Source organism: Pinus tabuliformis, chromosome 8, assembly GCF_031772625.1.
Source record: "Pinus tabuliformis cultivar Carrire ecotype Pingquan chromosome 8, CPIR1, whole genome shotgun sequence".
NCBI lineage: Eukaryota > Viridiplantae > Streptophyta > Pinopsida > Pinales > Pinaceae > Pinus > Pinus tabuliformis.
Genome location: NC_142294.1, coordinates 339,325,571 through 339,397,659, shown reverse-complemented (window position 1 = coordinate 339,397,659; position 72,089 = coordinate 339,325,571).

Here is a 72,089-nt window from a genome sequence, read left to right as displayed (position 1 = left end):
TATCGCAGCCCGGATGGATGAAACTAGATCCGGGGTCTTCAATCTCTTCCGATCTTCACTCGATGTACAAGTCGATCCATGTGAGAATTTCTTGAAGTCGAACATGGAAAGACATCGCTTGATTACCGGTCAATAATGTAAACCGTTAACAAGCGCGAGAGGAATCACCGATAAGGATGATGACCCTCAAGGTACGGCAGTACAATTTACATGGTGGGAATAAAGGACTTGGCGTCGACCACCAAGGTACGACAGTACGGCAAAATCTTCTGGTCGAAGGTCATTGATGTATACCTGTCGCCGGAAGTGAGAAACTTGCCATTGAGGCATGCAAGCTTCAAAGTACTGAGGGGGGTGTTCCTAGATCAACTCCTTGGATAATGAGCTGATGTCGACAAGGAGCGATCCGTCAAGGGAGGGCCTTAATGAATCCCACATCAGTGACACGGAACGGAGCTAGTGATTATGATGAGGTGAAAACAAACTGTGATGTATGATTCAGGGTGGCGGTCATGAAGTGGATGAAGGATAATGTATGGCAGTGGGTGGAACAGGGTTGACTCTTTACAGAACCACATCTCTTGAACATATAACGACACCGATGTGATGGATTGGTAGCATTACCCCAATTGTGGATGGTGTGGCGAGGACCATGATTCTGCGACCGGTGAATGAAACAACACAACCCGATGCGGACAGAGGACAAAGTGTCATGTTCAAGAGCGACTTGCTACCATTAATACTGTAAGGTTCTCCCAATTTTTCCCCAGACATTGCTGACCAGTACCTCTTTATTTTTCTCAAGCTTGAGGAGGATAACATATGTTTGTTCTATAACTTGCCCTTCGGGCAAGCCCATCACTATGTTTTAACGAGCCTAGTGATAGGGAAACTAGTTCTCGTCTAAAGACAAGTTTGTCGCTATTTAATCATTTTAACGAGTCTAATGACAAGGAAAACTCGGTCCTTTTCATTTTTAGAGAGTCTGAAAAGGTACGAAAAGTTAACTCCAAAATTCCTTTTTCATCATCTAATCCCTTAAGTCCGAAAAAGTTTAAAACAATACAGAAGGGATGAATTTTCGGTTGCTTTAACGAGCCGAACAAAACAAGCACTCGATCTTTTTGTGCAATAATCCCTCAGGTCCAAAAAGATTAAAATCTAGAGGAGGGATAGCTTTCCGGTCGCTTTAACGAGCTGGAAGGCCAAAACTCGGCAAACTTTTCATATTTTACGAGTCAGTGAAAAGAGCTCAAAGAAGACTCGTCTTTTGAGGAATGAGTGATGAACAGGGATAGCAGCAGATTCCAGGTACAGGTTGGAATTCTCCAATCACGGCAGTGTCACAAGGATGGCTAAGTGAAATCACTCTTCGCAGCTGTTCCTCAAAATGGGTAAACAAACATATGGAGGTGAACGATTGGCCAAATGAATAGATGGAGGTGATGGCATATAAAACACAACCAAGGGCTTTTAATATGGCTTACAAAGGTTACATTTCTCAAGGTTGTTTACTGGTTCATTTTTTCTGGATGAGCTTGAACTGCTAGGGAAAGATTGCTCACAATTTACGTTTATTTTTTAACGAGCATGAACTTCTGCACAAAAACTGCTCGATTCTTGTGTTTATTTTTTAACGAGCATGAACACTGCTAAAACTGCTCGATTTTACCAGTCTTAATACAAGGAATGCTTTAGGTGAGGTAATCTTATTTAAGGAGCGATACCTCACTAATTACTCCAATTCGACAGGTTTTAACTTTTTCCCTTCATCCTTTCTTTATGCAAGCTGGAAACGGCTAATCCTATGAGTTTAACGGGTTAGACCTACAGGTTTAAAGGGAGGACCTAAAAATTTAAAAAATAAATAGTCGTCCCGTACTTGCACTCCAAAAGGTTTGCATGCCCCCAGGTATAAAGTATAATTTCGAGATTCTTCCATCTCTTACTTATTATCCGAAAAATGGTTTTGTTTGCTGCCGCAAACTAAACTCTCTTTCCGGCGATGTCTATCATTAGGTTGCTAAGGATGGTGACTACTTGTTGCAGCAATTTCATCTCTTTCTTTGAAGACTGCCCCTACTTATCCTTCAAAACAGCTTGTTTTAATGGGTGAGGCTTGACATTCAAAGATGGTGGCTTCTTGCTGCCACAAATAGACCCCCTCCTTAGGAGAGCCCACTTCTTTAGACAAAGGGAGCGACCGCTTCGCTTCAACATAACTTTGACAAAAGAATTTTATCCTAGAACAACCCTCTCTTCCTCTACCAGACGGGGTACGGACTAGTCCATTCTTCTGCGGAAATTAACTTTATACCCAAGGTTTTCTCTGCCCAAGGCAGGCCAGGGTGCATGCCCCCTGGGTCCCAGTTCTTTCTTTCTGAATTACTCGCATTCATCGAGAAGTAGAACCGGGGGCGGTGGCATTCCTTGAGTGAATAAGCCGTTAAGGGATGGTATTTAACTATTTGCAATGCGTGATCCTGGAAATGAAAGTTGGGCTACGAGCTGGACCATTCTTCCTTCGTGCGGAAAACACATGACTCTAAAGAGCGAGGACACTATTGCCTCCATGCAATATATATAGTCTCGTCCAAGGAGTAAGTTATATGCCAAGGGTCCCTGGACGACCATGATGTTCATGCGAACTGTTTTCCCTTTCAATGTAAGCGAAACATTGGGGAGAATCCCTAACGGGTGACTGGTTCCTTTATCAAAACCTGATAGATTTCTCATCTCAGGTAAAAGCGCCGGGCAACCCAGTGCTTTCCAAGCAACAGAGGAAAGGATACTCACAGATGCCCCTTCATCAATGATAGTTCCAGCCATCACCATTCTGTAGATTTGGACTATGATTCTGAATGGGATACTGGCTGGTAACCGGGGTCTGCCTAGCTGATTCCAATCAAAGGATACAACTAGGTTGCTTGGTGGTGGGACCGAATATACGGCCGGATATGACCCTGACGATGTTCCTTCCTGCAATAAAGGAATGGGCACATTGCCCTGATGCTCATCAGAATCTGTGTTGATGAAAAGAATATGGATGGTGTCATCCTTATCCTCTTCAGTGAGGGTGTCATTTGAAGATGGGTCTTCAATGACGGAGTCATTGGACGATGAAACCTCTGAAGGAAGAACTGGGTCAACTGCCGTTTCGACCTTTAGACTTTCGCCTGGTCTAGATTCGGTAGGTTCATTCTCAATGACCGACACTTCAGCTGACCACTTGGGCGGGTCAGCTGGATTTTCAACTATCGAGGGATTAGGCGCGCGTTTTTGGTATCCAGGAGGAAGTCGTAACGGTGAAACCGGACGATCTTCTAAAACTCTCTTTGCCTCATCTAAGAATGGACATTTGTGGATGGCATGCTCGCCTTCACACAATGTACAGGGTGATCTTGGTCTCCCTCTTCATCCTTCACTCTCACTAGTTGACGGACTGCAATCAACATGACTACCAGAGGTTGATGCTACCGGATTGTGCAACCTTGGGGACCAGTCCCTTAGTATCCGGGGAATACAAGGACAATCACGATGGAAGTGGGCCCCTTCGCAAATGACACATGGTGATTTAGGCCCGGTCGGTGCAGTGTGTGGGTTTTTGTCAGCTGTCTCTTGCTTTCCCCCAGTTGCCTTCGCCATAGGCCCCTTCTGCTTCTTTTCTTTCTTCTTCTTTTCCTTCTTCTCCATGGGAGGCTGACCTCTGCCGGCTCTACCTCGTGAAGATGAAGGATTAGAGGAAGAATTGTAAGAAGTGGAAGGCTGGTGGGTAGCTCTAGACTGGTCTGACTGTTGATTCGACTGCTCAGGATTAGTGGCGATCTGGACTACATTAGTTGAAAAGAGCCATACAGGTAGGCCGATTGTCAATCCTGGAAGTGACAATGTTGCCATATGAGGCGTACCAACATCTCCCCAAGAGGAGAAGGGATTTGGACTTCCGCCAAGGTTGCCTCCTCGGTTGGTGGGCTCCATACTTTTCAACTGAAAGATCAACGTGGGAATAATAGGTGATTATGTTCCGCTTAAAATAAATTTTATTAATGACGCTTTTAGACACAAACTTGCTTTTTCATGTTTTAAGAGTCGAGAAAAAGCTAAATATGACTCTAGTCGCCTTCGATGTTTTAACGAGCCCGAAGTGACAAATGCTCGGATGGACTTTTTCAGTTATAGAGTTTGAAAAAGGCCAAAAGAAACTGCTCTGGAGTTCTAGGCAGAGGGTGTGCCAAACTTTTCGCGAAACCACAGAATACGTTTTACGGTACGGGTGGTCGATCTTCGTGAATGCTGTGTTCACTGCATCGTGATCAGTAGGGCGGTCGACACGGCTTCCTATGGATAAAGGATAATTGCCTATAGGGGTCTCCCAATATATACGCGATGGTACGTGGGAGCACAAGTCCGTATTAGTGCCACCGACTCTCAGTAGGAATCACCCACCTTCGTAGAGATCGACAGCCACTATGTTTAACGACGCCGGAACACGTCTCTACCTAGACCTCTAGATGTTTGTGTTATGTTACAAAGCGTTGTTATGTAAATTGGATTTATTTTAATGTTGATCTTGCTTATCAGTTTGCCTTTAAGGATCACCACGAGATGTATATAACAAATTCCTGAATGCAGTCTAAGATGAGAAGCAAACTTTTCAATCTTTCAACTTTGAAAACCTTAACTACTGAGGGAAAATAAAGGCAAATCTTTTCACACAGATCATAGAGCACACACTAAAATGCAAATTTTTCCTAAATCGTCAAACACACAGTCAAATGCAAAATGCACAATGCATGTATTTTCTTTTCCCTTTCTTAATGTGGATGGATACAAAAAGAAAGTGGTTATATAACTTTGATTTTGATTTAAAGCGAAAGTAAACAAGCTTGTCCAAAATCAAAAGACACCTTAAGGTTCACTTGCTTAATCACTGGAAATACACGAAATCAAACCATACTGACGAAAGTAAAATGACTAATCAGTTATGGACAACAAACAAGCTAACTCTTTAGACCAGCAAAACGCTTAACACAGGTTCAGATCTAAGAGGCCAAAAGCTGACTAGTTTACTTTTCGTTATGGGAAATCGTAAATGAGCAAGAAATACAAAGAACAAGTACAATTTCGTTATATAACAGAGGCAGAATGATGGCAAGTAATATTGGTTTCAAAACAGGTACAAGACTGACACCTAGCAGCAAAACTAAGTGAAAACAGGCAAGAGAAAGGAGGAAACCCCAAATGCACTAAGCAAATTTGGGTCAACGCAGGCTCTGCACAGTCAAACTGGCTCTCAGCGCAGGTAGCCAATTTGGGACCTGCATTGCAAAGCAGGTAGCCTGTGTACTACCTGCTTTGGAAAACGAGAGTTGCGTTTTCACAGTTTCCGGGTCATAATTTTCTAAAAAATGCACGGTTTTTGCTCAAATCAGAAGCATTCAGTCAAACATACTCAAAGGGATGATTTAGAAGGTGCAAAGGTATCACTAAGAGCTTACAAGGATCTTTGTAGATCAGCTCTTCAAATCATGAATCTGCTCAGACAATGAGCAAGAGTAGCAGCCCCTCTACTTCGCTTTTGATATAGTCAAAAGCTTTTCGATTTGGTACTCTTTCGTTCAGGAAATGAATAGCAAAGATACTACAAACACAATCAAATGGATACGATCCCCAGCGGAGTCGCCAGTTTGTTGTAGGGAAAAGTATCTGACTCGGATGACCCTAACCCACTCTAAGGGTGACAGTTCCTTAGCAACAACTGTAAAGCAAACTACTGAAGGTTTTCTTCTTTATGAAAGCAAAAAAGAATGGAGAAAGCACTAACCGTTGCCTTGCGCTTAATGTCGAATCCAAACTCTCCTCTTTGGCCGTTTGCTCCTAGCTCTTTGTCCTTCTGCTCGCCCAGCTACAATGAGATCCTGCAAAACAACAAAGAAGGAAACTACAAGAGGCATGCAATCATAACTGGTTCATGGATTAGTGTAAACCAAATATGCAATCATCACAATATACAATCGAAAAAAGAGCACATAGAAGAACCTCAATAGCTTTTATTAATGAAGAAATAAAGGTTCTGAGAGGATTACAACCATTGCAGGCTCCAACCCAGCAACACCTCCCAGCAGAAAGAATTGCTCTTCTTCACCTCTCTCAAACAATCACCCAATAACCTAAGATTGAAACCAACAGCATATCATTACTTTGCACAAAATTCCAGCCTCCAGAGCTCATAGGAGAGAGCTCAATATATAGATGAATTGAGAAAGGATGAGTCAGCTTGCAACTGATGTGTAGCTGCCTTGTGTCCTCTCTCTCTTCAGTTAATCTTTAGTTGATCTTCAGTTCTTGAGTCCACTTGGTGAACCTTGCTTCCACTTGGAGAAACAAAGCCTCTGACTCATCACAAGGCGAAATACCTGATCCAACTGTCATTTTTGGAAGATTCCAAAGCAATGACTCACTGTGCCACATGTCCAAACTCGCCCAACGCAGGTGGGATTTGTTCTGCCTGCTTTGCAATGCAGGTACACCATGGAGTAGTTGTGTTTCAGCGCAGAAACCCAGTGGAGCACCTGCTTTGATTTCAGGATTGCTTGTTTTTTAGTGTTTTCAGGTGGAGAACTGATCTGAGAGCTGTTGGTTTGCTGACATTGTTCCTCTAGGGGTAGGAACATCATGTTTAGGGAACTTTTGATCCCTTGGATTATTGACAATTCATGCTTGTTGCTGTAAGGCACAAAATCGTCTATAACACATTCCCAAAATCCCATATCCCTAAAATCATTAATCCTAAATCCCTAGTCCTACTATCTGAAATCCTAACTGCTGCCCCAAAGCTTAAATACTATTCCTAAACCCCTCTATTCTCCAAAATCTTGTCAGCAATATTCCCAAAACCACTCAAACACATTCTCTCCACGGTCCCTCATACATTTGGAAACAAAAAACCTAAAGACACCATAAATCTCTTCAAACTCATTAAGAAAACTCAAACATTGGCAAGCATGGAATCAGATCCTTCCTACGATTGAGATGAGGAGACACTAAGTGGTTCTTCTAGAGAAATGCATGCACCAAGGAGACCTCTCAAGGGTGGTAAACATGTATGAGAAGAGCCTACTTCACTTTCCGAGTGGCTAGCCTATCCTTGGTGAGCTCCAGTATTGTAGCAATAATGTTACAACTCCTGGGGCTTCCTGTCTCTTAATTTTATCAACCCGGTAGTTCGTACAAACTTGGAAGCGGTGGTGCTATATGCACAAGTACTAGCTCTTGTCGCAGCTGTCACTTGGTCAACTGGCAAAAGTCCGCTAGGGCTCAAGCCAACTTCTATAGGCTCTCAGAAGAAGCTTGCTAATTGATGGACGAAAGCTATTCTCAAAGGAAAGCTACTTTACTTGACAAAAATGAACTAAAAGCAAATCAAAGCATGTAAACCTAGGAAACCCTAATTTGACTAGTCTAACCTCTACAATGCAAAGAATGTGAATAAAACTTCTACCAATGGTGTCATTACCTCTAATAAGTGAAAATTCATGGATCTAAGCTACTTGCATCATAAAAGACATGTTTTTATATTTTTCCTTTAAGTGTATGGAATGATTGTGATTTTGTGCCTATTAGGGTTTGGTTGTGCAGATGTGATGCGGAAGGAAGGAAAGCTTGGGAAAGGTTGGGGAGGCTAGGAGAGGTCCCCAGAGATCCTCAGCATCAGTCCACAAAGGTTCCTCATGTTCAGAGGCTCAGCAACCGAGTGAGTGGCCTCCTACAGGATGTCTGCAGGGGATTCTACAGGAAACGCAGGGATTTCTACAGGATGTGCTGTAAGTGGAAGTTTGAGGATGGATGGTTGATGGAAGATGCATGGATGGTTATGGAGGTATGATGGGGGTCTGAAGTGATCCAGGAGCTGATGGATGGAGTGGTGAGATGATGTGGAAGGCTGACTTGGCTTGAAGGTAGTTGAGACAACAATGGAGAAGAAGGTAAGGTTACTTGGCAGAAGAGAAGATGGGAGATGAGGGAACAGACTTGGTGATGGAGGAGCCGATCTGAATGAGGCTCAGATGAACAAGGAGGTGATGAAGATGATAGAGATGCCCTGCACAATGCTCATTTAAACGAATCAATGAATTCTTGCAAGCAAACCAAGTCCTAGCTAACTTAATCTAATTGTCAATGAAATAAATGAACAACAGCTTTGTTTGGAAAGAGAACCATGTACTTCACGTGAGAAAGAGAATTCCAAAAGATCTAAATGCATAACAAACTCCTACCAATCGATTCTAAGCATAAAAAGCTATGTTACCCATCAAAACCAACTACCATAACAAAGCAAGATCTAAAGATTAGATTTTTATTTCAAGAACGCAGCAAACGCATAAAGATACACAAGGGAGGTACTGGGCGCTTGAGATGGGCCCAACCCCAAGAGCTACAGCCTCCCATGAAAGATTTAGAGCTGGTGCAAAGCTGGCTCCATCTTTATTAATCAAGAAATGAAAAGTACATCAAAACTGTCCACAAGGAGAACTTGAACATGAGCTGAAAGCAAAGCTAATCTATTGCATAAAAATCGAACTACAAATTAGCTAACTAATGGCTAAAACAAAATGACTAACTAGCTACAAAAAATGACTACCAACTAGCTAACCAAAATGAGGCCCCAAGCCCTCTTATTTATACAATTTGAGGACCCAACAGTCCTCCTAAAAGTTAGGGACTTGGCTGCCCAAGACTTGTAGTTAACAGCAGTCCAACTTGACTTGCTTGGCTGCCCTTGAGCTCATTGATTTGGTGGCCTTTGAACTCCGAGCTGATGGTGGAGAATTCGAGGTAAGGGTCCATAAATGAGGGGGACACCTTCCTACAAATCCTGTAGCTTGTTCTCCCACGAATTTGGCTGCCAAGTGCTCATTAAGACCTTCAATTTTGTCTCCAAGTTGACCAACAAGGCTACACAAAGCACCCATTAGACTTGTTGGCATAATGACTAACCAAATTCACTCTATTAACATAAAAATAATCAAAAACATGCAATAAACAAATGAGAATGGTGGACTAAGCCAAATTAGGAGGTTGAATGAGCCCAAATAATTGTACATTTTTGGGGCTCATCATCACCCCCCTACTGAAAGTGTTACTCATCCTCTAAGCAACCAAATCTCTCCCCTTGTCTTTGATGGCCCTGGTGACTTCCTTGGCTAGCATCTCGGCCGATTTCTCCTTTGGCTTCCCGCTTTTCAAACTTTCCTATAGAAACTGTTTGCTGGCTTCCTGTAGAAACAATCCTCTGTCTTCCTGTAGAAACATACAACACCACTGTATCTTGCCAGCTGGGCTGTGGCAACCTTCATCTTCTCCTTCTTTCTGCTTTTCTTCCTTACTGTCTTCTGCTTTTCTTAGTGAATCCTCAGCCTTGTTATGAGTGCACAAGTTTATGCAATCATATGGAAGAAATGGTGGCCTTGGTATTTCCTAAAACCTGTAACGTGAGGGCACTCGTATGTTTTGTAACAAGGATGTTGGCTAAATTCACAAGATGAGCCAAGGTCATGTTTCCAAGCAACAGGAATATGATAAAGGTGTTTTCTCTGGCTTTTTTCAATAGCAATAGCTAATACATTACCCTCCACAAAAAGAGTAACAGGAAGCAATAACAGCGCAGCAATTGGTGCCATGTACATGAGAAAATTCATAGAGTGAAGCTTCTCTGCCTCAAAGGTAAGCAGGAGCCCTTGAACAACTGATTTCAATGCTCTGGCAGCAGTTGATCATGTTTTTATAAATGCAAAATATTGCTGCGAAGAAGGGAGTTGTTGCCCCAATAGCTTGATTGAAGGAGACTGGCAAATAGCGCAGAGAAATATTGCCACAAACAACCGAGAAGGAGGAAATGAAGCTCAGTGCCAATATCTCAAGAAACTGTCTCCTGAAGATGATGAACTGCATTGGTACAATCTCTAACCATGAAATTGCCAGAAAACCATAAAATGAACAGGCACACATGTGCAACATTGTGAGGAATATTGGGTATCTGCATCCAAAAAACTAAGTAGGCATTTGTTAAGCAATAGCACACCAATATTGGAAGAGTACCAAGCTGCAATAATGAGAGCTGTTGTAATAGTCTGGGACGTAGGAAATGCACCATATTTTCCTTCTCCTGTTCTCGATTTAGGCATCTGCAAACTAGCTTGGATCTGTGACATAATCCCTTTACAATCCTGGATCATTTGCATAAAATTCTGATATGATACCTTACTCTGTTTTAACAATTATGTTCATGCATGCAAAAGACCCTAACCACGTTTTTTCCTTCTATTCTCTTCTTTTTTCTTTTTTCTTTTTTTTTGCAGAAAGAGATCTGAAGGACATTAAGAATTCTTCAGCTATCTGGTTATGAGAGGAAGAGTTTGCTTCCACAGAGAGAGGACAGAGACCAAGTTTTCTTCTCAGGGCAAATTCAGATATGAAAATTTTAAAAGTTACATCCATAGGCGGGCTCTCACAGCTTCATATGCCTTCTTTATAAGAGAATTTTAGACCAGAAACGTGGAGAGATGCAAAAAACTGAGAAATTCCATGCAACACACAATCACACTGCTATTTTTGACTTACAGGCAAACTGGTCTCTAATTCTCCTGCTCCAAATAGTTCAATTCACCACCTTTCAAAACATATATCATGCGTGGAAGAGTGCTTCCGAGCCTACCCTTCTCGGAACTCCAAATTTGATGAGGGAAAGCTCAGGTTTCTTTGTTGCAAAACGTTGTGTCATACTTCCTGTAGAAGACCCACCCGTTTCCTGTAGAACATGATTGCATCAGTGGGTTAAAAAAAATATGGTCAAGAAAGCTTGGTGGAGGATGACAAGTTAATAGATTGTGCAGACTTCAGTTGATGATGTGGCAAGTGCAGATGAACAACAGCCTTTGAATTTCAGCTGAGCGCTCAGATTACATGCATGATGTTTGGGGTGAGGTGGCACATACGTGTGCTAGCCCATGCAATTTTTGTGCCATCATGAACTGCAGTTGTCAACTGTGTGTTCTCTGCCTGTGATCTCACCCATCAGTTGCATTGGAGTTAGACTGCCCACATTTTTTTAAATTTCACGTGCATGACTGACCCATGCATGTGGCGTGACTTCTCGTGAGTGCTAGAGAACTGGACATCAAGTGAACCTTCCTAAATTCGTGGCTTAATTCTACCATCCCATCAATTCATGCAGTTTTCAAATTAAATCTATGCAATAGAAGAATGAGATCAGTCACATACCTCGAAGTCGAATGGCTGCCGTGAGCTATTGTGGGCTGTCATTTCTGCATGAATTTGATTTTATGGTTGCATGATGGCTTGGTTGCTGATTCATGGCTAGTTTCCTTGTGCAGGTGTCCTCTAGCCAGATGCATGCAAAAAAAGTTCATTTCCACGTTCAAATCTTCCCGTTCAAGCTGCTGCTGCTACCTGGTCACCAACCCAGAACTTCTTTTTGCCATTTCTCCCAAACGGTAGATCGGTTTCATCTGAAACTTGGTGAGCATGTTACTACCATCATTATGCATCTCCCATATCAAATTCCTGATCAATGGATGCACGGATTTCGAGAAAAATGGAAAATGGCTGAAGACTTCAGAGGTCGATTTCTCGGAAACCGTGCATCGGAATCGGCTGAAACTGCTTGGATAGGTTACCATCACTCACATGCATATCCCCATGAAACATGTTTTGAAATGGATGCACGATTATGGAGAAAATGCAAAAATGGTTGATGGTGATGGAGGCTGATTTCTTGGAAACCGTGCACCGGAATTGCATGAAACTGCTCAGGAATGTTGTCATCGACCTTGTACAATTCCCCATAAAACGGTTTGTCAAAAGGATGCATGGTTTTCAAGTTATGGCAGAAACAAATTTGGTTCTATGGATTTTTGCCTCAAGGCTTTTTGCATGTGCTTGCATGGGATGACAAAATGAATTTTGGCTGTGATGCAGGTATGGAGATGATGGAGGAGGAGTTGGAAGATTGCAGGAGGACTTCTGAACCTTTGAGGAAGCTACCATGCTCGCCAAACCACTTTTTGAAATCCATGGCTAGTTTCCCTCAATTTCTACAGGAAGTTCCTGTAGAAGCACAATGAGAAGCACAAGGAGGTGGACGAATGATGGAGAAAGGCAAGGGATGGACACACAAGTGCTTGTAGGCCTAATCAATAGATCCACACCATTAGATTCACTTTTGAGATTGAATTTGGCTCGTCCAAAGGTTCTACAGGATGTTTCCTGTAGAAATACAGAGCATCCTGTAGAAAACACAGTTTTGAGGAAAGAAGCATAATGACATGAAAAGAATGATGGAAAACGGGTGAGGAGTGGAAACATAGATGAGTGCAGGACTCATGGACATATTCCAATCCTTCAGGTCCTCTTTGGAGATCAATTTGGCTTTTTTGTAAGCTTCCTGTAGAAGATACGAAACTTCCTGTAGAAGGCACAAAAACTCCTTTGTCTTTGATCTGAGTGCTCCTCCTGTCATGACACATCCTTCGTGCAACCTGAAATGTCATTGCTGCAACATAAAATTATTCAATGATGATTAGCTTTATTTTTCTTTTTCTTTTTTCTCCTTTTTTTTTGAAAAACAACTAGGGCGCCTCATGGAGGTTTTCACCCTAATTGCCTGCCTTGGGCGCCTCCAAGGGAGGTTTTCACCCAAAGATCTTTTTCTCTTTTATTTTCTTTTCTTTCCAACCCATTGACTGCCTCATGGAGGTTTTCAATCAATGAGCCAATCTAAGGCGCCTCCGAGGGGGTTTTCACCTTAGATTTTTATTTTTCTCTTATTTTCATTTTTTTCATTTCTTTATTTATTTATTTATTTTTCATTTTTTCTACCCTACCCTACTTGAAAAACAAAATCATTTTCCAGTATAAGAATACTTCCAATGGAGCCATGTGCACATCGAGATTAGAGAAAAAATGATGTGAAGGCTCGAAATGCATGCTTGGACAAGTATCCAGATCTCAGAGACAAAATGATCTGGCGTTGAAGGGATCAAACAAGGCTGAGGAAGAAAGTACTGCTGCAACTTAGTGACCTTCTGAAACCATATCTCAATATAGCTTTGATATCCTTGGTCATCTTGCTGATTTGGATCATTCTTCATGTCACCTTCTATCATGACCTTCTGATCTTCCTCTTGTTGTTGATTTTTCTCTGGAATACATGGAAGATTTGATGGTAACCATGAGAGATCTCTCTCGATCTCTGATTTAGATCTCTTCTCTTCATCAAGTGCAGCCCTTGGTTCTTTGATTTCCTCTTTTGAATCTTCTTTTGCTGGATGTGATCCTTCAATGCTTTCAAGATGATCTCTTTTTTGCATTACTTTTCCTGAGCTTTGGTGAACATCATTGAGCTCACGAGGAATCATTTGCACATGTTGTGCCTCAGATTTGCAATGGGGTTGAGCTGCTCCATTGCATGGTTTTGGAAATGGAGGTACAGGTAGCTGAGTGGAGGTGTGAAATTGAGATGGAGATGGATGGCATTGTTGTTGGGTAGGAATTTGGGGTTGCCTTGGTGGAGGAGGAGGCGATGGTTGTGGATGAGCAGGTGGTGGAGGAAAATGAGTGGGATGAGAGTTGTACTGGGGCCTCCACCCCTGATAAGGTTCATTCCACTGAGGCTGTGGCTGAGCATAAGAGTGAAATGAATGAGCAACTGGTTGGGCATAATATGGATCTGTGAAGGAATAAGGATGATATGACCAAGGAGGAGGTGTAGACCAGGAAGGATGAGTAGGGGGACCCCAAGAAGGCATGAAGGTGGCTTGGTAAGGGTCACAATAGGTCTCGGGTGTCCCTGGTAGTTCTTGCTGGTAGGGTATGGGTCCATGTGGCCTCCTTTGGTTCATATAACAGAATGATTCAATGGCTCCCTTGGCTCTTTGATATGCAGCTTTGATTCTGGGCAAGGAAGGGCACTGATCTGTAGGATGGTATTCTTCACATACAAAACACACTTCTAGGGAGTGCATTGGACATTCGTTCCTAGGATGCTTTTTAGTGCACCTGGGACAAAAGATGACCAAAGCCCTCTTGGCTTCTTCTTGCTTCTTTTGGATCCGCAAGGTATCCAGTTGCATGGCAAGGAACTGCCTCATATCACTCTTGAAATCTTTGATCTGATTTTCAAATTCATCTTTGGACAAGATGTTGCTCCCAACATCTCTGCTTGTAGCCATTTGCTCCAGAGGAATGTTTTCTTCTTCTTCTCCCCTAGAGGTTCTTCAAATATGTCTTGATGTCCACCCAGGGGCTCTTCAATCACAGCCATCGAAGAAGAGAGAAGGTTGTGTGAAGCAGTGGGGGTGTTTTGCAATCATTTTTCTAACTTATCTCTACTCCTACAAGGCATGAAATGAAATCTTTTTGGTTGATTTTTGCTTTTTTCTACTTCTACATGCAAAACTGAAATAGATTGAACTGCAACTAACTATCTTGCTAACATGAAAATGTGGAATTGAAATGAAAGCAGGAAAGGACTAATCTATTTTGCTCGAATGAAATTGCAGGAATGAAATGCTAGGCTACGCTTGCGGAATTGAAATGCTAATCTACGCTTGCAAAATTGAAATGCTAATCTACGCTTGCAGAATTCAAATGCTAATCTATGAAAGCAGGAAATACTAATCTATGAAAGCAGGAAATGCTAATCTAGGAAAGCAAGAAAGGCTAATCTACTTTTGCATAAATGAAATTGCATGATGGAAATGAAATAAACTACTTAGAAGAAGGTTGTAGTAGAAAATAGAAGAATAGCAACAATCACCAATACTCTGCCGCTTCCCCAGCAACGGCGCCAAAAAGATGGTGAGCTCCAGTATTGTAGCAATAATGCTACAACTCCTGGGGCTTCCTGTCTCTTAATTTTATCAACCCGGTAGTTCGTACAAACTTAGAAGCGGTGGTGCTATATGCACAAGTACTAGCTCTTGTCGCAGCTGTCACTTGGTCAGCTGGCACAAGTCCACTAGGGCTCAAGCCAACTTCTATAGGCTCTCAGAAGAAGCTTTCTAATTGATGGACGAAAGCTCTTCTCAAAGGAAAGCTACTTTACTTGACAAAAATGAACTGAAAGCAAATCAAAGCATGTAAACCTAGGAAACCCTAATTTGACTAGTCTAACCTATACAATGTAAAGGATGTGAATAAAACTTCTACCAATGCTGTCATTACCTCTAATAAGTGAAAATGCATGGATCTAAGCTACTTGCATCATAAAAGACATGTTTTTGTATTTTTCCTTTAAGTGTATGGAATGATTGTGATTTTGTGCTTATTAGGGTTTGGTTGTGCAGATGTGATGCGGAAGGAAGGAAAGCTTGGGAAAGGTTGGGGAGGCTATGAGAGGTCCCCAGAGATCCTCAGCATCAGTCCACAGAGGTTCCTCACGTTCAGAGGCTCAGCAACCGAGTGAGTGGCCTCCTACAGGATGTTTGCAGGGGATTCTACAGGAAACACAGGGATTTCTACAGGATGTGCTGTAAGTGGAAGTTTGAGGATGGATGGTTGATGGAAGATGCATGGATGGTTATGGAGGTAGGATGGGGGTTTGAAGTGATCCAGGAGCTGATGGATGGAGTGGTGAGATGATGTGGAAGGCTGACTTGGCTTGAAGGTAGTTGAGACAACAATGGAGAAGAAGGTAAGGTTACTTGGCAGAAGAGAAGATGGGAGATGAGGGAACAGACTTGGTGATGGAGGAGCCGATCTAAATGAGGCTCAGATGAACAAGGAGGTGATGAAGATGATAGAGATGCCTTGCACAATGCTCATTTAAACGAATCAATGAATTCTTGCAAGCAAACCAAGTCCTAGCTAACTTAATCTAATTGTCAATGAAATAAATGAACAACAGCTTTGTTTGGAAAGAGAACCATGTACTTCACGTGAGAAAGAGCATTCCAAAATATCTAAATGCATAACAAACTCCTACCAATCGATTCTAAGCATAAAAAGCTATGTTACCCATCAAAACCAACTACCATAACAAAGCAAGATCTAAAGAGTAGATTTTTATTTCAAGAACGCAGCAAACGCATAAAGATACACAAGGGAGGTATTGGGCGCTTGAGATGGGCCCAACCCCAAGAGCTACAGCCTACCATGAAAGATTTAGAGCTGGTGCAATGGTGGCTCCATCTTTATTAATCAAGAAATGAAAAGTACATCAAAACTGTCCACAAGGAGAACTTGAACATGAGCTGAAAGCAAAGCTAATCTATTGCATAAAAATCGAACTACAAATTAGCTAACTAATGGCTAAAACAAAATGACTAACTAGCTACAAAAAATGACTACCAACTAGCTAACCAAAATGAGGCCCCAAGCCCTCTTATTTATACAATTTGAGGACCCAACAGTCCTCCTAAAAGTTAGGGACTTGGCTGCCCAAGACTTGTAGTTAACAGTAGTCCAACTTGACTTGCTTGGCTTCCCTTGAGCTCATTGATTTGGTGGCCTTTGAACTCCGAGCTGATGGTGGAGAATTCGAGGTAAGGGTCCATAAATGAGGGGGACACCTTCCTACAAATCCTCTAGCTTGTTCTCCCACGAATTTGGCTGCCAAGTGCTCATTAAGACCTTCAATTTTGTCTCCAAGTTGACCAACAAGGCTACACAAAGCACCCATTAGACTTGTTGGCATAATGACTAACCAAATTCACTCTATTAACATAAAAATAATCAAAAACATGCAATAAACAAATGAGAATGGTGGACTAAGCCAAATTAGGAGGTTGAATGAGCCCAAATAATTGTACATTTTTGGGGCTCATCAGTCCTCTTACTGTCACATGCTTTCAACACCAATCTTGTTATCAGTTCTGTGAGTTGGCAGAGAGAGTCCAGTACCATCATGAGTTGGCTAGATTGTTTGTGCTCCATCTTCATAATGTTCAAGTCACTTTGGCGGGTGTGACATTCACCTTGACACTCGAGACTATTTCTCAAGCAACTGGCATTCCAAATGTTGGTGAGCAGTGGAATAAAAGGCAATAGATTGATAGAGAGAATTATAAGCCTTACATCAAGGCTAGTTATCAGAGGCATCTCAGTAGAGTTTTTCCCTTCAGATATCTGAAGGACACATATGCTCCCTTGATGAAACTCATAATTAAATATTTCAGCTGTGAGGGCCGGTTTTGTCGCCTATATGCCTTTCACATCATATTGTTGATGCACTTCACTAGGGTGAGAATGATGAATCTCCCCTATTTTATCTGCCGAAACATTGAGAAGATGACCACCTTAGTGCATAGGAAGCCTCCTCAGTAGCAGTATAATAGTATATATCATTTTGCACTAATCAAAATTGTGGTCTTGCATCAGCTTAGTTTATAGCACATCTCATGGGATGATTTCATTTCACATGAGGCTTTCATAGGTCCTCAAGTAGCCCCAGCAGTTTTTCATGAGACAGGAGGACCTTCACATCAGCAGGAGATTCATGAGACACAAACTGCTAGTGTGCCAGTGTTTGTCACCTATCAAGAGGGCACTAGAAGGTTTTTTGCAGTGGCAAAACGAGTATTATCTCCACCGAGGGTGGAAGGGGTCTCGTTTCCTCCATCAGGAGAGCAGACACGGGATAATGGCAAGAGGCGATTACATGATGAGGGGCCCTCAAGAGGGCGGGAGATAGATTTCATTCTTATTCAGGATGACGACACCGATTTGGGCTCAAAAAGTTAAAAGCTTAGAGAGATCATTCAGGAGCAACAAGATGACATTCAGAATTTGTCTCTCAACCTAGAAAGAGCCAAGTGGATAATCAAATATCTGGACCAAAGAAACAAATAGCTAGAGGATCAACAAGCTATTATTGAGCTACAAAACATACGAGAAAACTGGCAAGTTGCCAAAAGGAGGAAAGTCAAGCTCACATCACTTGAACAAAAAATCAATGCAGATAGTGAATCTTGGCTTGAGAGGGAAAATATCCACTTGAAAAAAGATGCTAGAGAAGGCCAACAGAGAGAAAACCATGTTGAGGCACATGGCCTACCACTACTTGGCGAGAAACGAAGTGTGCAAGGCAAGAATCGGGAACTTGAAGGCCAAGTTGAAGAAAGCATCGAGGAAGCGAAAAGAGCAAGATAGACTTTAGATCTGGGCTGAGGTTTCCATGGCCCAACACAACACTTGATGAAGCACATTCAGCCCAAATTTAAATAAAGTTGGGACACTTTTTGCAATTTTGAAATTTTTGGCTTAAAAAATAGGTTTTTCTGAATGATACACCACGCCACCTGACGCACGCTTTTGATGGGGACCTCCTTTTGAGAAAAACTCAGCATTTTTGGATTTGTCATGGAAAAATATGCATTCCAAAAAATGGCCAAGAAATTTTGACAGGTTTTGAGCTTCCAAAAAGGTAAAAAACACCTCAAAAATGAACTTTCTGCCCCTTTTTGGACACACAGGAAGCAGTGTTGGGAGAACTCAGTTTTGGAGGGGAAAATGGGGGTCGAATTCAAAAATTCCACTTCTTCTATAAGGTAGATAGGTTCCCTTTCCAACAAGCCCACTTGGAGCAAATTTGGACACTGGGAAAGCCTCCAAAATCAGTTGCAAAAAGGCGTTATGCATAGGGAAATCAGTGTGGCACATTGGAGGAATTTTGCTCATTTTGGCCAAAAAACTCTGTTTTTCACCTAGTTTCTTCACAACTTGACTTTTCTCCTTCTAATTGTCAAAATCATGATGTAATTTAATGTGACATGATGGATTTTGATATAATTATGCTAAATTTTCACTCATAGAGGTAGATTCATCCATGAAAAGGTAGTTTGCGACTGAATGAATCAGTTCCTTAGGTTTTGGAGGCAAGCTGTTCCACTGCCTACTATTTAGTTCTCAGTTTAGACTTTGTTGGAATAGCTCCTAAACTTATGAGCTCAAACACTAGAGGATAGGATTAGTTGTTGGTTGTCTATATCTTGTAATTTTTCAGTCATTAGCATAGTTGGACTTTTGGGAAAGCTTGGAGCTTCATTGTATACTGATTTCAGCAGTTTGGCAAAGGAATAGACCACGGTTTGCAGCACTTTATGGGATTCTTATGGAATCTTGCTTTGGTATTGTGTTTCCTTCTGTAATTTTAAGTTTACATGTGTTTTATGTATGCCATCATCTCTCTTTGGTTCATATTAACTAAATCAAACAAGGATAAAAGGTAGAATACACTGAAAGTGCGGTGCTCTACCTAGGTTTTGTTTAGTTATCTATGTTTTCAACTTTTTGAAGAGGATCCCTGAGTTTTTCACACACTCTCTCCAACTCCTCACCAGTCTAAAAGTTCTCCATCTCACTCAATTTGAAGTACCAAACCATTTTCCTACCTTGCCCCATAGAGATCTCTACAAAACTGAGCCTCATCCTCGAACCCAAATTTTCCTTTCACAATTGAGCCAACAAAACATCATCAAATTCAACCAAACACCTCTGTACACATACCTAGCCTAAAATTAGTCATTACATTGGTTATCTCAAGCTTTATTGGCCATCTTTTCTTGAGATTGACAAGGAGAGAGCCCTCTCCTAACCTGGTAGGGCTAGCTACCAGGTTAAGCATGGTTTGATCTTACCCTAGATCTTTCCTTTCTCAACTTGAGGTAGATTTAGGCACTAAGAAGACACTCTAGTAATTTACCAACGATTAAATTAGTAAGGGGAGTCAAATGTATGAATATCTCTCAGTTTATGAATGAAACTATCATGTTAGATGGTGCATCTTCTATCATGCTTGAGAGATTTTAAAGGGTCATGAACCAATTCACTAATTGTTTTATAGATAGAATAAACAATCATGAAAGTTAGATATATGTTTGGAATACAAGCTTGAATCTTATACATTATGTTACTTGAATTCTTATGTTCCCATACTAGGAATCATGAACATCATTTAGATATCTACGAATTCTCATAATTTTGAGTAATCAAATGGCCCTTCTTTCTAAGTAATCCAATGACCCACTCTTGGCAAAGTGGTATTGGAAAAAACAAAACCAAGTTTCAAAAATAGGATCTCAATAGATGAATCCAATAGGTTTTATTGTTATTATTTAGTTGTTTTTCATAGCCATCACAATCCTTTAGTGCTTCACTTATGTCTTTGACTAGAATAATGTAGAATGTTTCTCAAACAATGCTAAATAAACAAATAAAAATAATTATTTGGAATATAATTACAACCATAAATTTTGTGGTGGATTAGGAATCAAGGACCTAACTTGTATGAACCTATCTTTGGGATTTAATCTGATTTGGTGGATGATTTTAGATTATCTAGAATGGTGGAAGAATACTCTTTATAAGATGTAATTCAGTATAAATCATGTTTGACACACTAGAACCCAATAAGGTTCTCTTATATAAATTCTCATCAAAGAAATGACTCACATAACAAAAACTAGATTACTTGGATCTAAGGAAACATATAGATAGTTTGCATTTACAGAGATGGTATTATGAAAATTCAACCACTAAATCATTTTACCATGATCTTCTTCCTCTAAAAAGTTGGATGAATAACTAGAATCCTAATGCATTGTTTGACATTTCATATTTGTCAGATAGCAAGGGGTGTTGGACATGTTACTCACCACCTTCTAGTCTCCTTGAATTAGTCTCCATACTCATTTACTCATTAAACATTTTGCCACTTGGGATCTATATACATCTCATCACAATAGTAAGGAATCCTTAGTTTACACTGTGAATAATGGGTATCTATATTGACTTCAATCTCCCCCTCATTCACAATATTTAATAACCTAGAATGAATTATGTCACAAAAATAACCACCCTAAATTCAACATTAAATGTTTGAAAATGGTAAACAAAGAAAAATAACTTACAAAAGATAAAATCCTTCAAAATGGTGTGCTCAAGAACCTTGCTAATGTGCTCTCTATTTCTCTTATTAGGAAATGATTCATCATATTTTTGTGCATTTTATAGTTAGGCATGGAAAATATATTTGCTTGAATTAGTCATGGGATGTCAAAAATGGACTCATGGAAATCCATGTTTTATATTCAGTTAAAAATCTATAGGGGGCCTCTCAAAGATGAACCATGCTTTAAACTAATTGTGGGTTAGATTTCCGCCTCTCAAAGATGAACCATGCTTTAAACTAATTGTGGGTTAGATTTCCTAAATTCCTCTCTCGGGAAATTTATTTGGTGTCATGAGATATCCACTTAGAATACATCTAACTTCACTACATATTTATAAATACCCTTCAAAGTATTTTTTTGCATCCATATTTTTACTTATTTATAACAATTCCAAAATCAAGTCTTTGATCATGATAAGTGCTTAAAGCACAATCAGCAAATTGATGATTTCAAAATATATTCCAAATGACAGGAGGATAACATGTATCATTGTTCTCTTCCAAAAAGAGATTTGGTATTTTAAAAAATCTTGTTTATTAAAATGTTGAGTAACTCAGCTCAATGCAAAGTGCACAAATTCAACATGGCTAGTGCACCCACTCTTGCATTCTTAAACTTATGGTAAGGTTGTCACTTAAAACTCTAGACGTGATTTACCACAAGAAAGGTGGGACTATGGATTTTTGGAAGGAAGAAGGAAGAGATGTAGTTTTGTTCAATGTCAATTCACCAACAACACTTTTGTAAAAATGAGAGTGAACCCTTATCATGGTCCTTTGGGATTTTATTTGTTGTGTTTATATTCTAGTTATGTCTTGTATGTTATTTCACACTAGCATAAATTCTTGGATATTTTGTGTTTTTTGTGGAATTTTTGAATTTTTATGTGTATATCCTAGCTCCATGGGTTTAAAAATCTTGGAATTTATGGTGTCTTGGTGGTACTATGTAGTTTGTAAAATATGGGGTTGTTGCTTCATTGATAGATGGATATTTTGAGAGAAAGTTGGTTATTGATTAGTTATTGTCTTTCCTAGATGTACTACAAGGAATTAAACTTCCAACATCAATGCACCTCCCAATAGCCTAAATCATAAAAATAAGTATTCAACAAAAATGACAAGTTTCTACTTTGAAAACCACATATAATATGCTAATAGTTTTGAATAAAAAATATCAGTCAAATGCCTCTAATCAGAGGATGCCAATCAATTCCTCTTAAAAATACTTCAAGGAAAAAGACTCAGCCTTTCAATGAATGAATATGGAACTTGGAAAACAAAACTCCTTCCCTCCTATATAAAAAACTATCAACAATGTTGTATTTGACTAATTTTTAATATTCTTTTAACATAATTCAAATATATATATATATATATATATATATATATATATATATCTATATATATATATATATATATATATATATATATATAGATATAGATATAGATATATCTATATCTATATCTATATCTATATATATATATATATATATATTCCCGAGAATATGTATATTTAACCAGTTTGAAAATTGTTTATTTTACTTATAAATTTTAGATAGTTGTAATATACATTCTCTGTGAAACCTAGATATAGATGTTATAATACAAATTATTTTCAAATTTTTATTTAAGAAAATTTAGTTAGAAACTTTGTGGGTGCAAGGTTTAAGAACATGCCTTGTCATTCTTTGGTGTGAAATAGGATGGTGGAAAAGGCCTAAACAAGCTTCGGAAGAACGGGTGTGTACATTTTTCACATATGGGGCAGTGCAATCGGAAAAAAAATTCACTTTACAAGGTGATGCGTTCAAATAAATTAGAGAAAGTTATAGAAATATGTTAGCATCAGTTTCTTGGCATTGTCTTTTTAGTGAGGGGATTGTTGGAGGGTTGGGCCATCTCATCATCAATTTGAATAAGGAAAGGATCGAATTGAAAAAGGTGAAAAGAAGGGAATTGATGGTCCCATAGACTATTTTTAGTCTCGTGGATGTTAAAACATCATTTCATTCCATTGGACCACATTTATTTTTAATCCTATTAAATAACTTCATGGAAACCTATGCGCCGACCTGGACTACGATCTTCTCATCGATTGAACCAGTGATTGTTGGGAAAAATTAAGGAAATAAAACCTAAATACACTGCCATCTGTAGGATGTCATCTGAAGAAAGTATAGGCTAGATAATAATCACAACAATATTTATGTAGATAACCATCCCTTTTATTGAATTTTTAGAGATTAATATATTTTTCGATTATAAAATTGAATTTTATTATACAAGTAATAAAAATAATTAGTATATGTTTGTAATGAATATACATATAATTTTTTTATTTTTATTTTTATTTTATCTAATATAATTATAAAAATATTGTACATCTACAATGGTGGAAAATGGCATATTTTTATTTATTAATAGAAATAACAATGTATTAGTTCCCTGTACGAGTTTCATATATCAAATCCCTATTATTAATAACCATGTACCAATGTTGTTATATTAATTTCATAAACAATTAAATGTATTATTTTATTTTTTATATTATTTTATTAATCCTTGGCTCATTAGGGACTATAGCATTGGTTTCACATTCAAAGTGCATTGACTTTGCATTTTTTTCCTATGTTCTGGCAATTTTAACCAAAGTTTCATGAAAATGTTGAATTTTTCTATTTTCTCTTATTTAAAAAATAATTCTCTAATTTTCTAGTAATCTTATTTCTAATTTTTTATTCGATCAATGAGTTTTGATGGGAGATAATTCCCTCGGTGGAGGGAATTTTATTTTTGGTATTTTTTGCTCCTAACAATTCATTTAAGAGAAAAAAACTAATTTCTTGAGTGGATATTTCGTTGGTGACTACTTGACATTGACATTATTATGTCTCACCCTGTTATGCCTCACACTACTAACCCTGTTATGCCTGACATAACTAGTGCTCTACCCATTGTTCTAGGTCCCTTACATGGACAAGGGGAGGGAGAGGAGGGGGCCTAAACAACTGTGTAGAGGAAGCTTGGTATTCATCAAAATTATTTCACGTTCCTCGTAGACAAATTTAAATGTTTTTCCATTATCTCCTCTTCTTTTGTGGTTTGAAAGGTTGTCAATATTTTTAATTGTGGGCATAACAATTTCCATGTCTAAACCCCACGCGCCCACTAGCCATGTTGACAAGAATCCGATTTTCCTTTCTCTTATTTTATAATAATTTATCTCCTAATTTAACAATGTCAACTTTAAACAATAATGCAAAACACCCTTGTTTATTAAAATATATTTCATTTCTAAGTAAACATACACCAAATTTATAAAATGCTTATTCAGATTAACAATTTTCCTTTTAGTTTATAATATTTATTCTATAAAAAAATATTCAATTTGTAACATGGCTTTTATAGCCTTTGGATTAGTGATTTTTGTTTTTAATTTGTAGAAAGTTTATATATATATATATATATATATATTCTTTCGTTTGACATACTTTTTTTAAGGCATGCTGAAGTTCCGAGACAAAAGATAGGTGTGCATACATTTGCTTATGTGGAGCTCTCCATTTGCAAAAAGATCCACATAATAAAATATATGCATTCCTATCCTTTGCCTCAGAACATCTACATGATTTTTATTCAAACATATTTAAAACAATAGAAGAGGTTTGGCTATTATGACCAGTAAATCATATTTTTGTTCTTAATACTTTAGAGATGTTTGTGTCAAAGTGGTGAAGGTGTTAGGGCCATTACATTTGCTAGAAAACGAATCAAGTGAATTAAATTAGTGGCATTGATCATGCCACTTGAATTCTCATGATGAATGTGAGAAATGTGCTAGTTTCTGACGTATGGTTCCAAAAGAACCAGAAGAAGGCATTCATGCAAGTGTGGAAAAGTGTTCTTGATCGAGTTTGCAAGTGTGTGTAGGTGTGGTAAGTCAACTAAGGTTTATGTTTAGAGTGTGTGTAGGTGTGGTAAGTCAACTAAGGTTTATGTTTACATGCATCTAAGATCACTTTAAATGGTTGAGCTCCTCTATCTCCTCACTGAGAAAAATATAATGAATTTGTAAAATAAATATTATGGATTTGTGTGGAACGCCATTAGAGTGGTGAATGTCCTTTATATCGAAGTCGTATTTAACACATTTCGATTAAATCATAATCTTAATCTTAATTTGGTTTTATTTATCTTGAGTCAAGATTACACTCAAGATATAAGACATTTATCAACCATTTCTTTTAGAAAGTGTTGTCACGAAGGTGGTAACAATGTAAGAAGTTGTAATCTTATATTTGCAAAAGTTAACACAAAAGTTAAATGTTATTTTTCGGCATTTTGTGGTTCACACTACGCCATGTATGACAATGTGAAACAAAACTTGGCTTCACCTTGGCCACTAATGATTTTTAAACAAATTTGAAATTAACTATACAATTAGCTATACACTAATTCCATAACATAGGAAATGGTTATGTAGCTATGCATAGGAAATGAAAGCTCTTCACAGTTTCTGGCTCCTATAGGAAATCTACCTCAGACTATTTCCATAACGATGTGGTTTTCTAGTACAAGAGAAAACTATAATAGTAGCAGCAAAGTAATCCTTTCTCTTCATCTTAGTCATGGTCAGGCTATAAAATCAGGTGACATGGATGAGCCTCACTCATGGGAACAAATTGAAGCTTCATTCTAGTCATATTTTCGCATAATGAACTTAAAAAACTTCTGCACAAGGTTACATTAGTATTGTTCACACTATTGTTTTTGGAAGCTAGCTTATCATCTCTAACAACCCTAGTTAAAAATCCATGTGATAAAATTCAATAAAGGAAAAATATAACCATGATCATGGGAAATGTATTCCAAGATGAATGTTGGAAACAAGATCCTAGTGTGGGTGTTCATTTGGTTTATTATGGGTATGGAAATTGGAAAAGGCAATGGCTAAGGCTTTGGAAAGGAAAAGTGGCATTTATTTTGTCTTGATTTATGAAAGTAATAGAAATTAGGATAAAATGAAGGTGAAATGTCATAGTTTGCATGTGGGGGGGAAAATAATGGAAAATTGAAGAAAGTAGAGTACTCATTAATAAAAAGGATTTTGAGGATCAGTTCATGGCTTTTCTCAGTTCATATTTGAAGATCTCTTTTATTATCTCTCTCTCTCTCTCTCTCTCTCTCTCTCTCATACTCTTGGATAATTAGATTTTTCTTGGAGCAATCTTGGAGGAGTGTGTGGCATACTTTGGATTTGGAGTAGGAAGGTGAAGGAAGAGCAGGAAAGCACAAGAGGAAACTGGGATCAACAACTACAATGGGTTTTCCTTGTAGGTACCAAGTTGCTTGTATTATTTCCTTACTAGTTTTTTCATGTATGGAGTATGCATGTGGTTTTTTGGTCATGATTTGTCATTAGAATGTAGGATTTCCTTGATTGAATTTTTTTTCCTAGCATTTCCATTTCATGTAACTACCATGGTGCTATGGGAGTCTTTCCCTTTTTCTTTCTCATTGGTTCTCATGTTCCTTTGGCCACGATTTGAGATATTAGTTCCTAGAGCCATGGTTGGAAAAATTCTCTAGAGCCTTATAACAACTTGGATTGAGTTATTATTCCTAAAGCCTTGGTTCGAAAAACACTCTGGAGCCCTTCATGGGTTAAGTAACTAGTCTTGGAGCCTTGTTTAGACAAATGCTCTGGAGCCTAGCAACAATTGTTGGTCAAGTTACTAGTCTTGCAGCCTTTGTTGGAACAAACACTTTCGAGCCCTGGACATTTTAGGTAGAGACTAATCTGGTTCAGGGTTGAGGTGGTTTAGCATATGGAACCCTTGGTTTGATTTGATGGATTTGTTCTATGACCTCCCACATTCATGGTTGAAATATGGCATGGGATTGATTGGCTGAAGAGATATTTGGTTCAACCAATCGATGTTCGGGTGGAACATTGAAATATCGAACCTGGTTGGCCCTTGTGTTCATCAATAAGATCTCTCTTTCTCCCTGGTATTTTATGGGTAAATATACTTATTTATATGTAGCTTATATGGTTGTTATATCCTTCATATTTCTATTGGTTATATGCTGGTTACAAATGAGTTTTATGACAATGAAAATGCATTCCTCTCATTATGTTTTGGTTAATCACTGAATGTAATGAACTTATTGTGATGAGGCATTAATACTTCTTAGGTACTCTCAAATAAGTATGAGACCGATATGATTAGATTTGTTGTTCAAACCTGTAGAATGCATATTTGTGACATTTTTGACGAAATGCTTGTCATGGCTAGTAGGGGTCCATTCAAGTGCTTGTACAAGTATTTGCATTTGTATCATTTTTTTGATGTTACTTTTCATTCGGGAAGTTTCATGCGATTCTCGGTAGTGGCTTGAGTCCTTACACTGAAAAGGTAGCACATAATCTAGAATCACTCACATAGAACTACTTGGAAAAGTCCCCAATCACGTGCATGCCCTACTGTGGGAGTGACTAGAGGGTCCCAGTCACATTCATGCCCATGTCAAGGGTGTGACTAAGGATTTAATGCAATTAAAATTTATTATGTCTTACGGGTTGGTCACATGGATGGGTTGGATGGCTCATGGGTGTTCTGTTGCATGTGTATAAGTATGGGTTGGTTGTTATATGTTGATTTAACTTCCTTAACTGTTACATAGGTAGTTGAATTATATCATAGTAACACTTTGTCATATGTTTACCCCGGTTGGCAGATTACTTGGGTAGATGTGGGAGAAGGGTGTTACAGAGTGGTATTAGAGCATGGTTTTGTTCTCCTTGGATGACATCTAGTTTTTTTTCCCCTTGGATGAAGGTGTTGTCATATGTACATGTTAGTTGCATATAGGTCCTTGTGCTTATTTTCCATGTTATTTTTGTGTATGAATCGCATTGGCCTTTATTACAATGGTGTCGACATAAGAAAGTCGATGGTGTTGTGGTTGTATGTGGTCGTCATGAGTGCATGTTAGTTATGAATTGGTTATGAAGGTAAGTGCTTGTATATCATTATGCATACATTGATGTGGTTGTAGTTGACATGCATGAAGTCATAACATGTGGTTGGTATGGTCATGCATTGATGGCTGGATAATGATTGAAACAATGAAAAAACGTTGATATGATTATGTTTATACACACACACATATTGCATTAATTTGGTTGGTCATGCAGACGAGGTGTTATAACTCCAAAATTTCCCAAGGGTTGTTATGTTGTGTTTAAAGAAATAATAGAGGTAACCACAAACGTACTTTTGAGATCAGGATGTAGCCTTCCTAACGCTCACAGAGCGCTCTCTGTTAATGATTTAACTTTATTGAGTTAATTGATTTTAGGCTAGTTATGTAAGCTTGATTTGGTTTTGATTCGATTTTTTGGTGGAATTTATGGCTTAGATGGATAGAAGATTGTCTATTTTATGTTGGGATATGGAGTTAATGTGTCAAGAAAACATGACTGAATCAAATTCTAAAGGAAGTGTGCACAGGGCAAGGTAGCTGAGAAAATTCAGATATTTTAGGTTGAAGAAGGAAGTGGTTTTCAATTGGGATCAAGGAGTAGTTAAGGATTCCTCAAGCTTCATAATGAGGGAAATGAAAGAGGTTAATCGAAACTAGGGAGAAATGAAGAATTCCCTACTCCAGATATAAAAAAAAAAAACATAAAAATGAATAATTGTTCAAGACAAAGTGTACTTAAACAAATTATGTAATAATATTCCAGTTACTACATCCAACTTTGGAAAACATACAAGTTTATGGAATACTTAAAAAAAATACAATTTCAACAATTGAAAGATACTTCACTGAAGTTTCCCAACACATGACTCCCGTAATGCAATGGCTTTATTACTTTTCCAGTCTGTTGAATTGAAAATGGTACAATAAACCCTCAGGTTGTAGATGAGTTCCACTATAGAAATGTTAAGAAATACACACTCAATACTTCGAATTGTGAAGTATTTATACAAAAACTATTACAAAATATCCTAAAACTAATTTAGGAATTATTCAAGGAAAATGAAATAACATCATGCAAGAAGATAGAGAGAACTATCTAATTGATGCAAGCTGTCCCTTTTTATTTGGCTTTTTTGTTTGCTTTGTTTGATATTTTTCTGCTTTATCTCTTCTATTGTTTTGCTTTATGCTAGATGTCCCTTTACTCTTCCTTTGACTGTTAAACTCTTTCATATGATACCCTTTAACTTGACTAATCTGATACTCTTTACTATTTTACCTTGACTGCTCTTGACTACTCTATTTTCACTGTTTTACCTTTCATTTTCACAGAAAATCATTCAACTTTTCCCAAGACTCTGCATCTGGTAATTTAATCTTTACCATTCTTCTGAATATTTCATCAGCCTTTGTGTATTTTGTAGATGTGCGTTTGTTGATAAAGATATATTTTACCTCATGCTAGAGGTAAAAGAGATTCTCAAAAGTCTGATAGAGCACTTTTCCTATTGGAATTCCTTTCATGGTTGAATTGTTTACTTGTTCCTTTTCCACTTCTCTGATTTTCTTATCATAGTCTTCATGCCTCATCAACCTATCATTAATGACCAAATGATTTGACATGCCATTCTACCTTAAAATATCAAATTTCACCATAAATCTGGTTATTGCCTACTCCATGTTTTGACACTTGTCTTCAAGTTGTACCATCAAGTTCCTCTAGGTGATTACTTTCTTTAGTTATAGAAATGTTTCAGTCCTATCACTCACGCCAATCTCTTCCAATTCTTGTTTGTTCTTGGAATTAAGAAACTTAATGATCTCATTGGCATCCTCTAGCTTATTACCAAGCTCTTCCTTAACTTTTTGAATAGCTTCAGTTGCTTCCTTGACTAAATCCTTCTTGTCAAAGATGACTTGAATGGATGGCCAAATATCACTAATAGAGTTAATGATATTGTCCCACAGTTGTTGTTTTTCTTGGGCAAGTGGTTCTTTCAATGTCAATTCTTTCTCTAACTTTGTATTCTCTCAGTCAATCTATTTGACTTCTGTGTTTCATTTTTATGGATGATTTGTGCCAACTTCTTTCCAACTTCTAGACTTTTTATTTGATATTTAAGTCTATTTATTTCATTTGTTTGGGTAGACATATCCTGCATAGCATTGATTAATTTACCTGCTTCATCACTAGGATGAGCTGCCACTGTAGATGATTCTATAACTGATGTAGTTGTTGATGTAGTGGGAAGTGTTGTAGCTACTGGAATTGCTCTGGGTGCTAAACCTGCTAAAGTAGAAGGAGTTGTCATAGTAATTGTAGGAATAGTAGTGACAGGGATTTATTCCATACTAGCCTTTTTCTCCTGCACTAACTTATCTATCTCATTTTCCATTTCTGTTAATTGAGCAATTAACTGAAGAATGATGTTCATCATCTCATCCTTTTTGTTTTGATTCCCTATAAGTTCCTTGGTTTGTGGATGTTCAGTAGGATGCAATTTTAGCTACTTCTTCAATGTAGCAATGTCTACATTCTTTTTCTTAATGAGTTCTTCTACACCTTTTACATTCTTTGGATCATATACCACTTCAAAAACCAAATCTTCAAGGGATCTAATTTTGTTATCTTTAGCTTGTGAGGATGCCTTATCTAGTTTTAACTGTGCTTTGATGTTCTCTAGATAATTTTATAGTTTTTGTACACTCATAGATTTGTCGGTCATAGTTGAGTATAGCATTTCTCCAACCTGCTTATGAAATTCCATTTGGTCTATAGGATGAACATCATTGGCAGGAATCTCGTAGCCTGTATTTTTGTAATTTGCTGATGACTTAGAATGATATATTGTGGGCTGCAAAAAGGTCAATCAAGTGCAAAAAGAAATTTGTTATGCTGCCACGAGTCTGCTTCAAGTACTGTGAATATATTTCAACTTTTATTTCTTCATTTTTGGCCTTAATATCTTTGTATCTTTATTTGATATTTATTTCTCTGTCCATTGGTTCACTTGATTAAGAGACTTCAACACTGTGTTGCTTCTAGATGATCTGAGCACTAGAAGTTGAAGGCTAATGAGTTTCCTTTGAAACTGATGGAAGTGCATTTTCTTTAATTATAGTGTCTATATCAATGATCTCAATTGTATCAATTTCTTCTTCTTTCTCATTTACTAGATTCAAATTTGTTGTTTTTCTATACATAATTTCAAATTTGTTATCTCGTGTACCTTTGTTTGAGCAAGAACCTTCTTCTATAGTCCTTTTTTCATTTCTATCCTGTAGGGCTGGAGTATGTAGAATGGAACTAGTATCCATATGCTCCTCCATATCCAACAAGGTGCTCTCCAACCACTCTGACTAGTTAGCATATCTTTCAATATCTAGCTTGGACTCATGCATAAAAGGGCTCAATTTAAGCTTGAGTCTTAGTTTTCTTATGATACCCAAAGGATCATATTTTGATTTGAAACTATCACTGAACTTCATTTCTTGTAAAAATCTTGCTGCTTCCTCTCTAGCATCCCTATTATTGCAGATAAGAGGACCAAGTTGGTTCTTGATTTTAAATTTTGTTTTCTTTTTGGCTGATAGAAACTTAACATCATCTGAATTTATGATCTGCGTGATATACTCAAGTGAAAATATCCTCACGGGGAGATATTTGGTCAGCTTATATGGAGTGAGTTGTCATCCATAAACCCTAATTTCAGTGTAGTTTTGGTATAAATATGAAACTCTTGTTCTGGTGTGTTTGGAAAACTGTAAAGCTTTCTTTATTTCATCATTGAACCTTGGTTGATTGCTATTTCTTAGCATGTTAACCACTGGGTGAACAAATGAATTAATGAAATCCTTGTAGCTGAAATTAGTGGAATATTTTTGGATTAAGGGTGTCCAAAAAATAACAAATCTAGCATTGCCCTAGTGTCCAGTTTCTGGATGTTAACTGTAAACCTTTCTGATTGGAAATATAGAAACATATGGAACAATATTGAATAGCACTTGAATACTCTTTCATGTGGCAACCTGATCAATTGCTCATGGGTTTTGTCTGCTAATAATTGGACAAAATTGAAAACTGTAGTTGGAGGCTTGCCTGGGCAAAAAATAGAAAGGAAACCAAGTATAGGTTCATCTACATGTTCATCAGTGGTATATCCTAGAATATAGGATAGTATGGTTGCAATCTATCTAACTTTCTCAGATAAAATGGTGGAAGAATATGGAGGGTTGTCTGTAGGAACTTGAACTTTTTATAGGAGGAATGTCTGAAGAATTTGGGATCTCTTTTGAAGGTCCAGGTTTAAGTACAGATCAATTAGGTTTTCAATATAATATGGGGCTTCATTAGGCTTTAGATAGAGCTACAACATTCCATTGATTGATCCTGCAACGATTGTGAACAAAATTTGCTGATTAAGAGAGACTATGGCTCTTTGACTTGGGAAACAGCATATTTGGCATATGTGGATGATTTTAAGAAACTTGTATACAAATGCGAACAAGTATTTGGGTAAATTTGACTCCCATACTTGAATATCATCATTCTAGTTGTGGAATTTATCTTTGATCCAAGAGTGGAGTTTTAACAGATTGTTAGGGGAAGTTGTGTCTTTGATATGGAAGTCTCTATCAGCCAATGGGAGGTGGTCATTATCTAGGTGAGGAGTTTGCAGGGGTTTTGCATTTAGAATGCTTTGGGAAGCCATATATTTGTTTATTTTACTCAATTTATCACTCTCTAGATTAAGAAGTATGCTTAGGACCTTTGGAATAGTGTGGAAATATGAATACAGTCTACAAAAGGGGTTTTGGATGCAATAGTGGATTTCTTTAGGTTGACAAGGCTTTTAAATTAGTACAAATGATTAACCTATTACAAAATTTGTGCAAAGCTTAAGTATAGGTCTTTAGCACTTTAGGAATACCTATAAAATGAAGCTTTGGTATGTAGAAGGGTTCTCTAGGGGTAGTGAAAGCTTTTTGAGGCTTCAATGGCCTTTATAGTGCATCAAATCGAAGTTGACAATGTCTTCTGGTAGTAAAATTTTGAATTGTGGTTTTAAAACGGCTCAAAATAGTTCAACAGATGTTCTGGAACTTCAGCATAGGTTGGTAGAGGTTCTTTTCTACAGTTGCTAACAGAATAATAGTAAAAATATTGAAAAGGGCGTCTTCTCTTATTTTTAACAACAGTGGTTAATCTTTGGGCGTGGGGTTAAACTTCAATAGTAGGGAGGTTTCATATGATGCGAAGAAGCAGTAAAGTTGCTTATCACTCTGCTTTAGAGTGGTAGGGTGGTATTATTTTAGAGGACGTTGTATAATGTGGGGCTGCCACATAGAAAAAATGCGGGCATGGAAAACCGGTAATCTCGCGTGCTGTTTTGATGCTAAAATTCGGACGTCAAAGCGTGCGATATGGAATGTAGGCTGTTGGATCTGGAGGTTGGTGATCAGAGGGTTATCAGGTGGCAGAGTGGTGAGGGATGAGTCAGGGTGTGGGGTTGGGTTAATTAATAAGGTGGAGATTAATATATTATTTTAATTAAAACTAAGTTTTAATTAAAATAAAATATATGGAAGGGTAGAGGTTAATTAAGTAGGGTTAATATGATAGCAGGAGTTAAAATGAATTGGGACCTAATATATACAAAGTGATGTTACCTTTGGATAAATGGGTTTTTCCTGTTTTATATGAAAAAAACAGAGTTAGTAAAGGGAAGGAATTATTAGCGATGGAAATGGGTTTTAAAATATGGAAAGGAGTTTTAGGAAGGGGGAATGTGTTTTTTCGGAATGAGGGAATGTGTGGAATAAGAAAAAAAGGTTAGCCTGAAGGGAAAGGGATATTTTTACATGGGAAAATACCTTTTTAGAGTGGCATTAGGGTTTTAAGCAAGGGGAAGGGGATTTTGGGGGATATTAGTGATATGAAATGACCAATTTGATGCTCTCCATGCCTTGTGAAAGTGCTTCTACCTACCCTTCTTTCATCCTAACATTTTATCTTCATTTACTGGGTGCATTTGAGCTTGCTAACCCTTTATTTCTTTTCTTTTGTAAGAAAACTATCTAATTCTAACCTTATGACTTTCCAATGGCTCAGATTAAACTGTTGAGTTCATTTTTATTCTCTACCTAACTACTGATCTGCCAAGATTAAACAGTTTGGCTAGATCTTTATTCTCCATCTACCAGCATGAAATTTAACCATGAATGAATCAAGATTAAACTATTTGACCATCATGGATTGTGGAATTTTTGACAAGTTGCACACAATATTATTTTCCAAAGTAAAGTAAAAAGTAGTGGCATTTGAATTTTCATCACTTTCAATATCTATTTTTTATCTCTTTTTTGGGGTCTATACTTTATACTCTTTTTGATATTTTTCTTTTATTAGTCCTTTAATTTTTATTTTAGGACTTCACCCTCCTTACATTTTTTATTTTTAATATGGGAAAACATTTTGTAGAAAGAAAAAGTATGTACAATATTACAAGACTAATCATAGTCAATTCAAATTATGAATCCTATTATTATAGGGCCCTAACATGAGGTATCCTCCCCGAACTATAGTAAGGCACATTGGCTTGTTTATGATTTGGTTTAGTTGACGTAATATACCTTGCAAGAAGAAGAGATCAAAGATGACTACCAAGATGGTGGATTATAGATATTGTCCCTATGAATTGGATGAACAATGTGGTGTTGGGCACTCTTCTAACTTAGTAGACACATTGAGGAGTTTTAAGGAATAAATAAGGAGTTGTAAAGAAGATAATGATGGAATCATGCATGCACATGATAAACAAGCAGAAGTCAATGCAGTAAATCTTCAGAGTTTGTCTGAATTGCAAAGTTAGGGACCACTTCGGATAAACTATGGATAGGAGGATAGGACTAATGGGGCATATGGAAGGAGATATCACAGTGGACATAGATACTATTATGGTTCTGGTTCTGATAGGTATCATGGTCATCATCGTTATCATCCTTACAGGAGGAGTGATAGGGGATATTTTCCAGATGAGTTCAAGGAAGAAAGGCCACCTACATTTGATGGGGAAGTGAAGAAATCACAAGATGCAGAAGCATGGTTGGTTGGAATAAATAAGTTATTAAAGATACATGATAATTTATTCAAGATATATGATTGCTTAGAGAACATGAAGGCCATAATATCTATGTTCAGTCTTAAAGGTAAAGAAAATACCTAGTGGGAAAATGTAAAGAACGTCATCAATATTTTTTAGGAGGAGCTTACTTGGAGTGAATTTGAGAGACTATCTAGGAAGAAGTACCTATTGGATAGGTACTATGGTAATAGGGAAAAACCATTTTATGAGTTAAATATGGGATATAGGACTAGTGAGGAGTACACTTTCAGATTTTTGGAGTTTTTGAGGTATGTTCCTTGCCTCAAGTAGGAGAAGGCCAAGATTTGTAGATTCATCAGTGGGTTGTTGATAGAATTTAAGGATGAGATTGAGTTTGATGAGCCTAGATCATTGGAGGAGGCCATACAGAAGCTATAACATTTTTACGAGCAATCAAAGCGCAAATCCATGTCTAAACTACACTGGAAAGGTAATAATAAGAATAAATGGAAATGGGACAAGAAACGAGCAAGGCCTAAGGACACATACAACAAAGAGAATGTAGCACCACATAAGAAGGTCAATGCATCTGACAAAAGATAGGAATTTCATTCTAAGAAGAACAAGGGTGATGATAGGGAGCCCGTACGATGTTGGAATTGTGGCAAAAGTCATCGTTAAAGAGGTTGTTTATGACGTTAGGGTGGTATACTAGATTTAAAATTCCTAGGAGGCGTAGACGTTTCAAGATATTCGAAAGATGGACGGTAAGCTTTGTGATGGAGTTATTTCTATTTTGATTGACCTTAGATCTCATTGTAGTTATGTTAATCCTGACGTGGTGGATAAGTGTGGTTTGAATAAATAAGTGCATGTAGAGTCTTTGTTATTGCAATTGGCTACAGGTACAAAGAAGCGAGTTCATCATTGGGTAAGGGCTTGTGAATTTGATTTGAATGGTATGCCTACATCAACAAATTTTAATGTATTGTTGATGGGATCATATAGTATGTTGTTGGAAATGGGCTTGTTGTATCTTCATAGGAACAAGGTGGACTGTTGTAACAAATCCATTGAGTGTTTGGATGATAATGGAGAATAATGAGTCTTGTAGGGTAAAAAGAAGGCAACATCAGCTAGAATGGTTACAACTATGTAGGTAAATAATAGTCGCAAGAAAGGTTGTGTGTTGTTTGTGGTACATATTTTTAGTAACAAAGGTAAGGAAGTTGAGGATGCAGATGTTTTAAGTAGGTACTTAGTTTTAGAAAAATTGTAGGATGTATTTCTCATAGTGATTTCAGAGTTTCCACCTCCTAGGGAAGTGAATTTTCTATTGATTTAGTACCAAGGGCAACACCAACATCAAAATCACCATACAGGATGAGCACTCCAGAGTTGGTAGAGTTGAAGTTTTAGTTTAAGGAAATGCTTGACAAGGAGTACATTAGGCCAAGTGTATCACCGTGTAGCACATCAATATTATTTGTAAAGTAGAAGGATGGTACTCACAAGTTGTGCATTGATTATAGGAAGTTGAACAAAGTGAGCATCAATAACAGGTATCCATTTCCAAGGATTCATGATTTCTTTGACCAGTGGAATGGAGAAACAATGTTCTCAAATATCAATCTGAGATACAGATATCATCAAGTACGCATCAAGGAAGATGACATTGACAAGACAACTTTTAGAATGAAGTATGAACATTGTGGTTTTGTTGTAGTTCCATCTCATTTGACTAATGGTCCATCAACATTTATGTTCTTGATTAATAGTGTGTTTCATCCTTATTTTGGCAAGTTTGTTATTGTATTCATTGATGACATCTTGATATATTATAAAAATGAGAAAGAGCATGCTAAACATTTAGCAACAATATTGAGATTTCTAAGAGAACATCATTTGTATGTTAATATTAGAAAATGTAGTTTCTTTCAAACAGAGGTACATTACTTGGGACATGTGGTTTCCAAGGAAGGCATAAAAATAGATCGAGAGAAAATAAGGGCTATCATGGAGTGGGAAACTCCTACGAATGTGGACGATGTAAGATCATTTATGGGCTTAGTGCATTATTATAGGGGTTTCATCAAGAACTTCTCATAAATTTCATATCCTATCACATCACTACAAAGGAAAGGTAAGAAGTTTGAATGGACAGAGGAATCTGCAACAAGTTTTGAGTAGATGAAAAAATTGTTGACACATGCTCCAGTGCTAAAGATTGCACATCTGGACAAAGAATTTGTGGTATGTAAAAATTCTTGCAAAAGAGTAATTGGTCAATTTCTTATTAATAAGGGATAGGTATTATGCTATGCATCACGAAAATTGAACGAGCATGAGTAAAATTATCTCACACATGATCTTTAGTTGGAAGCAATCATACATGAATTAAAGATGTGGAGGTAGTATCTTCTTGGGAGGAGGTTGGTATTGATGAAAGATCATAGTGGATCGAGGTACCTATTTAACCTACAAAATATAAATTATAGGAAAGTTATATGGTTGGCCACGATCAATAAGTTGGAATTTGAGATCAGGTACATTAAAGGTAAAGAGAACAGGGTTGCAGATGCTCTTAGCAGGCAAATACAGGTGAACCGCATAACAACTATAAACTATTATGGGATATTGTTGTGGGGAAAAGTATCCGACTCGGATGACCCTATCCCTACTCTAAGGGTGACAGTCCTTAGCAACAACTGAAAGTAAAGCTTTGATTATTTTCCTTTATGAAAGTACAGAGAAGGAAGAAAAGATTGACCAACCGTTGTCTTTCGCTTTTGTCGATCCTATCCTCTCTCTTTGTCTCTTGTTCCCAGCTCCCTGCTTCCTTTGCCGGTCCAGCTACACACAGATCCTGCACAAACACGAGAGGGAAACTACAAGAAACATGTACTCATAACTGATGCATGGATTAGAGTGAATCAGATATACAAGTAAATACAATACATCAATGCAATACAAGTATATAGGAGAACATTCAAAGCTTTATTGATAGAAGTAAAAGGGTTCTGAGAAGGTTACAACCATCAATGGCTCCAATCCAGCAGCACCTCCCCAGCAGCAAGAAAATCTCCTCTTCACCTCTATAAAACAATCACCCAATAGCTCTAATTGTAAACCAACAGCACTTCCTTGCTTTGCACAAAATTCCAGCCTCCTTAGACCTCATAGAAGAGCTCTATATATAGGATAGAAGAAGAGAGGATGAGTCAGCTTGAGACTGACATAAAGCTGCCTTGTGTCCTCTCCCTCTTCAGTTAATCTTCAGTTCTTGAGTCCACTTGGAGATCCTTGCTTACACATGGAGATCAAGTACCTCTTACTCATCACAGGGCGAATCTCTTGAACCAAGTGTCAGTTTGGAAGCTTCTTGGGCAATTGACACCTTGCAGAATGACTGTGCCACTTGGCCAATCTCGCCCAGCGCAGGTAGCCTTCATTAGATTTGAATTTCAGCGCAGGTACAAGGAGGAGCAGTTGCATTACAGCGCAGATGCTCAGTGGAGCAGCTGACATGATCCAAAAATAGCCCGTTTCTGAGTGTTTTCAGGTGGAGAACTGATGGGAAGTGCTGTGGTTTGCTGACCTTGTTCTTCTAGGGGTAAGAACAACATGTTTAGGGACTGAGGATCCCTGTAATTAATGACATTTCATGCTCCATGCTGTGAGGCACAAAAATGTCTATAACAGTTGCCCCCTAAAGTATGAGGCCGTTTATCGGGTGAAATGCTTTATCTAGAGGGTCCGAAGTTCATTCCAATGCTGAGGAGGCGCCCTGTAATACAATACAATACAATACATTCTGTTCTCATGATCTAGCTGAGGCGGGTATTCCCATGCTCAGCTTTATAAATACATTTTGGTACATATAACAGACGATCGTCTGATGGTAGACTGATAATTTTCTGCTGAAATTATCATCCTTTGAATAGGATGATCATCTGCTGCAATGATGTACATGACAAATGCTTTTATATTTCCTGAATATATATCGCAGCCCGGATGGATGAAACTAGATCCGGGGTCTTCAAACTCGTTCGATCTTCACTCTAAGTACAAGTCGATCCATGTGAGAATTGCGCTGAAGTCGAACATGGAAAGACATCACTTGATTACCGGCCAATAATGAAAACCGTTAACAAGCGCGAGAGGAATCACCGATAATGATAATGACCCTCAAGGTACTGCAGTACAATTCACGCGGCGTGAATAAAGGACTTGGCGTCGAACGCCATGCAAAATCTTCTGGTCGAAGGTCATTGATGTGTACCTGTCGCCGGAAGTGAGAAACTTGCCATTGAGGCATGCAAGCTTCGAAGTACTGATGGGGTTGTTCCTAGATCAACTTCTTGGATAATGAGTTGAAGTCAACAAGAAGCGATCCGTCAAAGGAGGGCCTTAATGAATCCCACATCAATGACACGGAACGGAGCTAATGATTTTAGTGGAGGTGAAAACAAATTGTGACATATGATTCAGGGTGGCGATCATGAATGGATAAAGGATAATGTATGGCAGTGGATGGGACACGGTTGACACTTTCAGAATGACCTCTCTTGAACATATAACGACACTGATGTGATGGATCGGTAGCATTACCCCAAACGTGGATGGTTTGGCGAGGACCATGGTGATGAGACCGGTGAATGAAACAACCCAACCCGATGTGGAACGGAGGAAAAGTGTCATGTTCAAGAGCGACTTGCTACCATTAAGCTTTGATGTTCTCCCAATTTTTCCCCAGTCATTTCTGACCAGTACCTCTTTATTTTTGTCAAGCTTGAGGAGGATAACATATGCTTGTTCTATAACCTGCCCTTCGGGCAAGCCCATCGCTATGATTTAACGAGCTTAGCGATAGGGAAACTCGTTCTCGTCTAAAGACAAGTTTGTCGCTATTTAATCATTTTAACGAGTCTAACGACAAGGAAAACTCGGTCCTTTTCATTTTTAGAGAGTCTGAAAAGGTACATAAAGTTAACTCCATAATTCCTTTTTCGTCATCTAATCCCTTAAGTCCGAAAACGTATAAAACAATACAGAAGGGATGAATTTTCGATTGCTTTAACGAGCCGAACAAAACAAGCGCTCGATCTTTTTGTGTAATAATCCCTCAGGTCCAAAAAGATTAAAATCTAGAGGAGGGATAGCGTTCCGGTCGTTTAACGAGCTGGAAGGCCAAAACTCGGCAAACTTTTCATATTTTACGAGTCAGTGAAAAGAGCTCAAAGAAGACTCGTCTTTTGAGGAACGAGTGATAAACAGGGATAGCAGCAGATTCCAGGTACAAATTGGAATTTTCCAATCACGGTAGTGTCACAAGGATGGCTAGATGAAATCACTCTTCGCAGATGCTCCTCAAAATGGGTAAACACACATATGGGGGTGAACGACCGGCCAAATGACATGGAGGTGATGGATGAAAACACGACCAAGGCTTTTAAGGCTGATCACAATGGTTATTTACCGAGATAGGTTCATTTTTAATGAGCTTGAACTCTGGTGGAAACTTTTGCCCACGCTTTTCTATTTTTTAACGAGCATAAATTCTGCGGTAAAACTGCTCGATTCATGGTCAAATTTGATTTTTTGCTTTTACTAGCTTTTCTCTTTTCAAATGTAGTACTTCACATTCAATTGCTGCAACAAACTTTGTTAGAAATGGACAATATTTGCATGGAAAGGAGATTATAACCCTAATATTTAACCTTAAATTGTGTAAAAAGTCATAAAAAGGTGTTTTTACCTCTCATTTACCATTTCATTTGCATTTTGCTTGTTGGAGCTCTGGAGGTGCCTCTTCTTCCTTGATTTTCACCAGCTGATTCCGGGAGATTCTGTGGACGATTTTTGGCGTCGTTTGGACCAGGTAGGAGCTAAACCTTAGCCCTTCACTTTCATGGTTTCTTTTTTCAGTTTCATGCACATTTTTCAGGGTTTCTGAGCCCCAGGGGTTTCATCAGGGCACCCTGGCATCAGGGCAGGTTCTCCTTTCGAAAATTGCGCTGTATTTCAGGTAGTCTTAAGGTAGATTGCATCTCAGCGCAAGGGAGAGACTCTCTGCCTGCGCTGGGCCTAGAAAAACTGATCCTGCATGTGTTTTTTGATGATTTTTCGCCAGTTTTTCATCAAAATTAGGAATTTACTCCTTCTCTTGTTTGCTTGCAGGGAACTTTGAACAAAATGTCCCTTACATGGCGAGATCGAGAACATGAAGCAGAGGACATGGTTGCACTCCATGACCCGGTCACGGTGAACGCGCTTCGGAACTGTGGCCTACTGAAGTTCTTCCGTATCTCTAGCATGAGGGCACAGATTTCTTTACTGCAGTATATGCTTGATGCTTGGGATCCTGTTAACCAAGTATTTCAGATTAGGGGGAAAACCATCCCCTTGACCATAGAGGACATGTACTTCTTGACTGGGTTGTCAAGGCGGGGTGCCCCCATTTCTTTGTCAGGTACGGCTTGAGGGACTACTTCCACCAGAGACTATATCCGTCAGTATTGCCGAGAAGGTTCACAGCCGAGCAAAGACGGCAAGATCAATATCCGTGACATCACTGACAGGTCTCTTAGGTCCATTCTGTTTACTATTGGTAGGATGGCCGGTAGCGCAGCTTTACATGTTGCCAACAGATCTTATATGCAGCACGCCTTGGAGTGTCTCCAACCGAAAGTGTTTAACTGGTGTGATGCAGTACTTGTTCAGATGAAAAGTCAATTGACCAAGGTAAAGGACGGGAGGCTGAAGAACTTTGGATTTGGTTCTATTCTGACTGCCTTTGCCTTGGAGAAAATCCCATTGATGCAGCCTCAGTACATCATACTTGACTTGCCTTCTCCGACCGAGCCACGCATGCAGAGGTGGATTGACCACATGTCCCGACATGCTGGTCAACCTCAGATTACTTTCACTTAGGCCTTCTTTAGGTGGTTCGAGCGTCAGGAGATGGCGTTTTCTGAGTATCCATATGTGGGTATGGACTACCGAGGTGATCCGGACTTGGTGCTACCGGATGGCGAGCAATGGGTCGCTATTGGTAAAATCTCTGACCATGTTACTGTTTATTGTTTTTACTCATGATGTTACTGTGCAAAACTGATCAAACTCTTGGGTGGATGTAGATGTTGGTCCTGTTCGTCCAGCAGTTCGTCCATGATCGCCAGTTGCTGCCCCAGCAGCAGAGCCTGCTAGGCGAGTTGTTATTCGCGACCTTGGTGATACTGAGATACTTGCAGCTGTGCAGGAGCAGGTTGAGAGCCTTACTCGGTCTCTTCCGGATGTACAGATTGACGAGTTACCTTTACAGTTGCAGCGGCACACTATTGGCGTGCCTAGACGATGGACTCGTCTCTTGCGCATGATTGCACAGACCGTGACGTACTTTCATGAGCACCACTAGGCTAGGGTGCCCCCTAGCATCTTTTTGAGTTCTAGGTCATACGACCAATTTTGTTTTGATTACAGCACATTATGTACAAACTATAAACAGCTTTATATATTTTGATTTTCGGGATTTATTTTGGTTTATTTGTGATCCACTTGCATAGCACCGATGCATCTCTTTTTATATATGTTGCAAATGTCTATCTAATACATAGTTTGCTAATGAATCTGTTAATGTGTTCAAGTTTCTGGAAATATGCTGGTATTGAATTGAATCAAACTCTTAACCCTTAGAAACATTCGATAAATGGCTGGATTGCGGACTGAATATATACCAGTGAGTTGTAGTATCACAAGTTGTGAGTCTAGCCTAACAATTAGACAGCGTATACCATGAGCGATGGTATCAGAGAGGAGTTCAATCAACGCGCTATACTCAGCGATGTTGTTCGTTGACTGCCCAATACACACACCCCTGAAACTCACTAACTCGCCGCTTGGATCAAAAATGGCCCAGGCTGCGGAGGACAAATTCCGCGTACTACGACTCGCTCCGTCGGCATATCCCACATATGTCTCAGAATAATTCGACATCTGCAACAAACGAGAAGGGTGGATTACTAAACCGAAACAAACACTTTAGCGAAAACAAAATACAACAAAAGCACTCAGGTTACTATTCAGGCATAGTAACGCTTGAGGTACAACCCGTTGCGGGGTTGCGCCAGTGGTATCCCGTCATAATCCATTAACTCGTAGGCTCCTTTTGCTAACACCCTTTTAACAATATAAGGACCCATCCATAAGGACTTAAATTTTCCTGCTCCTAATTTGTCGGATTCTTGGTCGTAAAGCAAAACCAAGTCACCCTCAGAGAAGATACGGGGTTTGACATTCTTGTCGAACTGTGCTTTGACTCGTTTCTTATGGGCTTCGTTTGCCAAAGCGGCGTCACGACGGTTTTCATCCAACTGGATCAATTCCAAGAAACGAGCCTCTTCTTCTGAGGTTCCGGGGAGGAGGTCAATTGCGAGTTTAAGAGACGAAATTTCGCACTGGATCGGTAAGACTGCCTCCAGGCCATACACCAATTGGAATGGTGTGAACCCAGTGGCGTTCTTTACCGAGGTTCGGTAAGCCCACAATGCTGAGTACAGGAGTAGGTGCCATCTTCTTTTGTGAACCCCGATCATCCTTTGCAACATACGCTTCAGGACTTTGTTGATTGCCTCAACTTGTCCGTTGGCTTGTGGATAATATGGGGTAGAGCTGTCGTGCAATAGCCCTAGTTTGGCAGCTAACTCAACCATCATGTGATTGCGAAAATGCGATCCATGATCTGTCACTATAGCCTGCGGAACGCCGAACCTGGCGACTACATGATTAAAAAAGAAAAGGGCAGCTGTTTCACCAGTGTTATCCAATGTAGGCATCGCCTCGGCCCATTTGGTAAAATAGTCAACAGCGACTATAATATACCCATGCCCCCCGGTCGAGGTGGGGTTACATTGCATGAAATCGATGCCCCACTTGGCGAAAGGCCCAACAGCAACTATAGGCTGCAAGGGTGCGGGCGGTCTCCTGGTTTTGCTATCAAAGATCTGACATGCATGGCAACTTCTGACAGCTATTATGCAATCTTTAAACATAGTTGGCCAGAAATATCCTGCTCGTAAGATTCTTTGTGCTGTTGCATATCCAGATTGATGCCCCCCGCACGCGCCTGAATGACAATCATTCAGGGCTTTCTCGGCCTCCTCATGGGTAAGGCACCTCCTCAGAACCGTATCGACACCACGACGGTAAAGTGTATCACCGACGATCATGTAGTCTTTAGATTGGTATCGTATACGCTTCCGTTCCGAGTGTGAGGTATTAGGCCTAAATTTTTGGGTTTGGAGATAAACAATGATGTCTCCATACCACTCATCGCTTACTGATATCAGAAACAAATTTTCATCCACGATTGACTCTTCTGATGTTTCATCGTTGGACGACGATGGGAGATCGCACAATAATTCCGCGAAAACTAGAGCTTTCTTCGATTTGGATTTTACAAAATCCAGATCAAACTCTTGAAGGATCGCTATCCATTTCGAATATTTGCCCCCAAGCAACTGTCGCGACAGTATATACGTCATGGGGTTGCAATCTGACAGAACGGTAGTTTTCCTAAAGAGGACATAATGTCGAAACCTTTGAATCGCTTGAACAGCAGCAAGCGCTAGTTTTTCAACATAGGAATATTTACTTTCTGTGTCATTTAAGTTTTTACTTAAATAATAAATAGGATGTTCAATTCCATCGACTTCTTGCACTAAGACCATCGCAATGGTCGTATCTGCTGCAGCTAGATACAGGTTAAAATCTCTTTGATAGTCCGGGGCGTACATTAATGATGCTCTTACTAGAGAATCTTTCAGAGCGTCAAAGGAAGCTTGCGCAACCTGGTCCCAGACAAAAGGTACATCCTTTTTCAAAAGACGAGTATAACCTTTGGCAAGTTCTGCGTAATTTGGAATGAACCTCCTCAGAAAGTTTGCTTTCCCTTGGAGTTTCTGAATCTGAAGCAAATTTGAAGGTGGAGGCAAATTAATGATTGCCTGAACCTTACAGGGGTCGAGACGAATCCCATCCTTAGAGACTACAAAGCCAAGTAAACGACCAGAACCGACGCAAAACACACACTTGTGCGGATTGAGTCTTATCTTGTAGTGTCGGCAACGTAGAAATATTGCTCTCAAATGCCGCGGATGATCAGTCCGCTTTCGCGAATGAGCCGGAAGATCGTCGAGGTAAGGTTGAACGATGTTCTTGATGTCATGGAAGGCATAATTCATTGCCCTCTGAAACGTCGCCCCTGCGTTCTTTAAACCAAAGGGTAATTTTCGATAAGCGAATGTGCCCCACGGACAAATAAATGCAGTCTTAGACTGGTCCTGTGGGCGGATATTTATTTGATTATACCCGGAAAATCCATCCATAAAGGAAAAGATTTCACATCCGGCGCATTCATCAATTATCTGGTCGATGAAGGGTGTAGGGTAGTTGTCCTTTGGACAAGCTTTGTTTACATCCCTATAGTCGACGCACACTCTTATCGTCCCTTGTTTTTTCATAACAGGGACAATATTCGATACCCAATCGGTTAGAGGAACCGGGTAGATGAATCCAGCATGGAGAAGTTTTTCAACTTCTGCCTTAATGGCAGCGGCTTTCTTGCGGTGAACCTGTCGAAGCCGTTGTCTTACTGGTTTGACATCAGGATACATTTTAATTTCATGTTCAACTATGCTCGAGTCAATGCCTGGCATTTCATCATATGACCATGCAAAGACATCTCTAAATTCGCGAAAGAGAGCACCATATATTTCCAGTTCTGAAGGGGAACAACTTTTGCCGACATGAATATTCTCTACAACATCAGATTTTGTCGAGATGTTTATGGCTACGGTCTCTTCAATATTGGATAGGTTTCGCTCTGAATCCACCGTATTTACAGTATTTGTTAGGAATTCAAACACTGAAGGGTGATATAGGTCGTGTTGAGTTTCTTCTTCACACTCTGGAAGAAGGGAACGATGGTGGTGATCATTCCATGGTGCCCCCTCAATCATCATTGATTGTAAGATTCCTTCGTCAGTCCCATGAACTTTTGACCATGGATCTAATGGGGTACCATATTCTCCAGACCTATCTACCCAAACGCTTGACGAGCGTTGATTTGGGCTCGCCTCCCATGCCTGAAACATTGATTGCTACAATATTTCTATAGGGCTAGGTGGCAAAACCACTTGATAATCCATGACGACTTTGTCTCCTGCGACCTTCGAAGAAGATACCATGTTGCATGTTGCTACAAACGGGATATCCCCTACATGGAAAGGAGGTGGCAACGCGAAAGTTCCCATCATTGTGGGATCTTTTAGCAAGCCTACTCCGATATCTTGCATTGAATGGTCGCTCCCATGGATCAGGGGAATGCTTCCAGTAACTTGTGAACCATTAGGGAGGAAATTCTGTTGGTCGACGATCGTAATCCCTCCTTCAAACGGGAATGCGATCTTCCTAAAATATGTCGACACTACAGCTGCCATGGCATATATCCATGGTCTTCCCAGTAGGATGTTATAGTCAAGATTGCCATCAATGACTTCAACATCAATTTCCACTGTTTTTCCTCCTAGTTCAACCTTAAAGTTATTTAGGATACCGTACGGAGTGTACGTCCTACCGTCAAATGCTTTCAATGTCGTCGAAGATCGCGACAAGGTTGGAGATCCAAGAGTTTTCCAGCAACTCATCGACATGATACATGTCGATGCTCCCTCATCAATAATCGTTCTATGAACAGTTTTGTTGAGTGCTTTCACTTGAATAAGGAAAGCTAGTTGCGCTGGTAACTGAGGATCATATCCTTTGTGATCAAAGGATACAAGATTGGAATCTTTAGGATCCACTCCACCAATTGCTGATAACAATGCCTGCCTTTGGGATGGACAATTTTGCAGTACCTCAAGAGTCGACATAGCAGATGGCGATTGGGCCAAATCTTCCACTATGTTATAATGCTGCGCCGCTCTGGCACGAGGATTAAATGTCGACTTGTGTACTACTCCCTTAGGTGGCTTTATTGTTAATTCATGCGTGAGGGGGGGTACAACTTCTGCCGAAGTTGTTGTCGAACTACTGGGTTGATCTTTCCCTTTGTCGTTCGACACCGGCGGATTCCCATAATCTTTATTCCTGGTCGAGATCAAAGCATCATTTTGCTTAGAAACCGACAACATAAGCACTTGAGACGGGGAAGCATTTCCACTATCAACCATATTTTGACCTGGGGTGGGGAATGGATCAGTCAACACAGCTGAAGTTTGGGAACTTTTAAAGAACCTCTTTAACTCAGCTTTGAACGGACAGTTCTTTGTCGAATGATTTTCATCGCATATCTGACATGGATAAAATTGTTTCCCTTGCCCAGGAGGGTTTGAAGAAGTTTTTTGAGGGGATGACTCACCCTGTTTCTTCTTCTTCCCTTTGTTTTGTTTCTTCTTGCTTCCTGGTTGATTGGAGTTTTTGCCTTTATCCGTAGATACAGCATTTACCTCCGAAGCAAGAATCTCTTGATTTGCTTTTTGATTCGAAGTCTTACGGGCTTTCTTATTTGAATCCCTTGTCGACTTAGCGTTTGCAGTTCCAATCACGCCATCACCGGCATGAGAGTCACTATTCGATCCGGGAGGAGGAGGGATTGAAAATTCCGGTCTGGGGGCGTCAGGTATCTTATCATAGAGCGTGCCCGACTGAGTATATACTAAGTCCAAATATTGAGCACGAGCAATAACCTGCTCCTCTGTTACGACGCCTCCCTTGGCCACATCTTCTGTTATAGCAGGAAGAAGCGACTTTATAAACCACTCAGCTAATAGCTGATCTGGAACATAGGTCTTTACCATTCTGCGACGACGACGCCACTCATGTATATGATCTGATATATGTGTGGCCGTTGTCTGCTTGAAATTGGTCAAGATCTCTGTTCCAGTTTCGTACCTTATAGGTAACTGAAAGTGTGTTAAGAAAGTCGTGGCTAGGGAACTAAAATTGTCGAAAGAGGCTCTAGGTAATTCAATATACCATTTAGCCGCCGGACCAGTCAATGTCCTCTGGAAAAGGCGAAGCCTTATCGAATCATCATTCAAGGTATTCGACGAACACCACAGATGGAATGTCATCACATGATTCGACGGGTCTTCGCCAGGATTTCCATTGAATTTAGGAATGTCCGAAGGAAGTTTGTGAGGAATCGCTGGCCACCAATGGGCATAGGCGATTGGATCGTTCGTCAATCGATGTAAATCTGGTAATTCTAGAGTCGCCACGAATGGCAACTGCTGATTCAGGTTTGGCGAGGCGTACCCAGGATACGATGGAATCGCCTGAGCAGTAGGCCTTTGCATACCAGCATAATGCAACTGATGTTGATATGACTGATACGGCTGGTGGGCTTGGCCACTGTAAAGTGGTTGATTTAACCCGTTCTGAATATAGGGTTGCCCACTATTCGCAAAGATCTGTTGCTCAGATCCCTGGTACACCTGTTGAAACTGAGGTTGTTGGTATTGCACCATCCATGGTTGTGAAGCCATGTTTTGCTGTGCGACACTAACCGACGGACCAAGATGCGGGGTTATGGTTCCCGTTTGTATCTGTGTCGTCCCGGCAGTTGGCGATTGTGGTTGTGTTGCAGGGTCAATGGGCTGTTGCATTACAACTTGGGGTTGACATACAACAGGCATCGATTGAACTTGCGACACGGTTACAATTGCTGGCGTCGTCGGGATACTAGACATAGGTACACACTGTTGCATGGAATATACAACTCTTGGTTGTTGGGGTAACATAGGTACCCAACCACTCGTCGTTACTTCAGTCAAACCTGAATGTTGTTGAAAACTGCCGTATGGGTATCCCCCCGGAAGGGGAAGTGAAAGGGCATATTGCCCCCCATACGGTAACAATCCGGAGCTCAAGGGTATAGATTGCCTTTGAGGACTGGATGGCCCAAACTGATTTCCAAAGGGATCAATTTGTCTAGTTTCAACATAAGAATTACCGGGTATTATACCGGAAGAACAAACTGGAACAGACCAAGTTGTCGTAATAGTCCCTGGGTGGACTCCTTCTAGCTGATGAGAGCTAGTCGGGACAGCTGGTATGCCGGCAAACATCGTTGGATTGACAGCAGGAGCTTCTGCTGTCGCTGTGTCATTTGGCACAGTCCTAGATGTCGACGGTTGCTCAGACATTTTAAGTCTATCCAATAAACTGCCTAACGATTCTACAGGAACTTCCTGTGGCGATGGACAAACTTCTGATGCAGAAGGAAAAAGAGTGGCGCCTACTCCAAAATGAGTTGGAGTATTTGCTTGCTGGTCCTCTACGATTTCCTCTATTGCAATCAGACCAGGAGGAAGAGGAAGACCGTCAGGTCCGTAAAAGATTTCTGGTGCCGAAGAAGGGGTTGCTTCGACAGCGACAGTTGTTTGAACAACAAGACTCTGTGGACCGGTTTCAGATGGAACTGGTTCAGTTATGCAAGTACTTGTCTTCAGACTAGGATCAGTACAACTGTCCCTCTGTTGCTGTTGAACTTCTTCAATAGAGGCAGGGATTCCAGAAATATTAGGAGTGACCAGAATCTCAGATGTTGTCGGAACTGTTGTTCTAACTTTAATGGGAGATTTTGACCCGGTCAAGCGAGTTCGCTTCGTCCGTACTACTCTCGATTCCGGAGACAAAGACGGTTGACTCGCGAGTCTCCTCGAACGACGGAGTTTTAATTGACTTTCCTCCACGGTTGCGGATTACTTGATCAACTAAAATACAAAAAGGGGAATTATGTTTCCGTATTGAATGAATTTTATTAGACGCTTTTAGACACAACTTTGCTTTTTCATGTTTTAAGAGTCGAGAAAAAGCTAAAGATGACTCTAGTCGCCTTCGATGTATTAACGAGCCCGAAGTGACAAATGCTCGGTTGGACTTTTTCAGTTATAGAGTTTGAAAAAGGCCAAAAGAAACTGCTCTGGAGATCTAGGCAGAGGGTGTGCCAAACCTTTCGCGAAACCACAGAATACGTTTTACGGTACGGGTGGTCGATCTTCGTGAATGCTGTGTTCACTGCATCGCGATCAGTAGGGCGGCCGACACGGCTTCCTAAGGATAAAGGATAAATGCCTATAGGGGTCTCCCAATATACGCGACGGTACGCGGGAGCACAAGTCCGTATTAGTGCTATCGTCCCTCAGGAGGAATCACCCACCTTCGTAGAGATCGACAGTCACTACGTTTAACGACGCCGGAACACGTCTCTACCTAGACCTCTATTGTGAGCGTTATGTTACAATGCGTTTTTAGATTCATTCAATATATTTTAAGTTGATCTTGTTTAGCAGTTTGTCTTTCAGGATCACCACGAGATGTATTGGTACAAATTCCTAAATGCAGCTAAAATGATAAGCAAGCTTTACAATCTTTTTAGCTTTGAAAATCCTAACTACTGAGGGGAGAGAAAAACATTATCTTTCCACACAGAGCACAAAGCACAAACTAATGCACTTTCTCCTAGATCAATCACGCAAACTTATCAAAATATGCAAATGCAAGATGCATGTATTTCTTTTCTTTTCCCTTAATGTTGATGTAGACAAAAGGAAACTGTCGTATAATTTTCGAATTCAATTTGAAGCGTAAACAAACAAGTTTTGTCTAAAATGAAAAGACGCCTTACAAGCACTTGTTTCGACACTAAAAATATATGAATTCAAACCATAAGATGAAAAACAAACAAACTCAAACAGCCATGAACAGTAATAAAACTAGCTCTTAAGATCACAAAGACACTTTTACAGTTCAGGATCTAAGAGGCCACAGCTATACTGGTTTGCTTTTCACAATGGGAAACTGTAACTGAAACAAGAAATACTGAAAGAACAATCACAGTTTCATCACACAACTGAGGCGGAATAATGTCAAGGAAAGTTGGTTTACAGCAAGTACAATGACAAGCAATCAGCAGCAAAATAACAGTGAAAACAGGGCTCAGACACAGTGGGAAACCTCAGGAAGACATAGCCTAACTGGATCAGCGCAGGCTCTGGTCTGTCAAATTGACTCTCAGCGCAGTTCCCGAAGGGAGTACCTGCGCTGGAATGCAGACTGCCTGTGGACAGCCTGCACTGAGACACGAGAGTTGCGTTTACAAGGATTTCCGGGTCATAAAAAGCTCAAAAATGCACTGTTTTTGCTGAAATAAAAAGCTATAGGTCAAGTACAAGCTAAGGGATGATCAAGAGGATGAAAAGCTATCACAAAGAGTACAAGAGTCTTTTGTAGATCAGCTCTTCAAATCATGAATCTGCTCAAAAATGAGCAAGAGTAGCAGCCCCTCTACTTCGCTTTTGATATAGTCAAAAGCTTTTCGATTTGGTACTCTTTGGTTCAGGAAATGAATAGCAAAGATACTACAAACACCAACAAGATACTAGGCTCCCCAGCGGAGTCGCCAGTTTGTTGTGGGGAAAAGTATCCGACTCGGATGACCCTATCCCTACTCTAAGGGTGACAGTCCTTAGCAACAACTGAAAGTAAAGCTTTGATATTTTCCTTTATGAAAGTACAGAGAAGGAAGAAAAGATTGACCAACCGTTGTCTTTCGCTTTTGTCGATCCTATCCTCTCTCTTTGTCTCTTGTTCCCAGCTCCTTGCTTCCTTTGCCGGTCCAGCTACACACAGATCCTGCACAAACAAGAGAGGGAAACTACAAGAAACATGTACTCATAACTGATGCATGGATTAGAGTGAATCAGATATACAAGTAAATACAATACATCAATGCAATACAAGTATATAGGAGAACATTCAAAGCTTTATTGATAGAAGTAAAAGGGTTCTGAGAAGGTTACAACCATCAATGGCTCCAATCCAGCAGCACCTCCCCAGCAGCAAGAAATCTCCTCTTCACCTCTATAAAACAATCACCCAATAGCTCTAACTGTAAACCAACAGCACTTCCTTGCTTTGCACAAAATTCCAGCCTCCTTAGACCTCATAGAAGAGCTCTATATATAGGATAGAAGAAGAGAGGATGAGTCAGCTTGAGACTGACATAAAGCTGCCTTGTGTCCTCTCCCTCTTCAGTTAATCTTCAGTTCTTGAGTCCACTTGGAGATCCTTGCTTACACATGGAGATCAAGTACCTCTTACTCATCACAGGGCGAATCTCTTGAACCAAGTGTCAGTTTGGAAGCTTCCTGGGCAATTGACACCTTGCAGAATGACTGTGCCACTTGGCCAATCTCGCCCAGCGCAGGTAGCCTTCATTAGATTTGACTTTCAGCGCAGGTACAAGGAGGAGCAGTTGCATTCAGCGCAGATGCTCAGTGGAGCAGCTGACATGATCCAAAAATAGCCTGTTTTGAGTGTTTTCAGGTGGAGAACTGATGGGAAGTGCTGTGGTTTGCTGACCTTGTTCTTCTAGGGGTAAGAACAACATGTTTAGGGACTGAGGATCCCTGTAATTAATGACATTTCATGCTCCATGCTGCGAGGCACAAAAATGTCTATAACAGATATATTTACATGCTCAAATACTATAGGAAGGTTAGTAGGATGACAATTACATGTAGTTCAGGCATATGTTACAGAAGAGTATGGGTATAGCCAAATTTATAGGTAGAGGTACAAGTACAGGAACAGGTGCACAGGATGTGGACTATCGTCTCACAACATATGGCTTGATCAGATTTAGGAACACGATATATGTGTCATATGACAACAGGCTGAAGAAGCTTATATTGAGAGAGTTTCATGTGAAAATGTATTCAAGTCACCTAGGATGTCAAAAGATAGTGACAATGGTGAAGAAGTTCTATTACTAGCTAAACTTGAAGAAAAAAGTGGCAGAGTTTGTGGCAAAATATTTTGATTGTGAATAGGTAAAGGTAGAGTCTAAGCATCCAGGTGGGTTAATACAACTTATCTCAATTCCAAAGTATAAATGGGAGGTCATTTCCATGGAATTCATCATGCGTTTTGCGAGAACATATAGACACCATGATTCCATCATGGTTTTGGTGGATAGGTTTACTGAGGTAGCACACTTCTTTCCAGTCAAATATACATATTCCGCTAGTGATGTGGCATAGGTGTTCATCAGAAATGTGGTTAGATTGCATGGTGTTCCGAAGAAGATTGTGTCAGACAGGGATGAAAATTTCACGTCTAAGTTTTGGATGGAGTTGTTTTCAAATTTAGGTATACATTTGTCGTTCAGTACAACTTATTAGTTGCAGATAGATGGGCATATAGAGAGTGTTAATAGGATATTGGAGGACATGTTGAGGATGTACGTGATGCATCATCAAAGGAGATGGGAGGAGTATCGTCCATTGGTTGATTTTTCTTACAATAATGGTTACCAGGAATAATTGAGGGTGAGTGTGTTTGAGGCAGTGTACAGGGAAGAGTTGTGATACTCCCATGAGATGGATTGATCCAGTGAATAGGGTATTGATTCAGCCAAACATGTTAGCAGAAATGGAATAGGAAATGCAGGAAATCAAGAATAATCTAAAGGAACCATTTGACAGGAACAAAAGTTATGCAGATCGGAATAGTTTGTTTAAGGAGTTTTAGTTTGGGGAACAAGTGTATTTGTGCATTAAGCTAAAGAAGATCTCATTGCATATTGGATCATGTGACAAGCTGACACCTCCATTTTGAGGAAGTTTCAAGATTCTTGAAAGGATTAGACCATTAGCCTATTGACTTGCACCACATACAATATTGAAAGTCCATGATGTTTTCTAGGTGATTGAATGGTTTTTATTGTAGGTGGATCTAGAAAGAAAATTCTAGCCAGAACCTCGGTGTATATTCTAGAAAAATATGCTCATGCTTCGTAACCCGACATTCGAGCAAGTTAAAGTGTAGTGGAAGAACTGGGCCCGATGAAGCTACATAGGAGATGGCCGATCATATGACAGCTATGTATCCTTGTCTATTCGCTAGTTGAGCGAATTTATTGGTATATTTTTTGGTATATTTGTTGGTGCGATGTTGTGATTTATGTAGCTATGGATGTAAATACCACCATGAGTTGTGTTATAAAGCTCTAGTAAGCGTTATGGGTGTTATGTATTTATGGTTGTCATGTTTTTATGTTGTCATGTTGGTTTTCTTTTTAGTAGGTTTATCATTGTAAATACTGCAAAGGTTAAGTTATAAAGCTCCATGGTCAATGTGTTTTTCTTTCAGCAGTCTTGTTGGTTGTAGGTGTCATTGATCACCGAGGATAGTGTTCCGTCAAGGGGTAGGGGTATTTAACATCCCTAGTTAAAAATCCACGTAATAAAAGTTAATAAAGGTAAAATAATAACCATGGTCATAGGACATGTATTCTAAGCTAAATGTAGGGAAAAACATCTTAGCGTGGGTGTTGATTTATTTTATTATGGCAAGGCCAATTCACTAGCAATGTCAATTCACTAGCAACACTCTTGTAAAAATGACAGGAAGCCTTATCATGGTGCTTTGGGATTTTATTTGTTGAATTTATATTCTAGGTATGTCTTGTATGTGATTTCAAACTAGCATCAATTCTTAGATATTCTATGTTTTTTGTGGTCTTTTGGAATTTTTATTTTGACACATGCTCTAGTGCTAAAGGTTGCACATCCAGACAAGGAATTTGTGGTATGTGCAGATGCTTGCAAAAGAGGAATTGGTCAGTTTATTATGTAGGAGGGACATGTAATATGTCATGAATCATGAAAACTAAATGAACATGAGCAGAATTATCTGACACATTATATTTAGTTCAAAGAAATCATCCATGCATTGAATATGTCGAGGCATTATCTTCTTAGCAGGAGGTTTGCATTGATAAACAATCACAGTGGATTGAGGTACCTATTTGACCAACCAAATCTGAATTCCAGGAAAGTTAGATGGTTGGCCATGACCAGTGAGTTTTAGTTTGAGGTCCGATATATTAAAGGTATAGAGAATAGGGTTGTAGATTCTCTTAACAGACTGATACAGGTGAACCAGGTAACAATTATTAACTCTTATGGGACAAATTTACATGCTTGGATCTTAGAAGAATGTCATCACAATAACAGGTACATGGAGCTCAGGCATTGCTTACAGTAGAGTACAAATACAAGCAGAAGTGTAGGTACAGTTACATGTACAAGTATAGGTACAAATGTAGGTACAAGTGCACAGGATGTGGACTATCGTCTCATAGCATATGGCTTGATCAGATTTAGGGATAGGATATATGTTCCATATGACAGAAAGCTCAAGAATCTTATATTGGGAGAGTTTCATGTGAGACCTTATTCAATTCATGTAGGATATCATAACACATTGACAGTGGTGAGCAAATTCTACTACTAGCCAAACTTGAAGAAAAAAGTGGCAGAGTTTGTGGGAAAATGTTTGGATTATCAGTAGGTGAAGGTAGAGTCTAAGCATTCCAGTGGGTTAATACAACTTATCTCGATTCTAGAGTGTAAATGGGGGGCCATTTCCATGGACTTCATCACAGGTTTTGCAAGAACATCTAGATATCATGATTCCATTATGGTTGTGGTGGACAGGCTAATTGAGGTAACACACTTCATTCTAGTCAAATATGCATATTCAACTACTGATGTGGCATAGGTGCTCATCAGAAATGTGGTTAGATTGCACAGTGTTTCAAATAATATTATATCAGATGGGGATGCAAAGTTCACTACCAAGTTTTGGAAGGACTTGTTTGCAATTTTAGGTATAGAGTTAGTCTTTAGTACAACTTATCATTCACAAATAGATGGAAATACAAAGAGTTTGAATGGGATATTGGAGGACATGTTGAGGATGCATTTGATGCATCAACAGAGGATATAGGAGTAGTACCTTACATTGGTTGAGTTATATTACAATAATGGTTACCATGAATCACTAAGGATGAGTCCATTTGAGGTATTGTATGGCAAAAGTTGTGATACTCCCATTAGCTAAAGTGATCTAGTGAACATGGCATTGATTGAACCGAACATGTTAGAAGAAATGGAACATGAAATGTAGGTAATCTAGAAGAATCTAAAGGAACCACTAGACAAGAGGTGAATTTATGCATATCAGAATAGGTTGTTTAAGGGGTTTTAGTTTGGGGAATAGGTGTATTTTTGTATCAAGCGAAGGAAGAGCTGATTGTGGATTAGATCATGTGCCAACCTGGCAGCTTAGTTTTGTGGACCTTTCAAGATTCTTGAAAGGATTGGAGAAGTAGCCTATAGACTTGCACTGCATATAATATTGAAAGTCCATGATGTTTTCCATGTACCATTGCTTAAAAAGTACATTAAAGAAGTTGATCATGTGATTGCCTAGTTTGTATTACAGGTGGTGCTAGAAGGAGAATTCCAGCCAGAACCTTAGTGTATATTGTAGAGAAATATGCTCATGATTTGTAGCTGGGAAATCGAGTAGGTTAAAGTCAGTGGAAGCACTTTGGTCACGATTAAGCTATATAGGAGATGGAAGATCAGATGTGAGCTATGTGTCCTTCTCTATTCTTTGGGTGAGCGAATGTTTTGGTATATTTATTGGTGTGATGTTTTGGTTTATGTACATATGGATGTAAATATCACCATGAATTGTGTTATAAAGCTCCAATAAATTGTATGGGTGTCACGTATTTATGGTTCTCATGTTGTTATGTTATCATGGTTGTTTTCTTTTAAGTCGGTTGATCATTATAAATACTGCAACGAGCTAGGTTATAAAGGTCCATGGGAAATATATTTTTATTTCAATAGTCTTCTTGGTTGCAGGTGTCATTGATCATTAGGGGTGGTGTTCCCTCAATGTGGAGGGGTCTATAACATCCCTAGCTAAAAATGCATGTAATAAAAGCTAATAAAGTTAAAATAATAACCATGGTCATGAGATATGCATTCCAAGCCAAATGTTGGGAAAAACATCCTATTGTGGGTGTTCAAGTAGTTTATTATGGCAAGGTCAATTCACCAGCAACACTCTTTTAAAAATTAAAATCATCCTTATCGTAGTCCTTTGGGATTTTATTTTTTGCTTTATATTCTAGGTATATCTTGTATGTCATTTCACACTAGCAACAATTCTTGGATATTATGTTTTTTTTGTGTTCTTTTGGAATTTTTATGTTGATGTGTGCTCTAGCGCTAAAGATCACACATCCGGAAAAAGAATTTTTGGTATGCACAAATGCTTGCAAAAGAGAAATTAGTCAATTTATTATGCAAGAGGGACAGGTAGTCTGTTATGCATCACAAAAACTAAATGAGCATGAGAAGAATTATCTGAAACATGACCTTTAGCTAGAAGCAATCGTCCATGCATTGAATATGTGGGGGCACTATCTTCTTAGTAGGACATTTGTACTGATCAACGATCAAAGTGGATTGAGGTACCTATTTGACCAACTAAATCAAAATTTCAGGAAAATTATATGGTTGGCCACAATCAATGAGCTCAACTTTGAGATCAGCTACAATAAGGTTAAAGAGAATAGGGTTGTAGATTCTCTTAGCAGACGGATACATGTGAACCACATAACTACTATGAACTCTTATGGAACATATTTACAAGCTCGAATCCTACAGGAAGGTCAACACAATAACAAGTACATGGAGCTCAGGTAAAGGTTATATCATAGTACAGGTATAGACACAAGTATAGGTACATATTCATTTACATGTACAAGTGCAGGTGTAGGTACAAGTGCACAATATGTGGACTATTATCTCACAACATATGGCTCGATCAAATTTAGGGACACGATATATGTTCCAGATGACATCGAGATCAAGAAGTTTATCTTGAGGGAGTTTCATGTGAAACTCTATTCAAGTCACCTAGGATATCATAAGATATTGATAGTGATGAATAAGTTCTACTAATAGTTGAACTTGAAGAAAGAAGTGGCAGAGTTTGTGGAAAACTGTTTGGATTGTCAACAGGTAAATACAAAGTCTAATCATCTAGGTGGGTTACTATAACTAATCTCAAATTGACAATGTAAATGGGAGGTAATTTCCATGGACTTCATCACAACTTTTGTGAGAACATGTTGGGTCCCTATAATACTAGTGATTACCCCATTACTATTGTAGTTATACCCCTTATTTATATTGTTGTGCCCCTATTACCCCCATATTGTTATTTCTATGCCCATAGAATCCCTCTATTGTTATTTTTGTGGCTTTATATTATTATTGTTAGGTCGGCTGGATTATATTGTGACTCCTTAGACTCCTATATATAGAAAGGAGGTTTTGTCATTTGTATCATCCAAGAATTGTTCATTTATGTAATGTAAAGGAGGTTTCCCCCTCGAAGAGGCTGAATTCTAAGGCGTTGATCTATTTTTTCTATCTTTTCTTGAGCTGGTTTCATAACATTTGGTATCAGAGCTTTGGATTCTAGGGTTTCGCTGCTCCAAATAGGTCATCGTGGAATTTTGCTATAACTTTTTTTATGTGATGTTTCAGAAGCCGAAAAAAAAAACCCATTTGAGAAGAAGTCGCTTTGAACATTGGGTCTGAATTTCAGAGCTTTTCACGCGATATTTTGAGATATATGATATGAGGAAGTTGGTCTTTTTTCAGACTCCTGAATTACATTTAAAACAGGTGACCTGGGGAAAATTGTCATAACTTTCTCTCTGGGGATCGGATTGAATTTTCATCAGAAGGTAAAGAAAGAGGACGGACTGTAGTTTCTTATGTGTGGGTTTTAGATTCAAAGGTTGAAACAGTGACTCGTGGCACGTCATACAAGTTCGCTCTACTAAACCACTCTAAAAGAAAGTCACTGTGGGAGATTTCACATAACTCTTCCTTGGAGAATCCAATTTGGCTCAGACTTGTGGCATTGGAAAGAGGATGCAGAAGGCTACTACAGGTAAAAATTTCAGAACTAGATGATCCGAAATTACAGAGATACATCAGATTCAATATCAAGCTTCTATAAAGTGAAAAAAGGTGTGTAGTTTTTTTTTAAATTTTTGTGTAAGCTTGGTTTAACGGAATTCAAAGGGCATAGTAAAGCATTATTATCGGTAACTGATGCCCCGAGGAAAGAAAATGCAAACACCTAGTAAGGAACCTGAAAGCTCTAGCATGACTCATGAAGAAGAGGAAGAAATGCTACATGATATATCAAAATTACAAGAACAAGTGCAACAAATGTCACGCTCACAAAAGTTAACAGATGCTAAGATAAATGGCGTGGAAGATAAGATAAGTGGCGTGGAATATAAGGTAAATGGCATGGAATCTAAGATAAAGGGCATGGAAGCTAAGGTGGATGATTTGAAGATAGATTTGAAGACAGACATGGAAGAATTGAAGAAGTTGCTACAAGAAAGGGTCACTAATGGTGAAAAGGTAGTAAAGGAAACTCATGATGAGAACAAAAGAAATGTTAATCATGATTCCATAGACACTAATGTTGGATCGAAGAATCACCATATTCCAAAAATCGATATGAGGAAGTTTGATGGCAAGGATCCCGCCACATGGATATTACAGATGGAGCAATTCTTCGATCTCAATAATGTGCAAAACACACAAAAGGTACGTATGGCAACTGTATATTTGGAACCAAATCAGTTTGTATGGTATCAATGGCTTTGTTCTCGTAAACAATTTATCACTTGGGCAATTTTTACGGAAGAATTGATAGCACATTATGAAGATACAAAAAGCAACACTTTTTTTAGCCAATTGATAAGTCTCAAACAAAAGGGTTCAGTAATGGAGCACATTGAGGAGTTCCAAAAATTGAACATAAGGGTAAAAGATATTCCAGAGGAGCATAGGATTGATGTGTTCATAGGGTCTTTAAAGGATAATATCCAACATGATGTTCGCCTTTGGGAACCTGATTCATTAGAGAAGGCATTCAGGTTAGCAAGAAAAATGGAAAGCAAAATTATGGCAACCAGGAAGCATACCACTCACAACTATAAAGACGGAAGTGTTGTTGCCCCTAGTCTTCCACAACCTATAAGGTTGACACCACAACAATTGGAAGAAAAAAGAGCAAAAGGGCTTTGTTACAGTTGTGATAGCAAATACACTAAAGGTCATAAGTGTGCTGAGAAGAAATTATTCTACATAGATTGTGAAGAGGAAGAAGAAAAGGAGCAAGAAAGGTCAAAAGAAGAAGATATACTCCAGGAACAAAGCCTAGATGAAGAACAAATAAATCCGACCATATCTTGTAATGCATTGGCGGGAATTACCACTCCTCAAACCATCAAGATAGAAGGACAAATCAAGAAGAAAAAGGTAATAGTGTTGATTGATTCAGGAAGCACCCACAATTTTATTCATTGTAGGGTAGCAAAAGAATTGAATTGCTTCCTATATCCAGCACCAGAGTGTCAAGTGATGATTGCAAATGGAGGAACAATAAATTTCTCTGGAAAGTGCCATAATATCAAGCTATCCATGGGAGAATATGTATTGACTAGCCCAATGCTTTCCATTCCAATGGGAGGTGCTGATGTTGTACTAGGAGTCCAATGGCTACAATCCTTGGGTACAATAGCTTTTAATTTTCAAGAACTTTTCATCAAATTTTCTATGGAAGGAAAGGAAGTTGAATTAAGGGGTATTGCAGGGAAACCAGGAAAGATAATCAGCTCTAATGGTATGACAAAGCTTCTAAAAAAGGAGCAAAGAGGTGTAATTGCACAATTATGTTCGCTAGATGTTTCCACATTGGAATCATCTATTTCTCCAGATCTCCAAAAAGTCCTGGACAATCATTCCAAGGTATTTGAGACTCCCAAAGGTCTCCCACCTATGCGTGATCATGATCATGCTATTCATCTGATTCCAGGAAGTGTTCCTCCAAACATCAGGCCGTACAGATATCCCTATGTCCAAAAAAGTGAAATTGAACGTATGGTTGCAGAAATGCTAGAGGCTGGTATAATTCAACCGAGTCAAAGTTCTTTCTCAGCTCCAGTAGTATTGGTGCACAAGAAGGATGGATCATGGCGCATGTGTCCGGATTATAGGGAGCTCAACAAGCTCACTATTAAAGATAAGTTCCCCATTCCTGTTATTGATGAATTACTGGATGAATTGCATGGATCAATTTACTTCACCAAGTTGGATCTTCGTTCGGGATATCATCAAATCAGAATGAAGATTGAAGACATTCCGAAAACGGCATTTAGAACTCATGAGGGTCATTATGAATTTTTGGTCATGCCTTTTGGCCTTACCAATGCACCTTCAACATTTCAAGGTTTGATGAATTCAATTTTCAAACCATTCCTTAGAAAATTTGTGTTAGTATTTTTTGATGATATACTAATCTACAGCAAGTCTTGGAAGGATCATGTTGAACATGTTGACAGGGTGCTACAACTATTGGAGGAGAAACAATTATATGCAAAAAGATCCAAATGTTTCTTTGGAGTCCAGGAGGTGGAATATTTGGGTCATATTGTATCTCATGAAGGAGTTAAGGTAGACCCTAGCAAAATTAAAGCCATTAAGGAATGGAAAATCCCCACATCCATAAAGCATCTGCGAGGATTTCTTGGGTTGACAGGGTATTATCGCAAGTTTGTTAAGAATTATGGGAGAATAGCAGCACCTCTAACAACATTATTGAAGAAAGATTCATTTTCATGGACTCCGGAAGCAACAAAGGCCTTTGAACATCTTAAAGAGGCAATGTGCCAAGCACCGGTCTTAGCTACACCGGACTTCACAAAAACCTTTATTGTGGAATGTGATGCTTCAGGAAATGGAATTGGTGCTGTTCTAATGCAAGATGAAAGACCCATTGCTTTTGAAAGTCGTCCAATCAAGGGAAAGTTTTTAAGCAAAGCTATTTATGAGAAGGAAATGTTGGCAATACTCCATGCACTTAAGAAATGGCGACCCTACCTAATGGGAAGACACTTCAAGGTAAAAACGGATCATGATAGCCTTAAATACTTTTTAGAACAAAGATTATCCTCTGAAGAGCAACAAAAGTGGGTCACAAAGATGTTGGGTTATGACTTTGAAATCATCTACAAAAAAGGGAAGCAAAATGTGGTGGCAGATGCACTCTCAAGAAAGGATGAGGATGTGGAAGCATTGTTGTGTGCCATTTCTATTATCCAACCAGATTGGATAAACGAAGCAAGGGAGGAATGGAAGAATGACGAAGAAGTGTGGGCACTTATTCGAAAGCTACAACAAGATTCCAGTACTTCTGATACATTTAGCTGGCAAAATGATTCGTTATGGTACAAAGATCGCTTATACCTCTGTAAGAATTCCCAGCTAAAACAAAAGATTCTTATGGAATTGCACACTTCTCCCTTAGGAGGGCACTCAGGATTTTTAAAAACTTACCACAGGGTTAAGAAGGAATTTTTTTGGGATGGCCTTAAATCAGATATTCAAAAGTTTGTGGCAGAATGTTTGGTTTGCCAGCAAAATAAAGTTGAAACAATTAAGACACCGGGTCTATTACAACCTTTATCCATTCCAAGCCAACGTTGGGAGGAGGTTTCAATGGATTTTATCACAGGTTTACCCAAGTCTGAGGGAAAGAGTGTCATCATGGTGGTAGTTGACAGACTTACCAAGTATGCACACTTTTGTGCATTATCACATCCATTTAAAGCCAGTACAGTTTCTACTGCATTTATGGAAACAGTTCAAAAGCTACATGGAAACCCAAAGATTATTGTAAGTGACAGAGATCCCATTTTCACTGGAAATTTTTGGACAAAATTATTTTCTTGTCTTGGTACTCAGTTAGCTCATAGCTCATCTTATCATCCTCAATCTGATGGGCAAACTGAGATAGTAAACAAATGTTTGGAAGGATATCTTCGTTGCTTTGTATCTGATAAACAGACACAATGGGTCAAATGGTTGCCTCTGGCTGAATGGTGGTATAACACTTCCTTCCATACAGCAACAAAAATGACCCCATTTATGGCACTTTATGGGTATCAACCACCATCCATCACATCATATTTAAGAGAAAATTCTAAGGTTCAGGCAGTGGAACATCACATCGAACATCAACAACAAGTCCTCCAACTCTTAAAGGATAACCTCGTGTTGGCACAAAATAGAATGAAACAACAGGCAGATCAACATCGCAGTGAAAGAAGTTTTGATGTAGGTGATTGGGTATTCCTACGGCTACAACCATATAAGAAAATGTCCCTAAAGCAAGCTAAGAAGGATAATAAATTATCACCAAAGTATTATGGTCCGTACAAGGTGTTGCAAAAGATTGGTACTATGGCATACAAATTGGAGCTTCCTGCAGCTTCTCGATTGCACCCAGTTTTCCATGTTTCATGTTTAAAGAAGGTTATAGGTGACAAGCTCCCAATTCAAACAATATTGCCAGAACTTGACGAGGAAGGAAAAATTATATTGGAACCGGAAGCAGTCACAGAAACAAGAACTCGACAGCTACGAAATCGATCAATTTCAGAGTATCTTATCAAGTGGAAGAACTTATCCGCTGAAGATTCCACATGGGAGGATGAGAATTTTATGCAGAAGTATCCAAAACTACTCAAGCGTTGAGGACAACACTTTTTTGAAGGAGAGGGGCATGTTGGGTCCCTATAATACTAGTGATTACCCATTACTATTGTAGTTATACCCCTTATTTATATTGTTGTGCCCCTATTACCCCCATATTGTTATTTCTGTGCCCATAGAATCCCTCTATTGTTATTTTTGTGGCTTTATATTATTATTGTTAGGTCGGCTGGATTATATTGTGACTCCTTAGACTCCTATATATAGAAAGGAGGTTTTGTCATTTGTATCATCCAAGAATTTTTCATTTATGTAATGTAAAGGAGGTTGCCCCCTCAAAGAGGCTGAATTCTAAGGCATTGATCTATCTTTTCTAACTTTTCTTGAGCTGGTTTCATAACAGAACATCTAGAAAAAATGATTCCATCATGGTTATGGTGGACACGATGACTAAAGTGACCCACTTCATTCTAGTGAAATATACATATTCAGCTAGTGATGTGGCACAGACGTTCGTAAGAAAGTTGGTTATATTGCATTGTGTTTCGAAGAAGATTATGTCAAACAGGGATGAAAATTTCACTTCCATGTTTTGGAAGCCGTTGTTTGCAAGTTTAGGTATAGAGTTGGCCTTTAATACAAATTATCATCCATAGATAGATGGACATAGAGAGAGTGTTAATAGGATATTGGAGGACATGTTGAGGATGTATGTGATGTATCAACAAAGGATATGAGAGGAGTACATTCCATTGGTTGATTTTGCTTACAATAATGGTGACCAGGAATCACTGAGGATGAGTCCGTTTGAGGCATTGTATGGGTAAATTTATGATACTTCAACCAGCTGGAGTTATTCGGTGAAAAATATATTGATTGGACCGAACATGTTAGTAGAAATGGAACATGAAATGTAGGTAATCAAGAAGAATCTAAAGGAACCAATAGAGAAGAAAAGAATCTATGCATATAAGAACAAGTTATTTAAGGAGTCTGTGCATCAAGCAAAAGAAGATCTCATTGCGGATTGGAACATGTGTGAATCTTGCACCTCAGTTTTGTGGACCTTTCATGATTCTTGAAAGTATTGGACTAGTAGCCTATCGACTTGCACTAGATCCAACAGTGAAATTCAATGTTGTTTTGCTTGTATCATTGCTTAAAAAGCATGTTAATGATGTTGATCAGGTGATTGAATGGTCTGTATTGCAAGTCAATTTAGAAGGAGAATTCTAAAGAAAACCTCAGTGTATTTTTGAGAGAAATATTCTTATCCTCCATAATTAGGCAATTGAGCAAGTTAAAGTGTAGTGGAAGCAATTTGGGCCTGATGAAGCTACATAGGAGACGGCGGATCAGATGCGAGCTATGTATCCTTCTCTATTTGTTGGTTGAGTGAATTTTTTGGTATATATTTTGGTATATGTGTTGGTTCGAATTTTTGTTTTATGTACATATGGATGTAAATACTAACATCAGTTGTGTTATAAAGCTCCAATGAGCGATATGTGTGTCACATATTTATGGGTGTAATGTTGTTATGTTGCCATGTTGGTTTGTTTTCAAGTAGGTTGATCATTGTAAATATTGAAATCAGCTAAGTTATAAAGATCCATGGGAAATACATTTTTTTTTCAAGAGTCTTATTGGTTGTATGTATCATTGAACATAGAGGACGGTTTTCCTGCAAGTGTGAGGAATTTGTAACATCCCCAATAAAAAACCAAGTAATAAAAGTTAATAAACATAAAATAATAACCATGATCACAAGACATGTATTCCAAGCTAAAGGTTGGCCAAAACATCCTAGTATGCATGTTCATTTAGTTTATTATGGCTATGGAAATTGACAAAGACAATGGCTAATTCTTTGAAAAGGAAAAGTGGCATTTATTTGTCATTTATTTATGAAAATAATGGAAAATTGAAGAAAATAGAGACCTCATTAATAAAAAGTCTTATGAGGATCAGTTCATGGATTTTGTTAGTTCAAACGTTTGTCCGTTTAGTTTTGAAGCTCTCTTCTATTCTCTCTCTCTCTCTCTCATGCTCTTAGATACTTAGAGTTTCCTTGTAGCACTCATGGAGGAGTTTGGAATACTTGGGATTTGGAGCAAGAAGGCAAAGGAAGAGCAGGAAAGAACAATAGGACATCAAGATCAATAACTAGAACAGGATTTTCTTGCAGGTAGCAAGTTGCATGTATGATTTTCTTACTAGTCTTGTCATTCATGGCATATGCATGTGGTTTCTTCGTCATGATCTCTCAATGGCATGGAGGATTTCCTGGATTGCCAGTGGTTTTTCCTAACCTTGCCATTTCCTAGATAGCCATGGTGTTTTTGGAGACTTTCCCTTTTACTTTTTGTTTGTTTCTCGTCAGCTTTGTTGGCGTTTGGTCGAAAGATGGATCCAAAATACTCCTAAATTCTCCAAATTTTACTTAAAATCATGAAAAGGGATCCAAAAATGCTCTTGGAATCTTCAAAAGTGCTTAAGATCATCCCAAGATCGAAACAAGCAAGGGAGGAGAGCCCTTGGAAGGGAAAAAATGCATTATCGGGAGGCTAGAACGCTTCAAAATCAGTCAAAAACCCTTATCCCAGGCTTAAAACCCAAGAATGCACAGCTGCTGTTAGATCTAGCCGATCAATGGCCAAGATCTAAGTGGAAAATCGTAAATTGGTAGTCCCGAGTAGTGCCAATTAGAGCTAATGATCGCTATCCATGGGTTGCATCGGTAGAAGTATTGGTGGAGGTATCGGCACAGGTTGTGTGGAATGAGCAATAGCGATTGTTGATTCAACATGGACCATCGATCACGCGCGTAGATCAATGGCCTGCATCGCATCGGTGGATCACAATCAGGAAGACCAAGGGGCACAATCTTTACATGTATATGTGCACGATGCGATAAGACCTAGACCTAATGGGTTTCGGAATAAAATCACATATTATCTCAAGTCTATAGATTTTTCATAGTTTATAGTCCTTTTCACATATTTTGTAATACGAGGAAAATACATAGGAGTAGGCCTAATGCGATAGGCGACAGTGACCCTACGGTGGACCAGATAGAACACATCCATGTTTAAGGACCTTTTGAGGGCCTAAAAGGATAGAGAGGGGTGGGAATTCTCAGAATTGCTATGTTTTTTGTTTAAAATAGAAACATACATTGTTTTCAACAGAGGTCCACACTAGGGCAGCATTGTTATGCTTTAACAAAAAGCATACATTGTTAAAACATAGAAAGAGCCATACCACGTACAACTCCTCCCCAAAACGACAAAGAGGTCGAGAATAGAAAGCGCAACATAGCCACAACAACCACTGATCATGGAGCATCAACAGTCCTACCAGCACAGTCAAAATATCTGAATACAGTTACTATGTTGTCAGAAGAATAATCCTCCAATCCCATGCTTGCCTAGTCAGGGCATTAAATGGTTAAAGGACAAAGAGGATAGATTAAGACATCAAGCCTCAGTAGGCTCAAAATCATTGTGAAAGTCATATAAATAGCTGAAATATAAATGTAATAAGGGTTCAACTTCTGGAGATTATTCCTCCTCTGTTCCTTCAAGCTTCTCATCTTCATTCTAGCAATATAATATTATTTTGCCATTACATGTTCAATGTCCATTCTCTTTGCTATTCTATGCTTGCACTTGAACAGTTTGTTCATGTTTTCTTTGTGTATAAGGCCAAATAACTACATCATCTTATCTCTGAGTTGATAAATTAGATTTGCAAGCTTCTTTGCTACCTATAGCTAGCCATTCATATGTGGTCATATATGCCTCTTCCGGTATAGTCAGTGTTCTCTTTGTTGCCTGTAGCTAGACATTCATTTATGTTTATGTATGTAGTCTACTGGTACAGTCAGTATTCTCCATCTATCCTTTGAATCTATAAATTATTGAGAATTACTTGTCTAAAGCCTTGTATTGGTGAGAGTGTTCATGCATGCCTTGAGTGAGAATAGAGCTGAAATGGTCATCTGACTTGATCCAAACCATCATTTATTCCAATAGTTCAGAGAACAATATTGAATATTATATGTTATCAAGAATTTTTGAGCAACAACCATAGGAGAGTTTCTTGGAGTGATAACATGATTGGCATCGTTGCTGGGGAGAGGAATCTAAAGCTCAGCTTCACTGGGAAATGACATAGATCCAGCTTTGATGATAGAAAAAGTCTGGGTACTTTTTTGGTTGTAATCATCTATTTGGTGACTCTACTAGAGGTTGAACCTCTTGGTGACTCCACTTCATAGTTCTGGCTCAATTTGTGAGGCATACTCGGAGAAACACTTAGAAGCTACAAGCTAACCCAATCTTTGACCCTCAAAAAATAATCAAAGAGAGAAAGGTATCACATAAAGGAGCATCAAGATCAGGTAAACCTAATCAATCTTCTATATCTCTTAAAGAAAGGATTGTAATAGATCAAACTTATGTTGAGAGTATAGCTTCTAGTACTAGCAGGAAAGAAAAACTCTTAGAGATTCATAAAGATCCTTATTATTTAGGTTTTCCTTTTGTTGTATGCCCAAAGGAAACCTCACCTCCTATCCATCATACTCCTTTAGTCCTGTCAGTCACTCCTCAGCCCTCTATCATTCAGATTTCCAGTACTCTTTTAGCCACCACAGCTGTGGCAGGTCCACAAGCACCTACCAAAATGGAAAGAATCATAGCTGCTAGGTATGGACCTCTAATACTACCCACTCCTTTGAATGCTATGCCTATTGAGGAGTATTAGAAATATATGTCTAATTTCACTGGGTTGAAGGTGTTTCATCTGAAGAACATCTCAAGTCATTCTATAACTATGTTGATAACCTAGACATTAGTGAAGATGATGTCTAGATGACAGTCTTTGTCCAAAGCCTAGATGGAGAGGCTAGAAAATGGTTCAGGGAACTAGCCCCAACATCTGTAGCATATATTTAGGCCTTAGATGATGCATTCCTAAAGCGTTGGGGGGATAAGAAGGATCTCATTTACTACCACACCGAGTTTGGGAACTTACACAGGGAAAATAGTGAGCTACTGTCTGATTTTAATAAGAGATTTAACCGTATGTACAACAAGATACCAGTTGAAGTGAAACCCACCACTACCTCTATTAGACTCATCTATACCAGTGCCTTTGATACTGAATTCTGTTTAATGTTGAGGCAAAGGAGATGTGCTTCTTTGGCGGATATGCAAGATGCGGCCCTGGAAGTAGAATCAAACATCATGGCTGCAAAAAAGCTCAAAGGTAATGCTGATAGAAGGAGATAGAGGGGTGAGCTTTCATCATCTTCAGATCCGAAGATCGATAAAATGGCGAAGATGATAGAGCCATTATCCTCTGAAGTTTCCAAATTAAAGGTTGAGCAACATTCTATGAAAGGAAGGCTTCCTAATACCTTTGCTCCTCCAAATCCAAATCCATGTAGAAGAGCAAATGAGCAGTTCTAGATTTTGCAAAGAAACAAAGATGCCAATGAAGACCAAATGGTGAAGACCCCTTTTCAAAATGTAGTTATGGAAGAAGAGCAGTTTGAAGAAGATGATGAGATACATTGTATGGAAGACAAAGGCAGCGCCACTTTTTTAACAAAAGCTGCCTACGAGAAGTCATTACTCAATGGCCAGATCAGCCAAGAATGGGATGGTGAAGTTTTTCTACAAACTATAGATCAGAACCAATATAATTTGAGGTCTATGATGAATAATGTCAAAGAAACTCCTGTTCATAAAGCTATTGCTCCTACATAACAGTAAACTAATAAGCAGAAGCAACTAGTAGTTGATATTATCATCCTCAAAGCTCCAGCCATAGGGGTAATAAGCCTTGAAATGTTCCCTTCTTTTAGTTTTCAAACAGAAATTCTGAAGCCAACACTAGCTATGCCTCTAATTGAACTAGTGAAGCATGAGTCCTTCAAAGCATCCATCCTTGAGGATCTTGAGCCTAAAGTGACCCAATCCTACACTGATTATGTAAATCTGCAAGTTGACCAACCAGTTGTTATTCTCAGCCCAATGATTGAAAATTGTGAAGATATCTCTCCATCATTCTATGTTTCTCTGTCTATTCATGATGAAATACTTCACAATTACCCTCTAGACATTGGAGCCAACCATAATTCAATGCCCAAGGTTGTCGTGGATAAGTTTGGTCTTGACATTACGAAGCCTTATCAGTTGGTCTCTACACAGCTTAAAAAATCAGTTTGCCAGATCATAGAGGAAGAAGGCCCACATATTTGGGACATGTTCTTTGATGGGGCTTGCTCTAAGGAAGCTACAGGAACAGGTGAAGTCCTTGTGCCCCCCACACAAGAATGCATTGATTCATCTTTCATATTAACTTTTCAGGTCACAATTGAAACAACAAAATGTGAAGTAGACCTTATTATTCACTAGGTGTAGAAAACCTCCCAATCAAAACATCCAAGGTTGAAAGCATATAGAGAGGAGGTGAAATATAGACCATCTCTACCTAATAATATCAAATGCTAGAAATTTTTTGAAGTAGAGGATCAAATCAATAGTCTTTTGCAAGTCTTTGATGAATTGGTTGATATACACATTGACCAAGAGAAAGAAACCTTTCATAGAAACTTAAAAAGGGTCAATTTTCAGTTTGGTGACTGTTTTCTCAAAAGGAATGCATCAAAGGAAGGAGAAGATGTTTTTGATGGCCCATTCAATGGTTTGTTCTTCGAACTTTATTTTAGTTAATGCTTTCAAGCCTTGGTATTGTAAATGTGTCGTTTTCAAGTTTTTATTTCATGCTGAATAGACTCCATGCCCAATGAAACACTAGGAGGAAGATTTGATCTGTAGTTCTTGAAACCTCACAAGGAGGCTTTCATCCCCAGAAGGAGCTAGTGTTAGCTTTGTTGGTGTTTCGCCCAAAAATGGATCCAAATACTCCCAAAGTCTCCAAAGTTTGCTTAAAATCATGCAAATGGATCTAAAAATGCTCTTGAAATATTCAAAAGTGCTTAAGATCATCCCAAAATTGAAACAAGTAAGGGAGGAGAGCCCTTGGAAGGGAAACAATGCACTATAGGGAGGCTAAAAAACTTCAAAATCAGTAAAAAATCCTTATCGCCGGCTTAAAACCCAAGAATGTGCAGTTGTCATTAGATCTGCTCGATCAATGGCCCAGATCTAAGTGGAAAATTGCAAATCGATGTTCCCAAGCAGTGGTAATCAGAGCTAGACACCGTTGATCAACGATCGCCGATGATTGCTATCATTGGGTCGCTATCGGCAGAAGTATCGGCGGAGGTATTGGCACAGCCTATGTGGAATGAGTGATAACGATTGTTGATTCAATGTGGACCATCAATCATGCCTGTAGATATATGGTCCACATCGCATCGATGGATCACAATCGGGAACACCAAGGGGCACAAGCTTTACATGTATATGTGCGTGATGTGATAAGACTCGGACCCGATGGGTTTTGGAATAAAATCACATATTATTTCAAGTCCGTGGATTGGCCATTTTAATGTATTTCATGTATTTTCATTATTTTAACGAAATACACAGGGAAGCAGGGCAACATCGATAGCAATGGAGCTTGGACCCGAAAGGGTTCGGGAATGAAATTTTATAATTTTTAAAATCTGACAAAGCCCATTTTTTAATAGTTTTGTGTATTTTTGTTGTTTAAAAGAAATATGAAGGAAGCTTGAGGCAGTGCGGTAGCAATGGAACCCAGACTCGATGGGTTTCTGGGAAGGGAAATACATAATTTTTTAAGTCCGCCAAAGCCGATTTTTCATAGTTTATAGTGTTTTTCATGTATTTCGTAATACGAGGAAAATACACAGGAGCAGGCTGAGTGCGACAGGCGACATCGACCCAAGGGCGGACCCGATAGAACACAAAGCCATGTTTAAGGACCTTTTGAGGTCCAAAAAGGACAGAGAAGGGTAGGAATTCTCAACATTGTTGTGTTTTCTGTTTAAAATCGAAATATACAATTTTTTCAATAGAGGTCCACACTAGGGCATCATTGTTCTGATTTAACAAAAAGCATACATTGTTAAAACATAGAAAGAGCCACAACACGTGCAGCTCCTCCCCAAAATGACATAGAGGCCGAGAATAGACAATGCAACACAGCCATAGCAACAACTAATCATGGAGCATCAATAGTCTTACCAATCTGTCCAAAATATCTGAATACAGTTACTCTGCTGTCAGAAGAATAATCCTCCAAGCCCATGCTTGGCTAGTGAGGGCATCAAATGGTTAAAGGTACATGGAGAATATATTAAGACTTCGAGCCTCAGTAGGCTCAAAATCATTGTAAAAGGCCTATAAATAGTTGAAAGCTAAATGTAATAAGGGTTCAACTTTTGGATATTATTCCTCCTCTGTTCCTTCAAGCTTCTCATCTTCATTCTAACAATATAAGCTTCTTTTTCCATTATATGTTTGATGTCCATTCTCTTTGTTGTTCTATTCTTGCACT